This window comes from Capricornis sumatraensis, chromosome 13 (assembly GCF_032405125.1).
Source record: "Capricornis sumatraensis isolate serow.1 chromosome 13, serow.2, whole genome shotgun sequence".
Lineage (NCBI taxonomy): Eukaryota > Metazoa > Chordata > Mammalia > Artiodactyla > Bovidae > Capricornis > Capricornis sumatraensis.
The window spans coordinates 58,196,210-58,268,298 of record NC_091081.1 but is presented as its reverse complement, the minus strand read 5'-3'; the positions used below and the strand labels follow the sequence as shown (position 1 = coordinate 58,268,298).

The 72,089-nt window shown below is 38.8% G+C and overlaps 6 protein-coding genes and 1 pseudogene across 6 annotated transcripts; all 7 read left to right on the top strand.

Moving 5' to 3' along the window:
• Positions 1-6,388: 6,388 nt before the first annotated feature.
• Positions 6,389-7,432, top strand: LOC138089987 (trace amine-associated receptor 4-like). Its single transcript, XM_068985566.1, has one exon. It carries the CDS (start codon positions 6,389-6,391, stop codon positions 7,430-7,432), a length of 1,044 nt encoding a protein of 347 aa, XP_068841667.1.
• A 9,595-nt stretch (positions 7,433-17,027) lies between these two features.
• On the top strand, positions 17,028-18,041 carry TAAR5 (trace amine associated receptor 5). Its single transcript, XM_068984856.1, has one exon. It carries the CDS (start codon positions 17,028-17,030, stop codon positions 18,039-18,041), a length of 1,014 nt encoding a protein of 337 aa, XP_068840957.1.
• Positions 18,042-21,279: 3,238 nt separating this feature from the next.
• On the top strand, positions 21,280-25,346 carry LOC138089566 (trace amine-associated receptor 6-like; annotated as a pseudogene).
• A 7,239-nt stretch (positions 25,347-32,585) lies between these two features.
• On the top strand, positions 32,586-33,617 carry LOC138089747 (trace amine-associated receptor 7a-like). Its single transcript, XM_068985281.1, has one exon. It carries the CDS (start codon positions 32,586-32,588, stop codon positions 33,615-33,617), a length of 1,032 nt encoding a protein of 343 aa, XP_068841382.1.
• Positions 33,618-39,124: 5,507 nt separating this feature from the next.
• LOC138089738 (trace amine-associated receptor 6-like) lies at positions 39,125-40,168 on the top strand. Its single transcript, XM_068985258.1, has one exon. It carries the CDS (start codon positions 39,131-39,133, stop codon positions 40,166-40,168), a length of 1,038 nt encoding a protein of 345 aa, XP_068841359.1. The 5' UTR covers positions 39,125-39,130.
• Positions 40,169-43,863: 3,695 nt separating this feature from the next.
• Positions 43,864-48,162, top strand: LOC138089565 (trace amine-associated receptor 7a-like). Its single transcript, XM_068984955.1, has 3 exons — positions 43,864-43,980; positions 45,524-45,649; positions 47,098-48,162. Exons 1-3 carry the CDS (start codon positions 43,864-43,866, stop codon positions 48,160-48,162), a joined length of 1,308 nt encoding a protein of 435 aa, XP_068841056.1.
• Positions 48,163-58,307: 10,145 nt separating this feature from the next.
• LOC138089735 (trace amine-associated receptor 6) lies at positions 58,308-59,342 on the top strand. The gene has a single exon (XM_068985254.1). It carries the CDS (start codon positions 58,314-58,316, stop codon positions 59,340-59,342), a length of 1,029 nt encoding a protein of 342 aa, XP_068841355.1. The 5' UTR covers positions 58,308-58,313.
• Positions 59,343-72,089: the final 12,747 nt, after the last annotated feature.

Genomic DNA, 72,089 nt, shown 5'->3' with positions numbered 1-72,089 from the left:
GAGGAAACATCAAGGAGCATTCTTGCTAGACTGAGTCATCTGAATTCTTGCTGAACGCAGGGCAGAGTGATAAGATAGTGAGGCTAGTCAGATACCAAGAGTGGGGGAGTTTTTGCTAAACTGACTCAGCAGGATTCTTGTTCAATCTAGAGTCTGCCATGGCAAAGAGGAAGTCCAAGTTTGGCTTGGGCAAGCAAAGGAGTCATAGGAGCTTGATTAAAATTTGATCAAAGGAGAGAGTCTTTGTCCTGTGTGTGTGTGTGTGTGTGTGTGTGTGTGTTTATGCCCATGTGCTTCTCATGGAAGCAGGATTAGGCGTTTTCAAAGTGGGAAGGGAGCAGTGTAGGGATGGCCAGCTTTAGTATGTGGAACATTAGCCTGCAATTATTAGACTGGACATATAAATCTATCTAAATATAAACGGGACAATCTATTAGAATGGACTTAGCTAGCTTCATGAAATAAATAGCCAAGAGACTACAGGAAAACTGTCTACATTCACTGAGATAGATATTGGATACTCAGTAAAGGATAAGAATGTTTACTTAGAACTGATTCTCAGCATAGGCCTCTTCTCTCACCATGTTAGCTAGTGTTCTTGCCTCCCATTTTACAGCTTTGCAATCTACTCTGCACAGTTATCCCAAGTTGACACGTTCCTCTTAAATATCTTACGTGGCTTCCAAGCTAAATCCCTTCTGCTCGTCCAAGCCTTCTCCACGAACTCCGTGTAGAGAGCACAGGTTTGGATTAGGATGTACAAGGTCTCTTGCCTTGGAGTGTCTGATGGATGGCATTTTACCAACAGGAAACACCTGCAAGGGGATGTGAGGATGGAAGGAGGGGCAATCGGGGTGCTTAACCCAGGCCACCTCCCTGCCAAGCTACCCTGGGGCTGGCTGAATCCTTCAGGAAAGGCCATTCAGACTATTTTTCCATACAGCCATCCTCTAGTGTTCCTGGAACCATCCTCATCTTCTGTCAATTCCAGCCAAGGTAATGCTCCTGCGCTGAGTCGTGTCTGCCTCTTTGTGACCTGATGGCCTATAGCCCACGAGGCTCCTCTGTCCATAGGATTTTCCTGCTATTGCTGCCCCTGGGTGCCAGAATTTTCTGGCTGGTTTCCTTAAACACTCCCCACATCTTTGTAAATAGTTTCTTTCTTTCTTTTCTTTCTTTTTTTAATTAAACTCTCCTCTGATTGCACCATCTGTTTCCTGCTGGACTGAGAACGAATGTAGCTTTTCATTGTTTTGAGATAAAATTTTGAAACTCCCCTCAAAGACATCAGGTCTGTTTAAGCCTGACTTGGCCTTTGTGTTTCTACACAAAGTCACTCTTTGTGTAGAAACTAAGTTTCTACACTTAGTTGCTCTTCTGAAGTCTACCCTCCTCTAAAGGAATCACTGGCCCCCTAAGAAGTCATTCCCCCGTTGTTGGCCCTACAAGAGGGTGATTCACCCTCCTCCACTTGGCAAACTTCTTTCTCTTTTGAAGATCAGTTGTTATCTTGAGATTTCTGGTGTCCTTTTGTGTATAAAAAAGAGTATTTAAGATAATTTTGTCTTTAAGAATTAATATTTTATTTAGAAAACAATATTAAAGAAATTAGCTCTTTTAAAATTTATTTAACTTATACTTTCTATTGAACTTTATTTAACTTAGAATATAAGTTATTCTATGCTTAGTAAATTTTCACAACATCTTTTAAGAAGCAGTTAGAGACATAGGTAATTGAATTCCCTCAATATTTTTATTTACATTTATCAAATTAAAATTTCAAGGTCACTTTTTGAAAATTTAATTGTCAAATATACATAAAACATTCCCCAGTACCTAGCTCTTGCAAATTTAATGACTTACAAATATGGTAAATTTAACAATCTTAACAATCATAATTACTTTAGTAAACTTAGCAAACTTTACTTCTTCCTCTCAACTTACAAATCACAGCTAAATCAATGATTTAATGATGTATTTTTAAGTGGAAATCATAAAGCTTTTGTAGTAAGTGCTAAATTCCCTTAAACATTACAAATACTGAAAATGACTTTTACACTGAGCACAAACTATATTAATACTATGTGGTTGATTTGCTTCATCTACCTGGGAAGAAATTTCTAAACAGAAGTTTTGTAAACCCAGATGAATGTGTAAAGAAAACAGTATTTTCCTATCATTCCTATTCATTTTATGATGAAAATCCTTAGAGGCTGTAAAAGTTAATTTTGACCAATTAATTTAAAAATAGATAATTTGATTCTATTTTTTATACGTAAGCTTTGATCCCTCTAAGCATTGGGTATTTAAAATATAACAGTTCTGTGGTTTGATGGATAATAAAATATCATCATAAGCTCCCCGAAGGTTAGTGCACCATTGGAACTATGGTGCACTAGAGGCTACACCTTCTCCCAGTGACTATGAAAATACCAACATGATGATGGAAGCTTCCCCTTTACACTTGGTTGGTCTGAAGCATGGTTCTTACTGCCTTTTGTTTGGGCTCAGGAAATTATAGACAAAACACTGCAGTGTGAATGAGTATCACTGATTTGTACATGGCAGCAAAAGGAAAAGACGTATAAATTAGTCAAATTTTTACAAGAATTGAAAAACTCACTATTTGAAAACATCTAGCATTTGGTACATGACTGAGCGACTTCACTTTGTGGCAGCCCACTCCAGTGTTCTTCTGGAGAATCCCAGGGACGGGGGAGCCTGGTGGGCTACCGTCTACGGGGTCGCACAGAGTCGGACACAACTGAAGCAACTTAGCAGCAGCAGCAGCAGCAGCAGCATTTGGTAATAAGTATAGTGAGCATTTGTTGGGTTTTAACTCCTTCCTTCCTTCCTACTTCCCACCTTTCCTCTCCCCTTTTCAATCTTCTCCACTTTTGCCTTGTGTGAGGCTAGTTCTTTGAAGTCATGGAGATGATAACACAAAACCTTTATTCTCCCAGAGCCAATTCTCTGGTGACTCGATATAGCATTTCTGCTGACAACATGCCGAAGTTGTTAAAGAACACTCCTGTTAATAGCAGAACCCAGGTAATGCAGCCACAGGAGGCATATTTTGTGTATAAATACTGATGACAACACAGATTGCCAGGAGCCTACCAATAAGATCTCAGGCCTAAGTGTCTTTTCTGGGGGAAAATCAGCAGGGAAGAGAATGGTGAAGCATAAGGCTCATTTGCATGGTAAGACACCTTAGCACAGCAAATAAATCACTTTTCAACCATGTTAGCTCCGAACTACCAGCTTAGCCAAACAAATTCTGATAAGCCAAAGAAGAGTATCTTAAGAGAGAGAAAAGATCAGATATATGTATTTAGGTATGTATGTAGGTGTTTATTTATTTCAAGTTCAAAGAAAATATTAATCTATAAATTCTATAAAGCATAAGATCTATAAAAATAAATTTGGATCATTTTTTAAAAATCACTGGAATTCTAAAGAGGTAATTCTAAAGATTCGCAATAGTCATTTCTCACATCTAATTCACAAGTAATCTCTCTTACCTAGGAAATTATTGTTTCAGTGAGATAGAGCAAAGCAAGATAAAATCATTGTTTTCAGAAAAACAGTCTCAGAGGTGGACTGTTTAGGTCTCACAACCAGTAAGAGGAGAAAAACCATTCTTGATAAAGCAAATATAAGTTCTCTCCTTATTTCTTGCATTTCATTTGCAATATATTATTGGATTTGTTGGATATTTTCCTTATTTGAGGAAAATACATATATATTAATAGAATTTTAAATATTTAATACTTGAGGAAAATTATTATATAATTTCTTTTTCATATTTTCCTTGAAATTCTGAGGAACTTTTACATTTTTCAAAATTATCATTTCAGTGTCTTTGAGTCTGTTTATCCATTCTGTAATTTTTTCCCTGAAAGAATGAAATTTGAACTAAAAAGTAATACAGTTTTTACTTCTCTCCAGAACTGCTAGTAAATATTTCTTTTTGCCTCCTGGTAAAATTAACAATTTTCTGTACTTTGCTTAGCCATTCTTTGCAGTGTTGTCATTAATTTGATCCTTTTTTGAAATGTCAGTAATTAAAAAAAAAAATAGGTGTAGCAACAATGTCCCATGATAAAAGTCAGATGCTATAGAGGATTTAACTTTAAATTGTTAAAAATTACTGTTATTAAAAAATTCTTTTCAGGAAGTGAATCTTCAACAAAAAGGAATTTTACTTTGTTAAGTTTTTAAATAAAATTCCATGCACTTAATAATTTCCTTTTTTTCTTTTTTTGGACTATTTTCTTTTTTAACAAAGCAGTAGACTAGTAGTTATGCTTGCATTTGCTTCCTTATTTTGCAACTTTTAACTGATAACTTAAGATAAAGGCTTAATTATCTTTGATAATATCTTAACAAATATTCCATGTATTAACTTTTAAAATACATGTGTATTATTCTATCCTTTTGTCTTAATATGATACTTAAATGTTGAAATACTTCTTCAGTATACACAACCATTCATCAAAAACATGAAATACCACTATTAACTTCTAGCAGCTGTTTCATAACTTGTCTTCCAAAATAAAACAAACAAAATTCACTTTACAAACCTAGGAGGTTAAATTATATCAATCTTTCATTTATGGAATTTTCCAGGCAAGGATACTGGAATGGGTTGCCATTCTCTACCAGAAGTCTATAAGTGACAAATGTATAGGTTATTTTGTGATAATTGTTAGATATCTTTCAAGATAATTTTTAAAATAATTAAAGAAAAAGTTTTAATTCATGAGACGAAAAAGGATAAAAATAATTTTTAAAAGTTCATTTATTAAAGAAATTGATTAGGTGTTTAAGATTTTATTGTGAATATCAGAGTTTAGGAACCAAAATGATAAGTAATCAAATAATTAGTGCTGGATACTCTGCAGCTTGAAAAAACAGTTGAATAAATCTTCGTCTCTCTTATTTCACTCTCTATATTTTGGTTTCTCAAGTTCAACTCTGTTGCATAATATTGGAATGGTTTAGTTAAAATATATCCTAAGAAAAATGCTAGTCTGAGAAATTGATTCACTATACCCAGAGCAAATAAAATGTGCCATAATGTTAAGGTTTCAAATAATGCACATTGGAAAAAGTTGTTAAGCTATGGTTGCAAGTACTGTAAATGTAAATATTATTTTCAAGGTTACATGTATTCTCACTAGTATCTTTTCCAAGTAAATCTGGCAAGGACTTGCTGGTGGGTTCATTTTCCCAATGAACCAGTGAGTCTTAATCTATTCTCAGGCTAAACTCCATTCTCCAACCTGACCTTAGATCTCATGAATGCTTGTCATTGGTCATCAGAGTTACACATTCAGTCCTAGCTCTGGAAAAACAAGTCAAACCCTTGTCATACTCCAGATGAGTCAGTCCCATTATTTTCACATTTTAAGTACAACAGTGTAAATTACATAAAGTAAAATCAATGAGCACCGTATCTGTCAAATTCATTACCAATGTGAGACTTAAAGTCTGTGGACAAAATGACAGCAACTTGAATGGAAGTTTATAAATGAATGTGGCTGCCAAATGGAAGGAGACAACCCAGAGAATTTCACAAGCTATCATTTGAGATATTTCCCACCCCTCTTTTGAGGCAATTTCTGTATAATCATGTAGGCTTTAGAGTATTTTTAATTACATATATTGTTCTAAACCCTGAAATCTATATTGACCCCATTGAAGAGAAAAATATTTTCTTAATTGAAGAGTATGTATTAAATGGCAGGATCCAAAACATTTGCAAATATTCACAAGAGAAATTAAAAAAAAGAAGACGCATAATCTTTAGATCACAATTATTGTTTAAACTCAGCATTAAAGAATAGTTCCCGAGGTCCTGGTAATTCTTGAGGGGAATTATCCAGTAAATTAAATTGATTAATAAAAGTGGGACAGGGAAAATTATTGATCTGCCCATGTTTTCAGAATCCTGAATAAGGACAACATATTGGTACAATCAGAACATGCATTTACCTGGATTACTTAGGTGGTTTTAACTGGGTTATTTAGGTGTTGGGTGACAATATTCATTTAGTTGTATTTAGTCCCTTTCTAATCAAGGGATGGTCCTTAGACTAATAGCACTGGCATTTCCCAAGAGCTGGCGAGTAAAATAGATTATTAGTCCCCATCCCAGAACTAGAATCTGTGTTCTGAAAAGATCTCTAACTGATTCATATGCATATTAAAGTTGGGAAGCAGCACTCACAGTCAGTAGGGAGCTATCCCAGGACTGAAGTGCAGTTAGTTGGGCCTCTCTGAAAATCTGCACTATTTTTATTGTTCCTCCTCTTTCTTTCACAGGAAAGAGAGAAACACAGTATTTCTGCAAAAGACTCATAGTACCCACAAGACAGAGACAATGAATTCACTGGACCGTTGGAACCCTTCAGAAGTCCAATTCTGCTTTGCTCTGGTGAACAATTCATGCCCGAGAAACCTGAGGTCTGGGCTGAGTGCCTGCGCCTTGTATGTTGTCATGATCGGTGCCATAGTAATGACCATGCTGGGCAACCTGGTTGTGATCATTTCCATTGCCCACTTCAAGCAGCTCCACTCCCCCACCAACTTCCTGATCCTCTCCATGGCCACCACTGACTTCTTGCTGAGCTGTGTGGTCATGCCCTTCAGTATGATCCGGTCCATTGAGTCCTGCTGGTACTTTGGAGATCTCTTCTGCAAAGCCCACAGCTGCTGTGACATCATGCTCTGCACCACCTCCATTTTTCACCTCTGCTTCATCGCGGTGGACCGCTACTATGCTGTTTGTGACCCTTTACATTATGTCACCAAAATTACCATCTCCCTTGTAGGAGTCTTTCTATTCATCAGTTGGTCTATTCCCATCTTTTTTGCTTTTGGCCTGGTATTCTCAGAATTAAACATAATTGGTGCAGAAGACTTTGTTGCAGCCATTGACTGTACAGGTTTATGTGTGCTGATATTTAACAAGCTCTGGGGGGTGCTGGCCTCCTTTATAGCCTTCTTTCTCCCTGGGACGGTAATGGTGGGAATTTACATACATATTTTCACAGTAGCCAGGAAGCATGCTAAGCAAATTGGCACAGGTTCTATGATGAAACACGTTGGGTCAGAAAGCAAAATGAAGGCATCAACCAAAACAGAAAGCAAGGCCACCAAGACTTTGAGCATCGTCATGGGCGTATTTGTGTTGTGTTGGCTGCCCTTTTTTGTCTTGACAATCACAGACCCTTTCGTTAATTTTACAACGCCTGAAGATTTGTACAATGTTTTTCTCTGGTTGGGCTATTTTAATTCCGCTTTCAATCCCATTATATATGGTATGTTTTATCCTTGGTTTCGCAAGGCGTTGAGGACAGTCATCTCAGGAATGATCTTCCACCCTGACTCTTCCAACCTAAGCATATTTCCTGCATGTGCTTAGGCAATGCTCTCCATTTTCTACAATTCTTTCCTACTAGGGAAACTGGATGTTCTTTCTCCCTAGAGGTAAGGGAGTGGATTGACTGGACAAGGATACTCTTCCAGTTGCTGTAATAGACACCTGCGTATTAGTCACTCAGTTGTGTCAGACTCTTTGTGACACCATAGATTATAGCCTGCCAGGCTCCTCTGTCCATGGAATGCTCCAGGCAGGGATACCGGAGTGGGTTGCCATTCCCTTCTCCAGGAGATCTTCTTGACCCAGGAATCAAACCCTGCATTGCAAGTGGATTCTTTACCATCTGAGCCACCAGCTAGTGTAGTAGACACCTAGGTAGAAGCAGTAGATCTAGCCTTCTGGTTATACCAGAGCTCCCAAAGTGGTCAGTTTCTGGAGTTCTAGGGGAGACACCTCCAGTAAAAAGACACTCTCTCCCAAGACTTGTTGATTCCCGAATTTCCAAAATTAGAGATTTAGATTTTCACTCCTTTGGCATGTCAGATGGGGATCTTCTTTTTATCCTCTAAACATCAAAAGAGGAGACAGTTGGATTTCACACTTTTAATAGCCATGTAGAGTTTATCTAAGTCTTTCCTGAGCTTATTACATTTTGGGAGAGTGGGGAGAGCTTGAGAATGCTGTGAGGCTGAAGTACAGAGCATGTGAGGACATGGAAAGGGAGAAGGAAGCAGCTGCAGTTGCTTCCAGTTTTACTGATTCTGATTTAATCTCTTAAAAAAGATTTCAAGTGACTTTTGCAATAGTTTGATAAAAATGGACTGTCTCATTAAATGAGCAGAATGGATAAAGAAGGATTTTAGGAATGTATTCTTTCTCTAACATATGTTTTTGATCTATATAGTCACATGGCCCACGTGTATACATACAAGCGCTGTGAACATCTCTTTGGCTATGTGTGTACATTTTATTCATCAAGATTAAACTTCATTCACAAAACTGAAGTTCTTTCCTTCCTGCAGTGTTTTAGTTAATATTTACTGCCAATAATATTTACTGTAAATATTTAATATATTTTGTTATATATTTTTGGTTAATCATTTAGCTCAGTGATTGTCTTTTCTCCATGTTGTTTTGCTTTTCTCCTCCTTCTCCTACCCTAGAAACCTATTTCATCAAATTGTGTCCTTTGTGATCTTTTCACCCTTCACACTATTACTCTGTCTCTCTCACCCAGTGGTCCTTAGCCTGGGGCAGGTTTGCCACTTAAGTGCATTTGGCAAAGTCTAGAGACACTTTGGGTTGTTATTAACCAGTGAGGGAGTTCTACTGACATTTCAAGGGTAGAGGTAAAGGATACTGACAAAAATCATACAATGCATGGAACAGCCTCCCTGACAACAAAGGATTATCTGGCCCCAAACTTCAATAGTGCCATGGTTGAGAAATTCTGCTCTAACGTTATTTAGCCTCACAGCTTCAATTACTACCTCTTCATGTATTTCTCTCAAATATATTTATTTTCAATCTAATTATTTCCTTCAAATTTGAGTTCCTTATTTCTTACTACCAGAGGAGGATATTTTTGGGTGCCCCAATAAGAGCTTAAATTCAATGTAGCTGACATCTTCCTTCTATGTTCCCTGCCCCAGTCGTGTCTCTTCTGCCTTCAACTTTGTATTGGAGTTGCATGCTTAGTCATTCAATTCAGTGCAGTTCAGTTAAGTCACTCAGTCGTGTCTAACTCTTTGCAACTCCATGGACTGCAGCATGCCAGGCCTCTCTGTCCATCACCAACTCCTGGAGTTTACCCAAACTCATTTCCATTGAGTCGGTGATGCCATCCAACCATCTCATCCTCTGTCATCCCCTTCTCCTCTTGCCTTTAATCTTTCCCAGCATCAGGGTCTTTTCAAATGAGTTAGCTCTTTGTGTCAGATGGCCAAAATATTGGAGTTTCAGCTTCAACATCAGTCCTTCCAATGAACACCCAGGACTGATCTCCTTTAGGATGGACTGGTTGGATCTCCTTACAGTCCAAGGGACTCTCAAGAGTCTTCTCCAACACCGCAGTTCAAAAGCATCTATTCTTTGGCACTCAGCTTTCTGTATAGTCCAACTCTCACATCCATACATGACTACTGGAAAAACCATAGCCTTGACAAGATGGATCTTTGTTGGCATAGTAATGTCTCTACTTTTTAATTCATTCAGTTGTGTCCAACTCTTTGTGACCCCAGGGACTGTAGCTTGCCATGCATCTCTGTCCACGGGGTTTTCCAGGCAAGAGCACTGGACAGGGTAGCCTTTTCCTTCTCTTGGGGATCTTCTTGACCCAGGGATCAAACCTGGGTCTCTTGCACCAGAGGTGGATTTTTTACCATCTGAGCCACCAGTGCTGGAGTTAAGTATGCACATATGTGTTGGTTGTTCATGTAGATTATGAGCTTCTTGTGTGCAAGACTCTTTATATTATTCATCTTTGTATCCCACAGTGATTGGTATAGTTCCTTTCCAATAAATATCTCTGGATGCATTCATTAGATAACCAAAACGTAGAAACTTTGAGGAAAATGGGAAGGAGTTCCTCAAATTCATAGAAAGAAACAATGATAAATGATATTGGACAGTGGGGGCTCCTTCTCCTGGCAAGGAAGATGGGGAAAAAGTCCACTTGTAAAGAAGGAATTGAACTGAATTTTAAAAGTGTTCTAATGGGCTTTGGTCATATGTGTACAATGTTGTGCTGGGAAACTTGAGGACAAGGCCAGAAGAGGCACACAGTGGAAAATGACTGATCAGCTCAGAAACACTTGCAACACTCAGACCACAATTTTCATGCTCATGTAATGAACTTCCTGAGGATAGAAATTAAGTCTCTCCTTTCCTAATGCCTCAGTAGTACAAGTGCTATATAGAAAGGTATGGTTGTACAGAAATATTGTTCACTATTTTATGTATTAACAGATTGAGGTTTCCAAATTTATTAATTTTTAATTGAAGAATAATTGCTGTGTTGGTTTCTACCATACATCAACTTGAATCAGCCACAGCAGACTGAGATTTGTTTTTAAAATGTAAATCATTAATAGGCTCATTCTTCCAGCCCAAATGGAATATAGTCACAAACTTAGAATTTGTTCACATGTAGCTAGAGCAACATATTCATCAACCTTAGTTTTTTTTTTTTTTTTGCAGAAAGTAAGGTTGTTTTTCATAACAATAACCAAAAGTCACTGGCAAATTGCAAAGAGAAAACTTGTTACCTTTAACATGTATGTATTTGTTACAAATAAGTGTGTATTTGATTATAGTAATTCTTACAGTGATATCAGAATATTTGGTTAACCAATCCTCCCCCCCCCCCCATTCTCTGACCTGGTAAAATGACATCACACATCTATGCAGTACAGTTAATCTTAAGGTTTCTAATATTCATATAGGTAAATCCTAAGGCTTTCATGAAACTTTTAACTTTTTTTTGAATCTACCCTTGCTTCAGTGTATCTGTTGAGGAAACTACTCATTATTTTAAAACACCTTTAACAATATCTCTACTCCCCTATACCCTCTTGATCTGTCTGTTCTATTGAACATTCATAGCTTCCCAAAGTTAGTACTTGTAATTCAGTAATTTGAATATAACATATTTAAGTACTGAGATGTTTCAGCAAATTACTGTTATCACAGTACAATAAATGAAATCAAAACTGGACATTGCTTAATAGAGAATTAGTTTATTCTCTTCTTAGAACAGTTATGTAGTCCTTTAGGAGGAGATTTTCTCCACCCATAATCCTGAAGGCAGTATTTGGAGGGTAAGGCACTTCTTTTGGAAAATCAAAAGAACAGGAATAGTTCTTCAGACTTCAGGCCAAGTTAGACCTCCTTCCAGGGCCTGATGGGTAATAGACCACTTTATGATAACAGGAGCACTTTATAATCCACTTCCCATGATGAGCCTCTTTTCCTCTTTGGGAATTTAGCACAAATGTTTGGGTTGCTGATTCTGACGGGCTGAATAGGAAGGGCAGCCATTCATTCAGCACATACTTCTTTTCTCCTTAAGATTGCATTAAATGTGTTACTTAACATCAAGAAACTGGGGTCTGAGGCCATGGGGTGGTCCTTTTTGTAGACCACCTAGCTCTTTTTTTTTTTTTAGCCCACTAGGAGCCAAGCTACATAGAGAAGAAATGAAGGAGCAGGTAGAAGCTTCTACCGCAGTCACAATCACGTCTTACCTCAGTGGAGGACTTTTGTAATTTTGAAAGGGTGTCCCATGAATGTTAGTTCAGTTGCTTCACAAAACAGCTTCACATGCTCTTCTCAGGCCAGTCCATATAAAAAGTGAATCATCCCACTCTTATTCCTAATCCAAAATAGATCTTCTATCTAGGTATTATCTAGGATGAACAGAGTAGCCATTTTCTCAAGAGCATGGTGACTGCATGGACACTTTTTTCTCTTTATTAAAAACCACTAAGTTCATTAAACATTTATTAGCCATCTACTATGTGCCAAGTGCTGCTCTGAGTGCTTGTGGTTCCAAGATGAATAAAACAAATCCTGGCCTTATGAAGCTTATGATCCGTCACCACTCAATTATACTGCAGGAAGCTAAAGAAGTGTGGAGGAGGAAATTTTAGCCAGGTTTGGGATTTAGAGAAGACTGCCTGCATTTTGGAAAAGGAAATGGCAACCCACTCCAGCATTCTTGCCTGGAGAATCTCATGGATAGAGGAACCTTCTGGGCTACAGTCCATAGGGTCACACAGAGTTGGACATGACTTAAGTGACTTAGCAGCAGGAGCAGCAGCCTGTGTTTTAGGCCAAAGGATTGTATCATCAGGCTCATTAAAGAACTCACTTCCAATCACTGACTGCTGCTGCTGCAGCTAAGTTGCTTCAGTCATGTCCTATTCTGTGCGACCCCATAGATGGCAGCCCACCAGGCTCCTCTGTCCCTGGGATTCTCCAGGCAAGAATACTGGAGTGGGCTACCATTTCCTTCTCCAATGCATGAATGCATGCTAAGTTGCTTCAGTCGTGTCTGACTCTGTGCCACCCCATGGACAGCAGCCCACCAGGCTCCTCTGTCCACGAGATTTTCCAGGCAAGAATACTGGAGTGGATTGCCATTTCTTCTCCACCAATCACTGACACAGGACTGCAAAGTCAGCGCTTATAGAGAAGTCAATGGTTAGCTGTTGTCTCTGGCTGACTGCTGCCTCGGTGCATCCTTTCAGGAATTTGGTAGGAGACCTGAGGCTACCATTGGTCAGCAGTGCCAGCAGACAGGAGTGAGGCCAGGCTGGAACCTGTTACCTCTGTCTGTCCACCATTGTTGTTGTTTAGTCACCTAGTCATGTCTGACTCTTTGTGATCCCATGAACTGCAGCACGCAAGGCTTCCCTGTCCTTCACCAGCTCCCGGAGTTTGCTCAGACTCATGTCCATTGAGCCAGTGATGCCATCCAAACATCTCATCCTCTGTGTCTTCCAGGAAAAACCAGCAGAATAATGACTGCAGCTTCATTTCTGCTTTCCAAATCTCCCCAAAGTTCCTCTAACTTGGAATCATACACATAAAGAGATTCTGGGAAACATATTTCTCAGGCTGGCAGAGCATAATTCATCACAAGGAATAAAACAAGCGAAAGAAAAAAGCAGCCAGATATTTGTGTGAGAATAGAACCAGTTTGGCCACGTGACATAGGGAGATGAAACTGCAGAGATGTTGGGAGTGAACTGGGAGCATCTTCTGTGCCTGTTAAAGGCTGAATTTCACCCATTAGGTGAGGGGGAGGCACTGAAATAGATTGAAATTTCCAATACTAGATTTAAACTGTTTCCTCCCCACATATTACACTTTGGTTTTAATATACATAGAAATGAAAGGATGCAAATTAGAGACAATTCAGTATAAATATTATATATAATACCACCTTTCCAGGATTATTGCTGAGCTAGGAAGTGGTTACATATAAGCTGTGTTAGCTGCTCCTGTCTCTCTTTACACACTAGTCAAAATAATCCATGTGGACTCTTGAATGGCCTTTGGGATACCAGATGTGGCTTGTTTAGAAGGAGATGGAAGAAAAGATGTAAACTAGGAGCTGGTATTCCTGAACAGTCTGTTTTGTAGTCTTGGTTCAGGAGAAATTATAGGATCTACTTCATGGAAATATTTGTCCCTAAATTTGTAGTGACTAGGAAAAGCTTTTTTTTTTTTTTATAATGTGCATTGTTTTAGAGGTGAGTTTATTCATATGATATTAATAGTTGAACCTCCAGTTCGCAAGACAAATGGATTGTGTATCTTCTTGTGCTTGTCTTTTACGTCTTAGTCTGTCAGCTTAAAATCATGCACAAGGCAAGTTTCTGACAGTCAACACTGGGTGTGTCCCTGACTTTGCAGAGAAGGAGGAGGTACATGCCAAATTCCTTTCTTTCTTTTTGGACTTCCCACCTTGTCCTGCAGGCCCTGCTGCTGGATATAATCTATTGTTTCCTTTAGAATTCTGTCATTTTTGTGACATCAGTTTTATTTGCACTGTGGAATGATTTCTCCAAGGCTGCAAAGAGACATTCCATCCTCTGGAGGTTTGATACCAAGAAACAGAAATAGCAGAATATGATTGAACATGTTATTTTCCTTGATATTATCTCTATGATATACGGACATATGAGTCGGGAGGGAGAGGATCAGTGGTGACCTAGAAAGTGGAAGATGGAGAAGGCAATGGCACCCCACTCCAGCACTCTTGCCTGGAAAATCCCATGGACAGAGGAGCCTGGTAGGCTGCAGTCCATGGGGTCGCTAAGAGTCTGACACGACTGAGCGACTTCACTTTCACTTTTTACTTTCATGCATTGGAGAAAGACATGGCAACACACTCCAGCGTTCTTGCCTGGAGAATCCCAGGGATGGGGGAGCCTGGTGAGCTGCCATCTATAGGGTCGCACAGAGTCAGACACGACTGAAGTGACTTAGCAGCAGAAAGTGGCAGAACAAGAATCTAACTTTGCTATGTCCAGGTAAACTGTATTACCGTCTTTGATTTCTTTAACCAGCACAAAATGGAGAGCTTAAAAACAATCCATGATGAACCCAATGTAGGAGTCACAAACCAAAGGGCTTATGATCAATTATTGTCAATTATTTCCCATGCTGGGAGAAAAATACATAATCTTAAAGCAGAAGGGATATATGAAGCATACTTAAAGTAAAATTAAGCAAAATAAAATGTAAATCCAGTTTCTTTAAATTTCATCTCTAATTAATTAGCAGGATAAATGATCCTATATTGAGAAGGAGCCTTAAACTACTGAGACTTGTGAACCATGCCAACTAGGTCCCTTGATACTCCTTCAGTACTAATTTGTTTCACATGCCAAAATAAAGGAGCAGTTTCTATTTGGAGTATAAAATCATTACCTGCTTGTACATCTGCCATCTTTGCTAAAGGACGTGAATGCTATGCACCTTATGTCACCTGCTAAAAGAACTCCTTTCCATGAAGTGATTCTGACTCTTCTGTAAGTCGCTTAAAAGCTCAGAATACAATTTTACTAGACTTTGTTTAAAATTTCACAGACTAGTGACTAGACTGGATAGATAAAAATGCTTTTTTTATTTGTGACAGTTCCTCCAGGGTGTGTATCTTCAGAAATTGTATAGCACACAAAACTAAAATAGGGCAATTCTATTCATTTAATTATTTGTATGCTGAATTCTTTTCCTGAGGAGAGTTGACATGTAATTCAAAAAGCTTACTCTTTGCAGGGAAGGAATGGAGACACAGATGTCGAGAACAGACTTGCATATGTAGCAGGGGATGGTGAGGATGGAATAAATTGAGAAAGTATCATTGACATGTATCCACTATCATAACCAGTGGGAAGTTGCTGTATACCACAGGGAGCCCAGCCTGGTGCTCTGTGATGACCTAGAGGGGCAGGAAGATGGGAGGTATAAGGGAGGTTCAAGAGGGAAGGAGTTATAATTATGACTGATTTGTGGTACAGTAGAAACCAATGCAAAATTGTAAAGTAGAAACCAATGCACAATTGTACAGTAGAAACCAATGCAAAATTGTAAAGTAATTACCCTCTAATTAAAAAATAGATAATAAATTAAATGGAATATATTTTAGTCATAAAAAATTCAATCTTGCAATCTGAGACAACATTGATGGACCTTGAGGGCATTATGCTAAGTGAAATAAATCAGACAGAGAAAAAATAAATACTGTGTGATCTCACTTATATGTAGAATTAAAAAAAAACAAGCTCATAGATACAGAGAACAGATTGGAAGTTGCCAGACACTGGGATTGAGTGAATGGGTGAAGGATGTCAAAACATTCAAACATCCATTTGTAAAATAATTAAGTCATAGGCATAATGACTGAAATTAATATTACTGTACTGCATATTTGAAAGTTGCTAAGACAGTAAATCTTGAAAGTTTTCATCATAAGAAAAATTCCGTAAATATGTGCAGTGTTGAATACTAACTAAACTTAGTGTGCAGATCATTTCATAATATAAATATATACAAATATCGAAACATTATGTTGTTCTTGAAACTAAGTCAAGGTTACATGTCATTATATGTGTGTCAGTCTTTCAATCGTGCCCGACTCTTTGCGACTCCATGGACTGCAGCCCGCCAGGCTCCTCTGTTCGTGGGATTTTCAGGCAAAGATACTAGAGTGGTTTGTCATTTCCTTTTCCAAGGGATCTTCCTGACCCACGGGGCTCGAACCTGGGTCCCCTGCAGCGCAGGCAGATTCTTTACTGACTGAGCAGGCAGGGAAGTTGCATATGTCATTATACCTCAATATAAGTAAATAAATTTAAAACAGCTTACTCAGTTGATTTTACTGTCAGTTTATTTAATTCTTAGAAGGAGACAGAAGTTACATCTTCCCAAATAATGATTTATTAATAAGAATTAATTCTTCCCTGGTTCAGACTCACTCAAAAATAATTTTATTTTTCCCCAGTTTTATTTAGATATAATTGACCTACAGTGCTGTATAAGTTGAAGTACTGTATAATTTTAAAATTTCTCCTTGTGAGGAAAACTCTTAAGATTTGCTCTCCTAAGAATTTCCATGTATAACATACAGCAGTGTTAATTACATTTACCATGTTGTATTTTATATCCCAGGTACTTATTCATCTTATAACTGAAAGTTTGTATCTTTTTGACTATTTTCATCCAATTCCCCCTCATCACTTTAATCTTACTTTACATTTGACAGCAGGTACATTTTCAAAATGGAAGAGACACCTCTCAATAATTTTATACTCCCTACTGTGATATAATTAGCTTTTAATTTGAGGAAATATGTACTTACATCCTTCTTCTCTTTCCTTAAGGATATTGTCTCCGGTAGAGTTAAAAGGGCTTAGTCAGACAAACCAGGGCTAACAGAAGGAACTCCTCGGGACCTTGAGTCCCATGCTGTATTTGATTTTCAAGGCACAGTTGATTCAAACGTTCCTTTAGTTCTTCCTGAAGATCTCACCTTCTAGTTGTTTACCAGATAAATTTTGTTGTTGTTGCTGTTGTTGTTGGGGACAGGCAACTCTTCCCAGAAAGAGAAGAGGAGGAGAAACCATAAATGAGTGTGGTCCTCAACCAAGATGCTGAAGAACGCCCCGAGACTTTCTGCTACCAGGTGAACGGGTCTTGCCCCAGGACAGTCCATCCCCTGGGCATCCAGCTGGCCATCTACCTGTCCTGTGCAGCAGGCGTGCTGATTACAGTCCTAGGAAATTTGTTTGTGGTGTTCGCTGTGTCCTACTTCAAAGCGCTTCACACTCCCACCAACTTCTTGCTGCTTTCCCTGGCCCTGGCTGACATGTTTCTGGGTCTGCTGGTCCTGCCCCTCAGTACCATCCGCTCCGTGGAGAGCTGCTGGTTCTTTGGAGACTCTCTCTGCCGCCTGCATACCTACCTGGACACCCTCTTCTGCCTCACCTCCATCTTGCATCTCTGTTTCATTTCCATTGACCGCCACTGTGCTATCTGTGAGCCCCTGCTCTACCCCTCTAAGTTCACGGTCAGGGTGGCCCTCAGGTACATCCTGGCAGGCTGGGGGGTGCCAGCAGCTTACACTGCCTTCTTGCTCTACACAGACGTGGCAGAGAGAGGGCTCCACCTGTGGCTGGAAGAGATGCCTTGTGTGGGCAGTTGCCAGCTGCTGTTCAATAAGTTTTGGGGCTGGCTAAACTTCCCTGTGTTCTTTTTCCCCTGCCTCATCATGATCAGCTTATATGTGAAGATCTTTGTGGTTGCAACCAAGCAGGCTAAGCAGATCAACAACTTAAGCAAAAGCCTTTCTGGACCTGCCAAACGTGAAAGAAAAGCTGCCAAGACCCTGGGCATCGCCGTGGGTGTGTACCTCTTGTGCTGGCTTCCCTTCACCATCGACACGATGGTCGACGGCCTCCTTAACTTCATCACGCCACCGCTAGTCTTCGACACGTTTATCTGGCTTGCTTACTTCAACTCGGCCTGCAACCCCATCATCTATGTCTTTTCCTGCCGGTGGTTCAGGAAGGCGCTGAAACTTCTCCTGAGTCGGGAGATCTTCTCACCACGGACTCCCACAATTGATTTGTACCAAGATTGACTGAATGTAGGCTTGTTGTTTTTCAGCCACTAAGTCATGTCTGACTCTTTGTGACCCCATGAACTGCAGCACCCCAGGCTTCCCTGTCCTCTACTATCTCCCAGAGTTGGCTCAAACTCATGTCCATTGAGTTGGTGACGCTATCTAACCTTACCTAGGGATAGGGTTTTGCAAAAAGCACGAGTGGAATGGTGCAGGTGGGCTGTGTGGTGTTGGATGTTTGTGGGCAGGCTTCCAGGGCAGCATGGTTTGAGCAGCGGGGAAAAAGACAAACTTCTTATTCTGAGAAGAGATACAGTGTTCTTCTCCTTCAATGTTTCTACAGAATGTAGGGAAAGGAGAGAGTGCCATCCTCTAAATGTTTATTGGATATTTCAAAACTTTGTGCAAATATTAACCTCCTTATTTATAACTTCCTTGGAGACAACTAAGATGCAGAAGTGAAGGGAAAGAAACACAGAGGGCAGTTTTCTGAGCTCCTGTCCTGGTCCTGTAACTTGGCAGCCCCAGGTCAGGATATTTTGACATCTTACCCCTCCCCTCATCAAAAAAAAAAAAAAAAATCAAGGGTTTGTTCTCTTTGCTCTCTAAGATGCCCTTAAGTTCAAATAATTGAGCTTTGTATAACTGAACTTTGGGAAAGATTGTTTGCATCCTAATTTTGCATCACTTTTCATCATCATGGTCAAGTGTTCAGACTGTCTCTTTTAAAAAATGGTCCCTTTAAAAATGCTGTCTCCTTGGAACCGAGTTGCTAAACAGGTTGATGATAAGCCAGGTTTGTTTCAATGTCTGTTTCAATGCTCATTGAGTAAATGTATTATATTCTTGAAGGAATGTTTTCTTTCTTTCTCTTTAATAATTGAAAAAGGAAAATGTGTGGCATATTTGTAGAGGGATGATGCTCCAAATCTCACCATTTTAATATTTTCTCCTTTTAAAAAATCATACAAGCTAGACCTATTTTTCCAGAGACACTGGTATGTGGATTTTCTTCAGAAAAATAAGTTGTTTATGCCACATGCTTGCTCAGAATTGAGTCATTCTTTACAGGAGCTATTGCTAGGAAGGATGTGTCTTTTATGTACATATTGTTTTTGTTTTCTTCCTAAATCTTTCCCTACAGGTCTCTAGTCAGTCTAATTCCATGTTTCTTAGTGACTTTTTCAGATTAATACTTACTTGGAAAACTATTTGTAAATTAATTTTAAGTGTCTGGTATACAGATATATAGATGATATTATAGCTGCAGATATAGACATAGACATAGCAATCAATAAATAAAGAAGTAAAAGTCATATTTTGGCAATGAAGTTAGCTAAAATGGATTTCTTTTAATTTTTGATGGAAGGATAACTCTTATTGATCCCACTCTTTCATAATTAAAAAATACATTTGTTGTAAAAATATTTTCCAATATATTTTTAATGTTTTTATTTTTAACAACAAAAACATTTTGTATTGTTGTATAGCCGATTATTGTATTAACAATACTAACAATAATGTATTAACAACATTGTATTAACAGGTGAACAGATGATAGTTTCAGGCGAACAGTGAAGGAACTCAGCCATACATATACATGTATCCATTCTCCCCGAATCCCCTTCCCATCCAGGCTGGCAAATAACATTGATCAGAGTTCCATGTGCTATACAATAGGTTTTTGTTGGTTAACCATTTAAACTATAGCAGTGTTCATGTACAAACTGCTATATTCAATGTATTTTTTAACACAAAATAGTTCTTTAAAGTAATTATTCTTTCTTTTGCATTTAACTCAAGCATTATGAGATAAATTACAAATGAATTACAATTCAAATTATCTTAGTACTACAGTTTTGAAACTTTAAGGAGCTTGGAACACCGTGTCTTAGATGTAGCAATAAATATAATTTGCAAAGTATGTCAGTCATTATTTTTAAAAACACTTTCCTCTTCCCTTCCTAGAATACATCCATACCCATTCCCAATCCATTAGGTATGGTGCTGTCTGTCCTGAAAGTAAGAATACTTAGCAGCTTCACAAGGTGGAACTCTGCAAGTCAATCACATCCACACAGCAGGAAATGATTCTGCTTTTGTACGAAACTGACCATTATTTTTCCTCTAAACCTCTGTCAATTTAATTACATTGTTTTCTTACAATTTAATCAAACCAGGTGATAGCTCATCCCCGCAGGTAGCATCTGAGAATATAGAAAACACATGAATATATGTGCTTAGTCGCTTCAGTCACGTCCATTTGCAACCTCATGGACTGTAGCTTGCCAGGCTCTTCTATCCATGGAATTCTCCAGGCAAGAATACTGGAGTTGGTTGCTGGGCCCTCCTCCAGGGAATCTTCCCAACCCAGGGATCGAACCCAGGTCTCCCTCATTGCAGTCGGATTCTTTTCTGCTGAGCCACCTGGAAAGCCCATGAATGTATATGTGTATGAGTATAAACATGAAACTTATATGTCTTATATATGATCAGAGGTTTTGAGCCGGGAAATTTCCATAGCAAGGTCCCCTTTGTATTGCTTCTGAATAGCTCTGTTCTGTAAAGTTAGTTCTGCAGAAGGCATTGGGAACCGAAAGGTCACACAAACAGTTGCCTACAAAGTGTGTGAAAGAAGCTGGTCCTTCCCCTACACAGACCTTTACAGTTTACATGGATTTACTCTGCAACTCTGATGGCTGCAAATTTGGAATTGTAGGGAAAGGTTTTGAGAATCAAAGGGAAGGAATACATCATCCTCAGTCTCGGTCCTTGGCACCTGTCACAGGATGGCACTGAGACTTTGTCTTCTCCACTTCCACCTCTATTTCATGCTTCTTTCTCACTGCAGTCTGCCCTGCTCCCTAATCCCTGGGAAGTAGCAAATGTCCTGGGTCCACTGATGTTGGGCTTGGCCATACATGTTCTGATCATTAAAATATGGGTTAATGTGGCATTCAGTTCAGTTCAGACGCTCAGTCATGTCTGCCTATTTGTGACCCTATGGACTGCAGCACGCCAGTTTTCCCTGTTTGTCACCAACTCCCAGAGCTTACTCAAACTCATGTCCATAGAGTCGGTGATGCCATCCAACCATCTCATCCTCTGTCATCCCCTTCTCTTCCTGCCTTCAATCTTTCCCAACATCAGGGTCTTTTCAAATGAATCAGTTCTTCACATCAGGTGGCCGAAGTATTGGAGTTTCAGCTTCAGCAACAGTCCTTCCAATGAATACTTAGGACTGATTTCCTTTTGGATGGACCGATTAGGTTCAAATCTTGATATATACACTTAAGAACATGAGAAAACAAGGTAAATAAAAGAACAAAAAAAGCAGTACCAATTGAGAACAGTATCAATTAGCTGAGACAGTGATTTTTCTGAGGAAGTCATTTTAAAGCTGAGGCCTGAAGAATGAGAAAGAACCTGTGAAAATCTGAGGAAAGAGTGATGCAAGCAGATGAGAGTCTGTGCTAAGGCCCTGAAGCATCCGTTTGGGGTAATGAGGGCATAGGAGTAGAAGCTCAGAGCATGGATGCTCAGAATATAGAAGCTGGAGCTAAATGGCTTAGATATAAATGCCCAAGGTCATCATTTACTAGAAGTGTAACCTTAGGCAAGTTATTAGCTTCTCAGTTGATCAGTTTTTTCATTTATAAAATAAGGATAATAATACTTCTGACTTCATTTTTTTTGCACATAACCATTTTATGACTTAATACATGTAAACCAAACCACTTATATATACTGTTTGCTGCTTGCTACCATTATAAGGATGGTTGCATTAAAGTAACATGTCTTGCACATCTTAATCTATTCTCTGTGAGTCAGAGAAGATACTTGTGGGTGTGTCTGGAATATCCATCATGTTTTAGGATGCACACATCTGGATGCCTACTGATTAAAAGCTGTAAGCCAAGGGCTGTTACTCAAATTCTAAGAAAACTGGTATGAAGATAGACATACAGTAGGCTTTTTGAAGTTATTATATTCAGTTCAGAAATTACAAGTGACTGTGATGAGAGAATTTGAAAAAGAACTTCAGAATATTCCCAAATTTCTGGACATACACAGGGTAATTAGCAAGAAACTAGGAGAGATGGAAGAAGGAAGATAAAAAAACAGAAAACTGACTGAGTACTCTGACATAACTAAAATCTTGGAGTCCTGGCTAAAGACACTAAAAAGGAAGGGGTTTCAAAAGGAGAACTACCCCCTGATAAGTTTATAATTTCTAAAAAGTGGAATATTTTCCCACAGATAGGGGGAAAACTGATTATGGAACATTAGCTCTGAAATCTAAAAATGCCAAAGCAGGATACTACGTCATGAGCCACATATGGAGGGTCTGAAGCACAGACCATCAGAGAGGGTCACCAGACTCACAGATCTGGGGTGGATTATTGTTATTCAAGCTTAGGGTAATGTGGACTTCTTTTTTCCCATTATGAGAAATGTCAATCTCTTACAAGATGGAATATACAAAGACAATCCCAGTGTGCTCCCATGGAAACCAGGTCATTTGCTTAGCATCCTGGAATGCTGATGCAATTATGAGAGAAAAAGAGCAAGGGAAAAAATGAGTGCTATTGTTGCATTTAATCAAATAATCACAAAATTCTAACTTGATAATGTGGTGAATTATATTAACTGATTAGAAGGGGAAATAGTGGAAACAGTGTCAGTGTTTATTTTGGGGGGCTCCAAAATCACTGCAGATGGTGATCACACCCATAAAATTAAAAGACGCTTACTCCTTGGAAGGAAAGTTATGACCAACCTAGATAGCATATTAAAAAGCAGAGATATTATTTTGCCAACAAAGGTCCATCTAGTTGAGGTTATGGTTTTTCCAGTGGTCATGTAAGGATGTGAGAGTTGAACTGTGAGGAAAGCTGAGTGCCGAAGAATTGATGCTTTTGAACTGTGGTGTTGGAGAAGACTCTTGAGAGTCCCTTGGACCACAAGGAGATCCAACCAGTCCATCCTAAAGGAGATCAGTCCTGGGTGTTCTTTGGAAGGACTGATGCTAAAGCTGAAACTCCAATACTTTGGCCACCTCATGCGAAGAGTTGACTCATTGGAAAAGACTCTGATGCTGGGAGGGATTTGGGGCAGGAGGAGAAGGGGACGACAGAGAATGAGATAGCTGGATGGCATCACCAACTCAATGGACATGAGTTTGAGTGAACTTCGGAAGTTGGTGATGGACAGGAAGGCCTGGCGTGCTGCGATTCATGGGGTCTCAAAGAGTCAAACACTACTGAGCGACTGAACTGAACTGAACTTCGGTGTTTCCTGGGGGTTTTGTCATTAACTCCTCAGACATTCCTGAGGGGTAGGGGTAGTAAAGGTAACTAATAATAACAAATCACATATATCTTCACTAACTTTGACAATAAGAAATAAATACAATATCCAGTCCAGGTAAAAAATTTTTTTCATGAATTACAAGGCAAGAAATTTATTGTGGCGAAAGCAAATTTGCCACAGATTTGCTTAAATTCTTATTGGATATGGAAAGTTGTTTTCAACTATATTCTAAAGAAAAAAAATAAAATAGTAATTATTAATAGTGGTATTTATTGCGGAGAAGGCGATGGCACCCCACTCCAGTACTATTGCCTGGAAAATCCCATGGATGGAGGAGCCTGGTGGGCTGCAGTCCATGGGGTTGCTATGAGTCGGACACGAGTGAGTGACTTCGCTTTAACTTTTCAGTTTCATGCATTGGAGTAGGAAATGGCAACCCATTCCAGTGTTCTTGCCTGGTTAATCCCAGGGATGGGGGAGCCTGGTGGGCTGCCATCTACAGGGTTACACAGAGTTGGACATGACTGAAGTGACTTAGCAGCAGCAGCAGCAGCAGCAGTATTTATTTAGAACTTAACTTGCGTATAATATTATTTTATATGTTCTGAGCTTAAAATTAAAATAGATATATGACAGGGCATTATGATAATATCTGATAACTGTAACATGGGTATTTAGTTAAGAGGCTGTTCTCTCTCTTCAGAAGATAGAAAACAGCTCTATTTTATGTGATTGAAAAGGTCAGAACATCTCCAGGTGTTTACATGCTATTAACAGCAGCATCATGAATAGCAGTTCATCCATCCCTGCAGCTGTGCAGCTCTGCTACGAGCACCTGAACGGATCCTGTTTGAAAACCCCCTACTCACCCGCATCCCGCGTGATTCTGTACATGGTGTTTGGCTTTGGGCTGTCCTGGCCGTGTTTGGAAACCTCCTGGTGATGACTGCCATCCTTCACTTCAAGCAGCTGCACTCTCTAGCCAACTTCTTGATCACCTCTCTGGCCTGCACGGACTTTCTGGTGGGAGTGACCGTGATGCCCTTCAGCATGGTCAGGTCCGTGGAGAGCTGCTGGTACTTTGGAGCCAGATTTTGTGCCCTTCACAGTTCCTGTGATGTGGCCTTTTCTTACTCTTCTCTCTTCCACTTGTGCTTCATCTCCATTGACAGGTACATTGCTGTTACTGACCCCCTGGTCTATCCCACCAAGTTCACGGTGTCTGTGTCAGGGGTATGCATCACCATCTCCTGGATCCTGCCCCTTGTATATAGTGGAGCTGTGTTCTTCACAGGGGTTCATGAGAACAGGATAAAGGAATCAGTAAGTGACCTCAGCTGCACTGGAAGTTGTCAGCTTGTTATAAATCAATTTTGGATTTTGACAGAGTTTCTATTATATTTTGTACCTACTTTTGTTATGATAATTCTGTATAGTAATATATTTCTTGTGGCTAGAAAACAGACTATAAAGATTGAACATATTCCTAGCAAAGTAGAAGGAGTATTAGGCATACACAAAACCAGAGTGACAGAGAGAGAAAAGCTGCTAAAACTCCAAGTATAGCATTTTTGATCTCATAGTTACTGGATATGATTGATTCATTTATTGATTTTTTGGGCGTGGTTTATAACACCTTCCTTGGTGGCTCAGATGGTAAAGCGTCTACCTACAATGTGGGAGATGTGCGTTCAATCCCTGGGTCGGGAAGATCTGGAGAAGGAAATGGCAACCCACTCCAGTATTCTTGCCTGGAAAATCCCATGGACGGAGAAGCTGGTAGGCTACAGTCCCTAGGGTCACAAAGAGTCAGACACGACTGAGTGACTTCACTCACTTCATATGTTTATGAGCTATTTTGCTGGTTTGTTTATTATAGTTCTGCTCTAAATCCTTTGATTTATGCTTTATTTTACTTTTTGGTTTAGGAGAGCAATAAAAGTTATTGTAACAGGCCAAGTGTTAACAGACAACTCATCAACCATAAACTTATTTTCCAAAGAGAGCTAATTTTCAAACCAAGGAATTTAATGATTTATTTGGAATTTCTCAGTAACTGTGGCATGCAATACATTCCATAAAAGTGTTCCATTCAGCTGGGGAGGAGAAACAATACCTCAATTTCAGCAGCATCACCTTCATGCTCTTACTTTTTTGATGAGTGAACATTTTTAATCATTTGACAGAAATATATTCAATAAAAATGCTTGACACAAATTTTCTAGTTTCTTCAAATCTGCATGCTTTCTTGCTTTGTTGTTAATGATTTTCCTTTTCTGGGCCTCTCTTTCAGGCTGACCTTTCCTTCACTTTCAAAAGTTTCTTAGTTCCATGTCCCATGAAATTCTTTTTTTCCCTGTCTTTTTTTCTAAATTCAGTTAACTTTGTTCTCATTTTCAGAGGCTTGTATCTTGGAGAAAGGTCTTTTGGTCCTTGAGTTAAGTCAGGGACCTTAAGAGGTCCCTGAGTCATATACATCAGCCATTTAGGACTCAGGGCTGGACTCATATAATTTGGGGATTTCTGTAAATGTGGGAATAGCCATGAACAGGTGGTGTTATTTCCACAACAGTAATTGTCTCTTTATGATCATTTTTCTCATCCCATCAAGTGTGTTATTTTACCTTCCAGTTATGACAGGGCAATTTTTTTCTATAAACACTATCCAAAGTTTGTCCACTATTTTCTTTTTAACTTTTTTTAATATTGGAATACAGCCAATGTATTAACAACATTGTATTAACAGTGTTGTGACAGTTCCAGGTTCACAGCAAAGAGACTTAGTCATACATATACATGTATTCATTCACCCCTGAAGTTCCCTCCCATCCAGGGTGCCATATAACATTGAGCAGAGTTCCCTGCACTATACAGTATGTCGTTATGGGTTATCCATTTAAAATAGAGCAATGTGTACGTGTCGATCTCAAAAGATGTTTGCTTCTTTCACTTTAATGAAAATACATTTTGTGTGCATGCTGGGGTCCAGCCCCAGTGGATCCAGGGTAATTCGAAGGGGAGACAGCGTGGTGTCTTAGAAAGAATTATTTAATTAGAAATATAAGAGAGATTAGGAAAAATAGTATAGTAGGAAAATTTAGTGGAGAAAAGAGGCTGAACAACTTAGTTTACACAGAGAACTAATAAAACCTCAGGACAAGAGGTTTGCACCATCTACGTTAGGCCACCGGCGCCCTCTTGAATAGTGGAGGGTGCCCCGCCTTAGGCTCTCTCGTGTGGGTCTTAGAAGCCAGGGCAAGTAAGTAGACTTGGTGAGCCTCCGCTTTCCAGATGGGAATTCAGCCCGAAAAGGAGAGGGAGGGAGAGGGAAAAAGAGAGAGAGATTTGACACAGGGGAAACCAGTCTTCCCAGTGACTGGCCCATCTTCTATTGTCCGGAAAGGCCTTTTATACTTTTGATTGTACGTAGAGATCAATGGATAATACAAAATTATGCAGTGTCAGCAGCGCTGACTCATCGAGACCAGGCTTTCTCTCTGCATACCTAGTGGCATACACAAGTCTTAGGTGATTTACATCATCTTCTGGCCAGAGGGCCAATTAACATTTTACAGCCCTTTTCTGATAAGGGTCTGTCAACCAGAAAACCTTAAAAGTGTTGTTCTTCCCAAAGTCTGGTACCACTCTCAGAAAGCACTAAATAAAGTTACATTCTTACATAGCAAGGACACAACAATTTATGACAATGAAAGAAGTACAGTAATTTATAACAAAGAGAAAATTCATTAACTTAAAAGTCTAGTATTGCTAACATCAAAACTACTATATTCCTTTTTCTGTATCCCAATTACATTGGTTAATATCCTTCAGGTGCCTAAAAGATAAAGAATATGGAGGCCTGGCAGCAAACATTAACTCAACAATGGAACCCTTCACCAAGCTAATTCTTAGCTCTAAAAGGCTCTATATCTTTAAGATGTTTTAAGCTTCGTGCCTCTCGTGGCTGGGGGGCTGTAAACAATTCACAAGTTGTAAAAGTTCCGGCAGACCGGTCAGGTAAGTTAGAAAGCCGTCAAAGGGGTTTAAACAGAGACATTCTTTTTATACGCAGGAAACTGTTAACTGGAGCTCTGAGTTAACTCTTTCCAGAGAAAGGTGGTCGGGGATAGCCCCTGTTATGTCAGAAGAGTATAATATAGCAGACAGTAAACAGACACATTTTGGTTTTGGGATAGATGCTCAGGCAGAGGACCCCTTGAGACCTGACTCGCCTTGCCCATCAGGTCTCTCCATGTGACCTTGTCATGGGTGGGATCTCCTGTGCTGGCTCCCGGCAGTGCATATTCCTAGTATATATTTTTCTTACCTAATGAAAATAAACTGTAACAGTGTCAATATATTTTAGGGGTTTTGTTGTTTAGTCTCTAAGTCGTGTCTAACTCTTTTGCGACCCCATAGACTGTAGCCTGACTGACTCCTCTATCAGTGGAATTTTCCAGGCAAGAATACTGGAGCAGATTGCCATTTCCTTCTCTAGGGGACCTTGCTGAACCAGGGATCAAACTCACGCCCCCTCCTTGGCAGGTAGATTCTTTATCACTGAGCCACCTGGGAAGTCCAATATTTTGGGGACTACATCTTGTGATTAAAACATCTCAGGAATTATTATATCTTTCTGTATTAAAGTAGTTTAATATTGTTTTGCAGCATGTCTTTAAAGCTTCCAAGGTGGATCAGTGGTAAAGAATCCACCTGCCAAAGCAGGAGACTCAAAAGACGTGACTTTCATCCTTGGGTTGGGAAGATCCCCCACAGAAGGAAATGGCAACCCCCTCCAGTATTCTTGTCTGGAAAATCCTATGGACAGAGAAGCTTGGCAGGCTGTGGTCCATGAGATTGCAAATAACTGGACATGACTGAGCAGAGCATGTCTTTAAGATTCTTCAACTCTTCCTTCACTAAAGATTATGTGCTGCATGGTGGGCCTTTATTAATACATTAAGCCTGATCCTGCTTTACTCAACTTCCACACTGATATCACACACTTGAGATCCATTCTCATATATATCCCTTGGGTTTCTGTCCATATAGATGGGCAGAATCCTACACGCTTCAGTTTGGAAATACATGTCTTCATGAGTCTCACTTTGTACCATTCCCTTTGGGTCCTGCTAGGACTGGGTCCTGATGATAGGTGAGGAGATGAGGACAGGTGTGAGGGGACGCCCCGAGGAGGGTCAGGTGCGTTCTTACAGTAACTACCTTGGAGGAGGACATTGCAGCTCCTTCAGAGAAAGGAAGACTGAATGCATTAGGCAGTGGGGGAAGGGCTGCTGCTTCTGCCAGAGAAGACTTGACAGAATTAGAGGTTGGAGGTAACCAGTTTCATTAGGACCTGCCTTTATGTCACCATCCTAGTTTCAAGAATCCCTTTCCTTGCTAATCAATGCCAGGCTTTCAGTGAAAGAGGCTCTAGAAATTTGAGAATTCTGTTTGCCTTGTAATTCAGGGCCCTACAGATTTAAGCTTGGAGTTTGGTTTTCAGAAACTCAGTTCTGTGACTCTAGGATATTAAGAGTTCTTTCAGAGCTTTTATCAAAGCTTTCGAGTCTCTTATATGAACGTTATGCTGGCACTTTAAAGCCTATAAGCTCATTCCCTCCCCCCGCACACCCAAGTTCTTCAGAGCAGTTAAAAGAAACTAATCAACACAAGATACTGCTTATTTTTACCAAAATGTTTAATGCAGCAAGAACCTTTGGCCACTCAGAGCCCTTTCTTCTGTAGGCACTCAATTACAGGTGTCTACAGATACTGAAGTGAAGTGAAGTGAAGTGAAGCGAAGTTGCTCAGTCGTGTCCAACTCTTTGCAACCCCATGGACTGTAGCCCACCAGGCTCCTTGGTCCATGGGATTTTCCAGGCATGAATACTGGAATGGGCACTAGTTTGGATAAATGTTTTTCCATATTTGACCTGATTCTATTCTCTTGATACTTGTTTCCAGTTGTTCTCATATTTTGTTTTTCTATTGTTTCTTTCAGTTTTTTTATTTTTTAATTTTGCTAAAATAATACTTTTAGTTTTGTTTTTTTTCCTCTTTTGGCTTCTTAACCATGGAAAGACAAAATATGCATTTGGCTAGGTAGGCTCAATATTATTAAGATGTACAATCCTTCAATGTTAGGAAACTATAGCAATTTAAATTTTAGATGCTTTGCAGCTATTTGCAAAGCATCTAAATTCATAAATCATTGTTGTGGTTGTTGTTGTTCAGTCACTAAGTCTCGTCCAACTCTTTGCAACCCCATGGACGACAGCACACCAGGCTTCCCTGTCCTTCACCATCTTCTGGAGTTTGCTCAAACCCATGACCCATGGAGTCAGTTGATGCCATCCAACCATATCATCCTCTGTCACCCCCTCTCATCCTGCCCTCAATCTTTTCCAGCATTAGGGTCTTTTCCAATGAGTCAGAAAACCAGACATGATGTAATTAAATGCAGAAATGAGAAAATTTACTATCCCAATCAAATATTCCAGTGCCCCTCTTCATAACTGTTTTAAAGACTCAATTTTATAACAATGAACACTGCTGGGTTTTGTTTTGTTTTTTGTTTTGCTTTTTTGACAAGGTAGTTTTAAAAGTTTTATGAAAATAAAGACATAAGATGGCCAAAACAATTTCGGAAAAGACAAAAAAGTAAAAGGTTTACACAACTTGGCTTTAAGACTTAAGGTAAAGTTTCAGTCAAGACAAAAGGGTATTGACCTAATCAACAGAATAGAAGAGAATCCAGAAATAAATCCACACACATATGGTTGATTGATTTTTGACATGAACAAACATCATTCACTGAAGAAATATAGTCATTTCAAGAAATTCTGCTGGAATTACTGAATATCCTTATACTAATACTCATTCTCCTAATAAATCTCAGACCCCTCCTCATAACATATTTAAAATTAATATGATGTGAGTCATAAAACACTAGCAGTAAAATTATAAATATTCTAGAAGAAGCATAGAAGAAAACAGTTGTGACTGCGTTAGACAATTTTCTTAGGCAAGAAAAAAAAAACAATAGCTATTAGAAAAATAGTAAGTTGGACTTCATTAAAAATAAAACCTTTTATTCTTTAAAAGACACTCTCACAAAACTATTCAGGAAACTAAAGTCAAATATTCAGTCATATTCAGAAGATATATGCCAAAAGAACTCATACCCAGTAAACTCAATAATAATAAATTTTAGAACTCAAGTAAAAATGGGCAAAATTTTGAATGGACATGTCACCAAAAGTGGATACATTAATGGCCAATAATAACATGAACAGGTTCTCAATACTACCATTCATTAAATTAAAAACATGACTATACACCGTCTAGAATGGTTAAATTTAAAAACATGTCAATAGCAAATGTTGAAGAAGACTTGAAGCATTTAGAACACTCATAAATTGCTGGTGGGAGTATAAAATGCTACAGTTACTTTAGAAGATAGTTTGTATTTTCTTGTACAGTTAAACGTATATTTTCCATTAGGGCCAGCAATTTACCCAAAAGAAATGAAACACATGTCTATACAGACAATTATATATGAGTGTTCTTAGCAACACCTAATAACAGCCCTAATGTGAACAAGAGTCCAAATGAATATCAAAATATATATGAATATAATAATTGTGGTATGTTCCTACAATAGATCGCTCCTTAGCAAATAATTGGAAATGCATTCCTAACATACCAAATAAATGGATGAATATTGCACAGACACTGAACTGAGGTGTTGAAAACAGTCTATTCTATACCTTGATTGCAGGGGGAGTTACATGGGTGGATACAGTTACCATAATTCCACAACCTGTTCACTTTAAAAGTGTGAAAATTTCAGATATAAACTACACCTCAGATTTAGAAAGCTGATTTTGTAAAATGACCAGAAGTCACTCATCAGAAAAAAATTTTTTCAAGTCTAAGTTGAGTTCTGTTCTAGAGCTCTAAGAGAAGAATTTGCCAAAGGTAAAATTCATAGTATAATATAGGAATATTCACATTCCAAAAATACATTTTTCATATTATTTCTTTAATATATTCCCAACAGTTCCCATTTAGAAACAACAAAATTCCTCCCTCTCCAAAATAAAAACCTTTGCAGGAAGTGCTTTTAAGGTGTACTTACTCTTCCTTCATGTATTTCTATGAGGAAACATTTTGGATTCTCCACGTTCAGTTTTCCAAATAAGAATTATTAAAACTAAACCTGAAACAGTCTAGATTTTAATATAATTCTGTATTTAATCTCTTTACCCAAACTAGAACTGTAAGAGCTTAAGAACTTCTTTGAAAGACTTCTAGTGACAAATGGGAATCAACAACCAGTGGTCCTTACAAAATGAAAATTGAGTCACCCATAATTAGTAAGAATAAACAATATGGCTTTCAAACCTTGAGCGAGTTTTTAAGGAGACTATTCCCATTTCTATTTCATGAAAAGGTCAAATGTCATCAGAAAATTAGTAGGGCATAAAATTATTTTTAGCATAAACACAATCATGGTTTAAAATTTCCTTTCTTTCTACACCTTCCACTATGGGGATACAATCTTAAGTGTTTTGGGTATTGGAATCATTTGGTTCCTCTCCTGAGGGGATAGAGTGTTTGGGGCATTATCCGTGCTCTGATAAATTAGGAAAAGCATCCTATAAAATGTAGCATTTGAACAAGCATCATATAACAGCTTCTTGAAGACCAGCACTTCTCAGACATGAAGTAGCAGGTAATGCAAAGGAATACATTTTTTAAATTTAAATAATTTAATGATTTAAGTTAACTGATAATGCATTTGTAACTGAATTATTTTACAAGATATGAATCACTTTCTAAACATGAAAGTAAGGATTTGGGGACTTCCCTAGTGGTCCAGTGGTTAAAAATCTGCCTTGCAAGGGAGGCAATATGGGTTTGATCCCTGGTGGGAGAACTAAGATCCCACATGCTGCAGGGCAACTAAACCCACACACTGCAAGTACTGAGTCCACAAGCCACAACTAGGGAGTCCATGCCATGCAACATAAGATTCTGGTGCAACTAAGATGCAATACAGCAAATAAATAATTTTTAAAAAATAAAATAAAGATTGGCACTTACAAAGAAATGGAGACAGAATATGCTGGCAATTACTAACATATTGTATTTATCTTTTTTTTTTTTTAAGGACTTTGAAAACTGGCATGACATCCTGGGCCACAGAGGGTGACAGGTTTCCAGGTGTCAAATCAGAGAATCATGAGCAGTGTGTCTTCTTCTGCTGCAGCTGTGCAGCTCTGCTACGAGCACCTGAATGGATCCTGTGTGAAAAGCCCCTACTCACCAGCTCCCCGCCTCATCCTGTACACAGTGTTCATCTTTGGAGCTGTGCTGGCTGTATTTGGAAACCTCTTGGTAATGATTTCCATTCTCCACTTCAAGCAGCTGCATTCTCCAGCCAATTTCTTGATTACCTCCCTGGCCTGTGCAGACTTCTTGGTGGGAGTGACTGTGATGCCCTTTAGCACAGTGAGGTCTGTGGAGAGCTGCTGGTACTTTGGGGAGCTTTACTGTCAACTCCACTCTTGTTTTAATGGGTCATTCTGTTACGCTTCCATCTACCACTTGTGCTTTATCTCTCTGGACAGGTACATTGCCGTCACTGACCCCCTGGTCTATCCAACCAGGTTCACTGTGTCTGTTTCTGGCATGTGTATTCTCTTCTCTTGGCTCTTTCCCATTATTTATACTTTTTCCCTTCTTGGCACAGGAGTGAATGCAGCTGGGCTGGAGGATCTAGTAAGTGCTCTCACCTGTGTGGGAGGCTGTCAAATTGCAGTGAATCAGAGTTGGGTATTGGTGAATTTTCTATTATTTTTCATCCCCACCCTTGTGATGATAGTTCTGTACTCCAAGATTTTCCTCATTGCTAAACAGCAGGCTAGAAAAATTGAGAATCTGAGCAGTAAGACTGGGCGATGCTCAGAGAGCTTCCAAGACAGAGTGGCCAAGAGGGAGAGAAAGGCAGCAAGAACGCTGGGCGTCACAGTGCTGGCGTTTCTCATCTCCTGGCTGCCTTACTTCCTGGATTCCATAATTGACGCCTTCCTAGGTTTCATCACTCCCACATATGTTTATGAAATATTGGTTTGGATTGCTTATTATAACTCAGCTATGAATCCCTTGATTTATGCTTTCTTTTATCCTTGGTTTCGAAAAGCCATCAAACTCATCATCACAGGCAAAGTCTTGAGAGAGAATTCCTCAACAATAAATTTGTTTTCTGAATAGGTTCTGGTCTTAGTTTGGGAAAACTGCAAATAGACTTACATTGGACAGATAATGAGAAGAAAAAAGTTGGTTGTAAAAGTCCAATTTTTGTAATATAAAATAACTAAATTGTAGTTCAACCCTGACCCAAATGCTTAAATTCAAGTTCATAATTCTTTGGTAAATATAACATCAAAACCTATTTGTAATGGGGACAGCACAGCTTTGGAACCAGAAATGCCTGGATGGCAATACCCATCCTACTTTTGAACACTTGGATGATCTTATGTGATCTTGGGTGGCTTGGCTCTTTCTGAAATTCATGGTATTTCTCTGGTTAATAGCCTCTCCCTTGTAGTAGTCATGACCAAATTTACGAGAATACAAGTGAAGGACCTTTATATTTGTTAATATAAATCCTTCTTTCAATTACCTTATATTAGTTCAGTCTCTGCCTAAATCTTCTGTTTCTTCCTTTGTATTATTTTTCTATTAAAATGTAAATACAACCACTTAGTGACGTGGTGCCTCCTTGCTCAGGGAGGGCAAAGCAGTGGGTCTGCACTGTTAGGTGTTGAGATTTGTGATTCCCACATTGTGGTTTCAGAAGCAGGTAATACAAATCAAGTGATCACTCTGTTAATTATAATACTAATTCAGTTATGTACAATGGGAAAGATAATTTGCATCATAGCATTTATTTATTCAGTGAGCTTCTTCCTTATTAGTAAATCTGCTCATAAAATTAGTTTAGAACCAGTTAGCAGATGTTTAAAGCAGGGTTTTAAGACAGTCATTCATTATGTTACTTTATTTTCAGATTAATTTATTCTGTATTCATTTAGTTGTGCAGTGTTCTAAAAGTAGTTTACAGTGGGTTTTGAGGAGACACTTGAAAGCATAGCTTAAAAGTGTGCACAAAAGAAGAAAGAAAACTGAAGTGAAGGGCATAGAATGAAGCCAAGACAGAGGCTGTGAAATGCATTTTCTTATGTCCCACAAACTCAGTTCTAAGGCAAAAAAAAAAAAAAAAAAAGAATTAGTTCTGCAATTAACAGTGGATAAATCAAGCCAATTATTTCAGGGAATTATTCTTGATACTAAGACTGGAGGGTTCAAATAGACATCAAGATTTTAAAATCAGATTATGATATCTTTTGGGCAGGAGAGAATATACATCAAAGTATTCTTGCTATATTTTAAAAATTTCTAGCTTGATGTAAATCAACATTATCTATTAGCACATTATTTCTGACTACCATTACACAAATACTTTGAATTGGTAAACATTTCTAGAAATAGTGTATTATTTCTAATTATACTGTTTCTGGAGAAGGAGATGGCAACCCATTCCAGTATTCTTGCCTAGGAAATGCCATGGACAGAGGACCCTGGCGGGCTCCATGGGGTCACAAAGGGTTGGAAACGACCTAGTGACTGAGCATACTGTTTCCATCTGATTTTACAGATAATGAAAGGCACCTTAGCCTGCATGGTATCCGTTTATACACATTTTTTCAGTTCTAACACAGTGTAATGAATTTATTTTGATTTGTGTGGTTTCAATATAGTAATTTGCCTATATAATCTTGTTTTGCAAGTTACTGATGGAATGCAATTTATGTTTCACAGCAGGAGAAGAAAATTTAAGCATAACATACTCCCTGCCCGTTTTGTTGTTCAGTCACATTGGCAGGCAGATTCTTTACCACTGAGCCATCTGGGAAGTCCACTTTATATACAGAAATTGTGTGTATGTCAATCTCAGTCTTCCAGTTTATCCTTCCACCACTTATACCCTGGTATTATAAGTTGTTTTCTATGTCCGTAACTTTATAAAGTACCACTTTTGCTATTAAAAAGACTAATGTATCAGGATGGTGGTTCTTAGAAACATAGAGTTCAGAAATAATAAAGATGGTGAAAAATTCAAGGAACCCACAGATAATTTCTGAGTGTTAACTTTGCCAACCAAGGACATCACAAAAAGCAACAACAGCAGCAAGGACAATCATATATACTTTGCAATAATTTCATAAAAGAAAAGTGTGCTTTACTTTGGGAGGAATCTAGCTCCTCACTATGGAGATTTAGGGGTCCATCCAGGTTTTACACAGAAAAGGCTTCAGGTCTCCCACCCCATCCTGCTTCTAGACCACAGCTAGACTTCTATCTCTCCCTCTTTTGCTCTTTCTATACTTTTGGTGTAATATTTCTTTCTCATTAAGTTTCTCTATGCTAAAAAAAAGGTCTGAAAACCCCAACTATAGTTTCATTCATTTTCTATTTTCTTTCTCTGAGTATATATTCTATTTGCTGTTATTGTTTTTAGTTGTAAGTCTTGTCTGACACTTTTACAACCCCATGAACTATAGCCCACCAGGCTCCTCTGTCTAAGGCATTTCTCAGGTAAGAACCCTGGAGCGGGTTGCCATTTCTTTCTCCAGGGATCTTCCTATCCCAGGGATAGAACCCGCATCTCCTGTGTTAGCAGGCAGATTCTTTTCCACTGAGCAACCAAGGAAGCCCATGTATTGCATTAAAAGTCTACAATATTGCAGCAGCATTTTGGGTTTATTCTGCTGGTAGGAACTTTACTGTCCCCACCTACCTGTCTAGGTGGTCACTACTCTCTCACACAAAGGTCTTTCACCTTTGTAATACTTCTCGCAATTTTTATTCATACATCCATTTATCTGCTTACTTGTTGAAGGTTTGTTCTCCTTTCAAGATTGAAAGTTTCATGAAGAAAGGGGTCATATCTGTTTGTTCACTTCTTTGTACCCAGTTCCTGGCACTCAATAAATATGCCTTGGATTAAAGAATTAATTGTTGAATAAATTTAAAATAATGGAGGGAGATAAAGTTATTTCTGTACCCCAAATGACAAGTGATACTTGTAATACTTGTGATCATATGATACTTCTTTTTTGCCTAGAATCATGGTTATAAGTAAGGCAGATCCACTGATATATTGGGTTCAGACAGTAAAGAATCCATCTGCAATGAGGGAGAATTGGGTTCAGTCCCAGGGTTGGAAAGATCCCCTGGAGAAGGAAATGGCTACCCACTCCAGTATTCTGGCCTGGAGAATTCCATGGACAGAGGAGCCTGGCATGGACAGAGGTGTCCATGGGTTTGCCAAGAGTCAGACACGACTGCGCTCATTTCACTCATTCCCTCTCTGATACATTTGCCCCTCAGAGGACACTTCTCAGTGTCTGGAGATATTTTTGGCTTTCACAATTAAGGAGATTTTACTGGCATCTAGTAGCAAGGATGCTGCTAGATGTCCTTCGATATACAGGACAGATCCCACATCAAAACTTATCAGAACTCAAATGTCAATAGTGCTGAAGCTGAGAAAGCCTGCTGCTGCTGCTTCTGCTGCTAAGTCACTTCAGTCATGGCTGACTCTGTGTGACCCCACAGACAACAGCCCACCAGGCTCCACTCTCCCTGGGATTTTCCAGGCAAGAGAACTGGAGTGGGTTACCATTGCCTTCTCCAATGCATGAAGGTGAAAAGTGAAAAGAGTCAGTCGTGTCCGACTCTTCTCAACCCCATGGACTGCAGCCTACTAGGCTCTTCCATCCATGGGATTTCCAGGCAAGAGTACTGGAAGTGGGTTGCTATTGCCTTCTACGTGAGAAAGCATAGCTTACACCTTTGTTGATTTAAGTAACTGATTATTTTACAAAATCAAACTCTCAGAATACATTAGGAAGAATCTAAGAGATCATTAAGAATATTTTGTGTATGTGTGATTAGGAGTCAGATAGCCAGATGAATTAATAATAATTCCTATGGCACAATTCAAAAGAACAAGTCCAGATATATCTTCAAAATCAGTGGCCCTACAGTGGCCAGAGTCTGGAATCCTGCTTGAAGAAGGCTGGATAATACTTTCTTTTGCTCTGCTCTGTCCCGACATTCCAAGGGTGGGAAATTACCAAGAAATGCATTGCTATGTTTCAGTTTTCTGTTCATTATTCCTTAGTTGACATTTTTTAGCACCCAAGGGACAGAAAGTTCTATCACTTGGATTCACAAACGAACGTGAATCACTCGGAGGGTTTATGTGTGGACTTCTCACGTGGATGAGGGGACATTACAGATCCACTCCCAATGATGCCTTTTTTTTTTTTCAAGAGATTCATGTTCATTTTATTTTTTTTCTTTTTTTAATCTATTATTATTATTATTACTTTACAATATTGTATTGGTTTTGCCACACATCAACATGAATTTGCCACGGGTGTACACGTGTCCCCAGTCCCGAACGCCCGTCCCACCTCCACCCCCCACACCATCCCTCCGGGCCGTCCCAGTGCACCAGCCCCAAGCATCCTGCACCCTGCATTGAACCTAGACTGGCAATTCGTTTCTTATATGGTATTATACATGTTTCAATGCCATTCTCCCAAATCATCCCACCCTCCCCCTTTCCCACAGAGTCCAAAAGACTGTTCTATACATCTTGTGTCTCTTTTGCTGTCTCACATACAGGGTTATCGTTACCATGTTTCTAAATTCCATATATATGCGTTAGTATACTGTATTGGTGTTTTTCTTTCTGGCTTGCTTCACTCTGTATAATAGGCTCCAGTTTCATTCACCTCATTAGAACTGACTCAAATGTATTCTTTTTAATGATGTCTTGAGAAGGGAACACATCTTTTCTCTAAGAGCACTGACAGTCGAGTAGTTCAGAAATGTGGACATGTCTAAATACCCTGGTGGTTTTTTTAATGTTTTCCTGAAGTGTAATTCATCCAAGTCAAGTTGCACACCCTGTATGCTACCTTTTCTGTTTGTTAGTAGCCAGCGCACAGGCAAAAATCAGTTCTTATTGGGAGAGAAAGGCTAAGTATCGACTCACAGTGCCTGTACCTTGTGATACCTCTGTAACAAGAATCCAATAAGGCGATCACAGCAGGACTAAAAATAGGGGAAAAGTCCAAGTGTTAGAAGAAAAAAAATCTTCAGCTCAAGAAACATAATGACCTAATTAAAACAGTTGTTTGTGCAGTAGCTTTCTTAACACTCACTACTGAAAATAAACTTCCAAGTTCACACCTTGCACTATAGGGATTCCACCTAGGGATTTTCCTATTGATGGCATTTATATATCTGGAAGGGCTATATGCTTTAGGCGGTAAGGCACATAAACCTAACAGGAGTTGATGCTATAATTACTTCCCATATCAGTGCCTGTTGCAGAGAGGAACTCTGAAGGTAAAAATTTTTTAAAGATATTTAATACCAAAAGGGAATTTTATCAAATTCAGGGATCTAAGCTTTAGTTAGTTGAAATTCACTCCCAGTGACTTTGTCCAATGTAAAATTTTTGCATTTTATTCTGTTACTGAACTTATTTAAGATTTATACTAAAAAGGAAAATTGAAAAAACAATAGTACTAACGTCTGATAATTTCCTCAGGCATCCTACTGTATGTATGATTTCCTCCAGAAGCACTGAAAGTCCGTGGAAATCAAGAAGGACAGAATTCTTTGAGTGTAAAGGGCAGATCATGAGCAGCAACTCATCCCCCAGTGCAGCCGTGCAGCTCTGCTACGAGCACTTGAATGGATCTTGTGTGAAAACCCCCTACTCACCCACGTCCCGCGTGATTCTATACATGGTGTATGGCTTTGGGGCTGTCCTGGCCGTGTTTGGAAACCTCCTGGTAATGACTGCCATCCTTCATTTCAAGCAGCTACACTCACCAACCAATTTTCTCATCACCTCTCTGGCCTGTACAGACTTTCTGGTGGGAGTGACTGTGATGCCCTTCAGCATGGTCAGGTCCGTGGAGAGCTGCTGGTACTTTGGGCAAAGTTTCTGTGCTTTGCACACATGTTGTGATGTGGCATTTTGTTACTCTTCTCTCTTCCACCTGTCCTTCATCTCCATCGACAGGTACATTGCTGTTACTGACCCTCTGGTCTATCCCACCAAGTTCACGGTGTCTGTGTCGGGGATATGCATCAGCATCTCCTGGATCCTGCCCCTTACTTACAGCGGTGCCGTGTTCTACACGGGTGCCAATGAGAATGGGCTAGAGGAATTGTCTAGTGCCCTCAACTGTGTAGGAGGCTGTCAGATAGTTATAAATCAAAACTGGGTGTTAGTACATTTTCTATCCTTCTTTATACCTACTTTTGTTATGCTAATTCTCTACAGTAATATTTTCCTTGTGGCCAGACAACAGGCTAAAAAGATTGAAAATACCGGTAGTAAAAGAAAGTCATCATCAGACAGTTACAAATCCAGAGTAGCCAAGAGAGAGAGGAAAGCAGCTAAAACCCTGGGTATCACGGTCATAGCATTCATGATTTCATGGTTACCATACAGTATTGACTCATTAATCGACGCCTTTATGGGCTTCATAACCCCGGCCTATATTTATGAGATTTGCTGTTGGTGTACTTATTATAACTCAGCCATGAACCCCTTGATCTATGCTTTATTTTACCCTTGGTTTAGGAAAGCCATCAAAGTCATTGTGAGTGGGCGGGTTTTCAAGAACGGTTCTGCAAGCATGAATTTGTTCTCTGAACAAATGTAAGCCATTGGGTTGAAGAAGTTGAAGGTATTTTCACATTTTACACATGAACGAATTTTTAAAAATCAAGTAAGATTGTTACTTCAGAGAAAACAAATTGCTTTTCCAGTTTAATTGGATAAATCAATGTGTCAGTCTGTTAGGATGTGCATTTCCCTTTTGCTTCTTCAAAAATATTTATTTGACTAATAAATGTTAAGCCCATTATTGTTGACTGCTGTAGAATGCGCCATTGCCCATTCCCTGCAGTCATTCCCCACCTTTTTTTCTCTTATTCCATTGACTTTTCCCTTTGTAACCTGTAAACATGTCTGTTGCCTTTTATTTCTTTTCTTCCTTACAAACTGATCTACCCATTTGCAATTTATCAAAAATTTCTGTGATGAACTTTCTCCAGTTTGCTGCTTTTCTTGCTTTGATTATTTTCCCAGGGAATTTTTTTGGGATGCAGTTAAAAGTATTATGTTTAAGTCTGCGTGGTATCTGTGTCAGGAACTGGCTTCAGCATCTTCTACATCCTGCCCCTGGCATACAGTGGTGCCAAGCTTACACAGATGTCAGAGATGATGGGATGGAGGGATTAGTAAGTGCTCTCTGCTTAATAAGTGATTTTCAACCTGTTTAAATCAGTTTTGGATATTGATAGAATTTCTATTATTTTTCACACCTGGCTTTGTTAAGATGCTACTGTACAGAAATATTATTCTTATGGTTAGAAAGCAGACTAAAAAGATGGAAAATATTACTAGAAAATAAATTTGTTACCAGAGACTCACAAGATCAGAGTGGCTAAGAGACAGAGAAAAGCAGTTAAAAGCCTGGGCTTCACAACGTAGCACTTTTGGTCTCATGATTACTCGATGTATCTGATCAATTCATTGATTCTTCTTTAAGTTTTATCACACTTCATATGCTTATGAGATACTTCGTTGGTTCAGTTATTGCAAATTGCCCTAAATCATTTGATTTATGCTTCATTTATCATTGGTTTGGGAGAGCAATAAAACTTATTAAACTGGCAATATTAAAAGACAGTTTATGAATTATAAAACTAACTTCTAAAGCCTAAATTTCAGATCGATGATTTGAAAAATTTTAAGTTGATCTGGTGATATATTGGAAATTTCTATAGTGATTATTGCATGAAATATAGACTTGAAAATGATCATTTTGTTGAGGAGACATGGTACCTCAATTTTAGCAGCTTCACTTTTATAGGTTTACATATTTTGTAAAGTGAACATCCTTTGAGCACTTGATAGAACCATGTTATTTAGTAGTGGTTGACACAGTGGTCATAATTCTAGTTTCCTCAAATCTTCACACCACCCTGCTCTGTCAGTTGTTATTTCTTCTTTCAAGCCTGGTGCTGTTTTACCTTTCCTACCACTGAACTTTTTTTTCATTTTCATGTTTCTTTCTTCTCTGTTCCCTGTTAATGTCAGGTTGTTCTGTGGACTCAGTTCGCATTTATCTTGAGCAAATTGACTCTTGGTGTCCAGTTTTCTAGAGCTCCTAAAGGTCTCTGAGACATATCCATCAGCCATTTCAGACTCAGGATGAGATTCATGTTTTATTTTCTTAAGAGATATTTTGTAAATGTAGGAATAACCATTAGCCAAAGGGAAGCCCAGTTTCTATCATAGTTGCATCCCTTTTTGTAACCGTTTTCTCATTTCATGAAGTTTGTTGTTTTACCTTCCAACTCATGATAGAGAGCAATTGTTGGTTATCTTTCCTTCTATAGGTACTATTTGGAGCTTACACACTGTTCATGATAAAAAAAAATACTACTATTATCTATGTTATTGGAAAAATATGTAATTTAGAAATGTTGTATAAAACTTTTTGAAAAATTCTTAAGGATCTTGCTTGATGTATTTCACAAAATCAAAACTGATTTCTTCCAGATGTTAAAAAACCAGAAGAAAACACATATATATTTTTAACTTTATTGGTGGAATCATGACAAAAAATCCATATGGATTCAGGCACTTAATTTTTAAACTTCAAAAAAAAAAAGAACACCATGTTAAGGAAAAACAGACAAAGTTTTGGTAGCATGCATGATGAAGAATTAGTAGATTAAAAAATGTAAAAGCAATTTACACAATAGAAAGATGGAGACAAATGTCCCACTAAACAAACAAACAGGAAATTTTACAGAGGCATGGCTAATAAATACATTAAAATGTCCAATGTACAAATAATTTTAAAAGTTAGTTAAAATGTAATAAAGTTTCATGTCTTGAATTGGAAGGACAGCATTGAAAGCATCATTAATATCAGATTAATTAGATTCTGAGAAGTTGAGCACACTGCTGAGAGTTGGGCATGTTCATATAGGAAAACCACAATTTAATACCTCTTCTCTTAGAGGAAAATTACAACATTTATATAAAATTTCAAATCACATGTCACTTGACTCTGTAGTTCCATTTCTGCCAAGCAAGCCTAAGAAGATAGAGTCAGGCAAGGAAGGAAACATGACAAGGATATTCATTGTATATCTCAATTATAGATTGAAATAAACTAGGATTGATATGGTGTATATTAAATCAATTATGTTCTACTTTTGAAATGGAACATTATAAAACCATTAAAAAGAACAAATGCCCTGTATCAATTAACAAGGTAAGACAACCACAATATATTTTTTTCACTAAAATCCAAAGAAAACAGAAGCAAAAAATCTGACCTAGATTATAAAACAATATATGGACTAGGTCCCCATATTACACTTTTACAAAATGTAATTTTATGTATAACAGACAGTGTCTGTGTTTGGGGAGGGAGATTTACTTTGTAATTTAGCTTTATCATTTTAATGTTTGTGATTAAAATACATAGGTTAAAATTGATATTAATAATACCACCTTTATTTTTATCTAAGCATCATCAGTTTTATCTGTGTGCTTGGTTGTTTTATTTGGGAAGGGAATATCTTTTGAGAATATATCTTTGGTATATTTTTGTCTTATCTAATGAAACTATGACATAGGTACATTAGTATATTTTAGAAACTGCACCTTATATAAAGTATCTACGGAATTATATCTTAATATTTTTAAGTATTTTTATGGTTTTCTTTCAGCAGATCTTTAATATGCTCCAACTCTTCTTGTCTATATTAATGACCTGCTGTCTTTAGGAGCGATGGAAGCTACCAAGAGTCATGGTTCAACATTCCACTTGTGCTTTATTTCTACTTTTCAGGTCATTTTGAAAAGTGATAAACAAGCACAGTAGATGTGTTGAGTAGAGGCACATATTTTGAGAAGCGACTTCACCTCCCAGTGAGGCTGGAAGGAGCATTTCCCCTCTAGAAGGGGAATGTTGCCCAGTCTGCCCCTTGCTGTTTAGTCACTAAGTCTTGTCTTTTCTTTTGTGACCCCGTGGACAGAGGAGCCTGGTGGGCTACAGTACCTGGGATCTCCCAGGCAAGAATACTGGCGTGGATTACCATTTCTTTCTTCAAGGAATCTTCCTGACCCAGGGATCAACCCACATTCCCTGCACTGGGAGGCGAATTCTTTGGTAAAGCGTCTGCCTGCAATGAGGAAGACCTGGGTTCAATCCCTGGGTCAGGAACATACCCTGGAGAAGGAAATGGCAACCCACTCCAGTACTCTCACCTGGAAAATTCCACGGACAGAGCCACCAGGAAAGATTATAAATCTGCCCCTTAGGGTAGGAAAATGCATTCCTCAGAAGACAGACCTCAAAGAACACCCACAGATACTAATGTGAGACCAAGCTCTCTGAAGATGGATGACACTGTGGGGATAAAGGTCACAATCCCTATATTTACTGAGGTATTTTTCTTGTACCTGGTGCAATGTGAAGCTCTAAGTAGATTTAAGAGTATTGCAGAAAAATAAATCCTCCCTAGCATCCCTGAGCAGGTGAGGTGAAGATTTGTATCTGTTCCCACGGGTATTTCATGTCCTCTCCCCTCCTACCCACTGACCTCTGCAGAAATCCAAACAGCTTGGCAAAAAGAGGCGGGTGTGGTCAGCTTGTGTGCAGCTCTCCTTGAGTTCATGCCACTCCCCAAACTGCGCCTGCGCTGCAGCTGCTTTCAGCGTTACGAATGCGTCCAGCCCCCATCTCGGAGCCTCAAGACACACTCCCCTCTCGCCGGGGGAAACCCTTCTCTGTTTTTACTTTAAATATCTCCTTGACCCTCTCAACCTATCTTTATAGTTACCTGCTTGGTAAAATTGCCTGTGGATACAGTTCCCTTGCTTCATTGTGGTGACCTCCACTGCGCTCTGTGTATCCGAGCCGTCCCCACATTGAGTTGTCATTACTTGTCCACATGTTGGCCTCTCACATGGAGTTAGAGCAGTAAGAGAATGGATAAGCTTTGATTTATTTCAAAATCTTTTAAGTCAATAGACAGTCCACCAGGAGGAAAGAAAGATTTGGAGCAAACTGGAACACTCATAGCTTGCTGGTGGGAATATAAAATGGTCCAGTTACTTTATTTATTTATTGCTGTTTTTCTTTTTTTTAATTTTACTTTACAATACTGTATTGATTTTGCCATGTATTAACATGAATCCACCACGGGTGTACATGTGTTCCCAATCCTGAATCCCCCTCCCACCTCCCTCCCCATACCATCTCTCTGGGTCATCCCAGTGCACAATGAAGTATTACTCAGCCATTAAAAAGAATACATTTGAATCAGTTTTAATGAGGTGGATGAAACTGGAGCGGATTATACAGAGTGAAGTAAGCCAGGTCCAGTTACTTTAGATGATAGTGTATACTTTCTTGCAGAGTTGAACCTACACTTCCCAATATGACAACCCCAAGCTGAACAGTCTGAATATTTATTAACTGGTCAGACATGACTGAGCAACTGGACAACAACAAAATATGGATAAAATAATTGTGGTATATTCAGACAACAGAATTACATTTAGCAATAACAAGGAATGAGCTGAAAATGTACTCAGACATGGATGAAACTCACAGACATTGACCTGACTGAAATAAGCCAGACACCAAAGAGGACAAACTTTGTGCTCTTTTCATAAAAGATTTTTAGGCCTTGAAAATTAATCTCTAGCCGTAGAACGGAGATCAGCGTTTTCCCTAGGACAGGGGAAAGGAAATGTGGGGTGAGATTAACTATAAAAGGGCCTGAGGAGAACTTCCAGGGTGTTGCTTTCTACCTTGGTTGTGGTGGTGAATATAAGGGTGGATACGTTTATCATGTCATCAGTCCGTGCATGCTAAAAATGTAAACTTTTCAAATTTATGTTATGCCTTAATATGAAAAAGGTGGTTTTTAAACATAGAAGTCATTCCTCAGAAAACACTTAAAAAATAATTCTATGTGTTCAGTCTTTGGCTGTGCTGCGTCTTCGTTGCCGCGCAGGCTTTTCTCCAGTTGCAGCCAGCAGGGGCTATTCTCTAGCTGCCGTGCACAGTCTCCTCATCACCGTGGCTTCTCTTGTTGCAGAGCGCGTGGTGCGTGAGCTTCGGTAGCTGCGGCACACGGCCTCAGTGGTTGCAGCTCCCGGCCTCTAGAGCCCAGGCTCAGTCGTCGTGGTGCTGGGGCTCAGTTGCTCCATGGCCTATGGGATCTTCCCCGATCAGGGATCGAACCTGTGTCTCCTGCGCTGGTAGGCAAATTCTTTACCACAGAACCATTAGGGAAGCGGCAAAAAAACACTATTTGAAAAACTAAGGTGAGATCTGTTCTAGAATGCTGAGGGGAAAAGGAAATTTGTCAGTGGTATAACCCAGAGTATAATAGGAATATCCACATTCCAAAAGTCCTTTCAATATTTTGTTTTTAAAGTATCTTGCATGCTGCTCCCACTGCAACGCCAACAACAACAGGAGCAGAAACAATGTTTTCTTTGTACCTACACTCCCTTTGCTGTCCCCTGAGGCAAACGCCTTGTATTCTGCTACCCAACTTTCCCAGGTCAGAATTTTCTAAAGTAAACCTGAAGCATTCAAGTATTTAACATATGATTATTTAACTTCTTTGAGCTTTTCAGCGTGTGCTGTGGTAAATCCAACTGCCGATACAGGAGACATAAAACACGCATATTAGATCCCCGAGTTGGGAAGATGCCCTGGTGAAGGAAATGGCAACCCACTCCAGTGTTCTCACCTGGAAAATTCCATGGACAGAGGAGCTTGGTGGGCTATAACCCATGTGGTCACAAAGAGACACGACTGAGTGACTGAGCAACTGAGCCCACATATTTAATTTTTTTAACACAAATCAACACTGGTAGGGATAAAGAGTTTATTTGAAAGAGTTTTAGTGACATTCAACACAGAAATCATATACATAAAATGTTCTAAAAAAAAGTGAAAAGGCAGTATTTAATAATAGCAAATAATATGACTTTCAAATTCCACGCAAAGGTTTTAAAGGATAGGTACTATTCTGTTCCATGCAAAGCTAAAGTGTCATCAGGAAATTAGTAGAGCATAAACTTATTTTAGCATAAACATAATTGTTATTTAATTTTTTCTTTCTAAGCACCTTGAACTTATGGGGATTCAATCTTAAGGGCTTTGGGGATTGAAATTGTTTAGTTACATTCCTGAGGGGAGAGAGTGTTTGGGGCATTATCATTGCTCTGATAAATTAGGAAAATAATACTAATAAAATGTGGCATTCGAACATGTATCCTGTAAAAGCTTCTTGAAGACAACCTCTCCTTTAATATGAAAAACTAGGGAAGATTTTTTTAAATTTAAATCAACAGCATTTTATGCAATGTTGTAAATTAACTGTTTATTCATTTGGAAATTATCATTTTACAAGATGAGGATATGAATCACTTTCCAAACATGCATCTTTAGAAAGACAGAATACACTGGCAAGTGCTGACATTGTATTTATCTTTTCTTTAAGGATATTTTGAAAACTGGAATGACATCCTGGGCCACAGAGGGTGACAGGTTTCCAGGTATCAAATCAGAGAATCATGAGCAGTGCGTCTCCTGCTGCAGCTGTGCAGCTCTGCTACGAGCACCTGAACGGATCCTGTGTGAAAACCCCCTACTCACCAGCTCCCCGCCTCATCCTGTACACAGTGTTCAGCTTTGGAGCTGTGCTGACTGTATTTGGAAATCTCCTGGTGATGATTTCCATTCTCCACTTCAAGCAGCTGCATTCTCCTACCAACTTCTTGATTGCTTCTCTGGCCTGTGCAGACTTCTTGGTGGGAGTGACTGTGATGCCCTTCAGCACAGTGAGGTCCGTGGAGAGCTGCTGGTACTTTGGGGAGCTTTACTGTCAACTCCACTCTTGTTTTGAAGGCTCATTCTGTTACGCTTCCATCTACCACTTGTGCTTTATCTCTCTGGACAGGTACATTGCCGTCACTGACCCCCTGGTCTATCCAACCAGGTTCACTGTGTCTGTTTCTGGCATGTGTATTCTCTTCTCTTGGCTCTTTCCCATTATTTATACTTTTTCCCTTCTTGGCACAGGAGTGAATGCAGCTGGACTGGAGGATCTAGTAAGTGCTCTCACCTGTGTGGGAGGCTGTCAAATTGCAGTGAATCAGAGTTGGGTATTGGTGAATTTTCTATTATTTTTCATCCCCACCCTTGTGATGATAGTTCTGTACTCCAAGATTTTCCTCATTGCTAAACAGCAGGCTAGAAAAATGGAGAATTTGAGCAATAAGACTGGGCGATGCTCAGAGAGCTTCCAAGACAGAGTGGCCAAAAGGGAGAGAAAGGCAGCAAGAACCCTGGGCGTTGCAGTGCTGGCGTTTCTCATCTCCTGGCTGCCTTACTTCCTGGATTCCATAATTGATGCCTTCCTAGGTTTCATCACTCCCACATATATTTATGAAATACTGGTTTGGATTGCTTATTATAACTCAGCTATGAATCCCTTGATTTATGCTTACTTTTATCCTTGGTTTCAAAAAGCCATCAAACTCATTGTCACTGGCAAAGTCTTGAGAGAGAATTCCTCGACAGTAAATTTATTTTCTGGGTAAGCCCACATTTTATTTTATTTTTTTTTAAGCCCACATTTTAGATGGAGGAATTGAATATAGATTCACAGTGAACACATCATTGGGTAGAAAACGTAATCATATACATGCAAGATCTTGTAAAAGAATAAATTATGCTTCCAATATGACCTGAAGACTTAAATTCAGTTTCATCATTCTTTGGTCAATATAACATAAAAACCTGGTTGTTATGGAAACAGCATGACCTTGGAGCCAGAAACGTGGCATTTTAACATTGAACTTGAGTTGCTACTTGTTTCTGATCTTCACTATACATCTCTAGTAATTAATCCCTTCCTTGTAGCATTCTTGAGAAAATGTAAAAGAATGTATAGACAGAAACTGCAATGTTTTGTTATTCTAAATCCTCCCTTTTATTACTTTATAATAGTTTAATCCCTGGTTATAGCTTCTCTTTATTCCTTCGAAATATTTTTAAAATTACTATTACAGTGTAAATGTAGCTGGGGAATACTTAGAGATATTCTGGCTCAGGGAGGGCAAAGTAGTGACTCTGCCTTGTCAGGTGTTCAGATTTGTGGGACCAGAAATATGATCTCAGAGTTGGGTAAAATCAACCCAGAGATAAATATATTGACTATAATATCTGTCAAATTATTTGCTATGGGAAAGGTAATTGATGTCATTTGTTGAGTGGGCTACTTCCTGGCGATTGTCTGCTCATAAAATTTCGGCTGACTTTATACATTTTACCAGTTAACATATGTTTACAGCACGCACGAGTTTTTAACATTGTCATTTTTTTTTGTACTTTATGTTAAATTAGCTTTCTGTTTTGTTCACTTTTGCATTGTTCCAAAGATTATTCATAAGGATTTTCAATGATATACATGAAAGCTCAAATTACAGATTTGTTCTAAAAAACACAGAACTGAAATGAAGGATATAAAAAGATGTCAGAGGCTGATAAATGCATTTTATATAACCCACAAATTTGAAACTGAACAAGTTAAGCAATTCACATTGTATAGAAGCCAGTCAACTTTTCAGACATGGAGACTTGTTTTTGGTACCAAGACTAGAGAATGCTATATTTATGTATTTTTAATAATTTTTTAAATAAATCACTTTATTCTATTCTAATTTTATTTTGTAGCAATCAGATATCAAGTTTGAAAAATCAGAGCATCATATCATTGGGACAGGGATGAATATATATAAAAATATCCTTGTTTATTTCTCTAATTTCTCATTTAATGTAAATCAATCATATATTAGGGATATCATTTCTGATTATTATTAAACAAATGCTTTCAGTTGGTAAACCTTTCCTGAGATTGTATATTATTTCTGATTTAATGTACTTGTGAGAATCACTCTCATCTTTACTTGATAGTTAAAGATGAAACAAATGATTTAAAGGTACCCTAGACTGCTTAGTATTAGTTTACCCTCAACTCTTCAGTTCTAACAGTGAAAATTATCAGTTCATTTTGATTTACCACTTTCAAAACTGCAATCTTTTTTGTTGCTCAGTCACTAAGTCATGTTTGACTTGTTGCAACCCCATGGACTGCAGCATACCAGGCTTCTCTGTCCTTCACTATCTTCCAGAGTTTGCTCAAATTCATGTTCATTGAGTCCATGATGCTATCTAACCATCTCATCCTCTGTCTCTGTCACCCCCTTCTCCTCCTGCCCTTAATCTCTCCTAGCATGAGGGTCTTTTCCAATGAATTGGCTCTTCCCATCAGGTGTGGCTCAGCTGGATAAGAATCTGCCTGCAATGTGGGAGATCTGGGTTCAATCCCTAGATTGGGAAGATCCCCTGGAGAAGGGAAAGGCTACCCACTCCAGTATTCTGGCCTAGAGAATTCCTTGACTCTATAGTCCATGAGGTTGCAAAGAGTCAGACATGACTGAGAGACTTTCACTACACATCAAGTGACCAGAGTATTGGTGCTTCAGCTTTAACATCAGTCCTTCCAATGAATATTCAGGGTTGATCTCCTTTAGGATTGACTGGTTTAATCTCTTTGCTGTCCAGGGAACTCTCAAGAGTCTTCTCCAGCACCACAATTGGAAAGCATCAGTTCTTTGGTGCTCAACCTTCTTTATGGTCCAACTGTCACATCCATACATGACTACCGGAAAACCATAGCTTTGACTCTATGAACATTTGTCAGCAAAATGATGTCTTTGCTTTTTATTATGCTGTCTAGGTTTATCATGGCTTTCCTTCCAAGGAGCAAGCATCTTCTAACTTCATGGCTGCAGTTACTGTCAGCAGTGATTTTGGAGTCCCCCCGCCCCCAGAAATAAAATCTGTCACTGCTTCAGCTTTTTTCCTGTTCTATTTGCCATGAAGTGATGGAACCAGATGCCATGATTTTAGTTTTCTGAATGTTGACTTGTAAGCCAGCTTTTCATTCTTCTCTTGCACCCTTATCCATAAGCTCTGTAGTTCCTCTTTACTTTCTGCCATTAGAGTGATATCATCTGCATATCTGAGGTTATTGACATTTTTCTTGGCAATCTTGATTTCAGTTTGCAATTCATCCATTCTGGCATTTCACATGCCAGGTTTACACATGCCAGATGTACACATCCCAGTACATTCAGATGTACTCTGAATATAAGTTTAAGAAGCAGAGTAACAATATATAGCTTTGTCTTTCTGCTTTCCCAATTTTGAACCAGTCCTTTGTTCCATGTCAGGTTCTAACTGTTGCTTCTTGTCCTGCGCACAGGTTTTTCAGGAGACAGGTAAGGTGGTAAGGTATTCCCATCTCTTGAATAATTTCCTACAGTTTGCTGAACCATACAGTCAAAGGCTTTCATGAAATCAAAGAAGAAGTAGATATTTTTTTGGACTCTCCTTGCTTTGTCTGTGATCCAAAAAATTTTGGCAATTTGATCTCTGGTTCTTCTGCCTTTTCTAAACCCAGTTTTTACATCCAGAAGTTCTCGGTTCACTGTTGAAGCCTAGCTTGAAGGATTTTGAGCATAACTTTACTAGTATGTTAAATGAACACAATTGTATGGTAGTACAATTCTCTGGTGAACATTCTCTGGCATTACCCTTTTTTGGAATTGGTTTGAAAACTGACCTTTTCCAGTCCTGTGGCCACTGCTAAGTTTTCCAAATTTGCTGGCATATTGAGTGCAGCACATTCACAGCATCATATTTAAGGATTTGAAATAGCTCAGCTGGAATTCCATCACCTCCACTAGCTTTGTTCATTGTAATACTTCCTAAGGCCCAATTGACTTCTCACTGCAGGATGTCTGGCTGTAGGTGACTGACCACACCATCATGGTTAATCCCAGTCATTAAGACCTTTCATATATAGTTCTTCTGTGTATTCTTGCCACCTCTTCTTAATATCTTCTGCTTCTGTCAGGTTCTTACCATTTCTGTCCATTATCGTGCCCATCCTTGTGCGAAATGTTCCCTTGATATCTCCTGTTTTCTTGAAGAGATCTCTAGTCTTTCCCAGTCCATGGTTTTCCTCTATTTCTTTGCGTTGTTCATTTTAAAAGGTCTTCTAATCTCTCTTTGCTATTCCTGGAACTCTGTATTCAGTTGGGTATATCTTTTCTTTCTCCTTTGCTTTTCGCGTCTCTTCTTTCCTTAGCTATTTGTGAAACCTCCTCAGACAACCACTTTGCTTTCTTTAGTGCGGTAACTTTCTCTAATCCTGTGCCACAAGATATAGAGAAATCATGCTTCCTCGTTTTAAAAATGAAAAAGCTAAAATCAAAGTTTAAAAGTCTGCTGAATATCATAAAGCTTCTGGATTCAAATAAGCACTCTAACATCTAGTTTAATGCATTTATACTTGTCTTTCTCTCGTTTTAGTAGACTTTCACATATATTAGACACAACATTCAGTTTTACCACTTCCTTTCCTAGGTCAACATTCAATTCTGTCTATAATTATAAATATTTTGGAAGTTTCTTATTAAGAAAACAACAAGCACTTGCCCTCATTTCTCTCTTTTATAATTTACTCTGGGTGTATGTGGACTAGCCTATTGGCCTTTGCTTCAGTGAACACTTATTGAGTGTCTCTGGTGTGTAACACACGAGCTTTGGAACTGGCAGGGTATGACGATAAAAACAATCTAACCCTAAGAGTGCTTTGTCTAAGTTATGGATCTTTCATTGTGTGCTTGGGACCACCTTACCTCCCCTACTCAGTCTTCACAACAACTCTATGTGCAAGGGAATATTATTACTATATTATTATTATTTTACATCATAAATGAGGAACCTGGGGTATAAAGAACTGAGTCTCATGCCCAAGGTGGCATATTCATTAAACAACAGAGCCAGTATTCTGGCTTTCCAGGTGGTGCTAGTGGTAAAAAAATCTGCCTGCCAATGCAGGAGACACAAGAGATGCAGGTTCGATCCCTGGGTCAGGAAGATCCCCTGGAGTAAGGACTGACAACCCAGTCAGGTATTCTGGAAAATTTCATGAACAGAGGAACCTGTCAGCCTACGTTCCATGGGGCCGCAAAGAGTGAGATGTGACTGAGTGTGTGAGTACACACACACACACACACACACACACACACACACACACACACACACACACACAGCCAGGGAGTCAGAAATTAAGTGAAATAACCATTATGTAAATTTTCTCCCCTGTTGTGGCCCTGCCACTGCCATCAAGTTTCTGGGAGCAATATGAAAACAAGCTTTGTACTAATTATTTCAAAGGAAAAATTCTGTCATCATAAAGGAAAGGTTAAATAAAATTCTTTGGAGATATGGGGACACTGGTGGGAATAATTGATTTCCTGTGCCGTATCGTTTCAACCTACACATCTTCATTATATATTTTACTGTATAAGGTTTCCCTCTCTAAGGGTGAAGGGAGGATAATTTAGATAAATTACATCTTAATTTCTATAACAGGATTGGTCCGCACATCAAGCAAATACAAATAATCTTCTTGTTTCCATTAATAACTATTTGGTTCCTTTGAGCCTCTTCTCCACAGCAAGACTTCTACTTTCAAAACATTTCAAAGCACCTGAGTGTTATGAATTTGCAAATTGCATACAATTTTTCATGGATATCATATATTATTATGATAAGGAATGATTATATTTGCAAATCATGTGCTCCCGTAATAGCTCATATAGTAACAATACCTTATAATTTTATTATTTATTTTATTTTATTTGATTGTACCGGGTCTTAGTTGCAGCATGTGGGATCTAGTTCCCCGACCAGGAACTGAAGCAGGCTCCCTGAATTGGGAATGGTGAGTCTTAGCCACTGGACAACTAGGGAAGTCCCAGCAGTACCTGGTAAAGGGTGTCTTCATTTTTTTCATGAATGAAAAGCTAGAACAATAGAGGTTGTAAATGTATATCTACATAGCCCCTGCTTTCTTAAGAACCACTTTGTTCATTTGTCTGTTACACTGCTTTCTGCTTTCTGATGATCTGATTGGTATATTGTGTCCCCCTCTCTCCCCAAATGTGTGCTCCTCAGAGGAAGATAACCAGCTCTTTATATGAATACCTCTAAGATGGACCTCCCACTATACGTGGAATATAGGAGAGAGTCAAACACCAGAGTAGCAATTAGCATAGATTCTTCTAATAAGTTTTAATGAGTAGCAAAAACAACGCAGAAAGACTCAGCACAACTCTTTTCATAGTCAACATTAGATATTGCTTTTTTTATGTAGTTGATTTCTTGGATATCTGTTTCTATTGGAAGAGATTTCACTGTCTCAAAAGCTTGGAATTGACCAGAGGCTGCCCTGGTTTATTTTGGAAGGTTATTTTATGCAAAAATACAACCTTTGTTATTAAAAAGACTAATGTCTCAGGATAGTAGTTCTTAGAAACTTGGGTTTCAGAAATAAGAAAATTTGTAAAAAGAAAATTCAAGGAACCAACAAATACTTGCCAAATATAAACTTTGCCAACTCAGGACATCATAGACAGCAGCAGCAACAGTAGCAGGGACAGTTTATGTTTTGGCTGAATTTCACAGAAAAAAGGAGAAGGCAATGGCAACCCACTCCGGTACTCTTGCCTGGAAAATCCCATGGACGGAGGAGCCTAGTGGGCTGCTATCCATGGGGTCGCTGCTAGTCGGATACGACTGAGTGACTTCACTTTCACTTTTCACTTTCATGCACTGGAGAAGGAAATGGCAACCCACTCCAATATTCTTGCCTGGAGAATCCCAGGGACAGCAGAGCCTAGTGGGCTGCCATCTATGGGGTTGCACAGAGTCGGACACAACTGAAGTGGCTTAGCAGCAGCAGCAGCACAGAAGAAAAGTATGTTTTAATATCAATATATAAGAAATAGATTATTAAGAATAAAGTTCAGTTCTGTAAATTGAACAAACAATATGAGACACGCATCTTATTGTTCTCATTCTCCTCTGACCCCCAGACTGGCACTGATCCCCAGACTGGCATTTCAACATAACTGAATTAAGATTGAAAGACATTACAAAGAATAAATATTGAGATTTAACTTTACAAACGTGTTTTCTTCTGTGTCGGTTCTGTGCACCTCTTAGGAACCTGGTCTTCATCTGAGGTCTCTGCTCTTTCACAGCAGAGCAATGAGGGGGCATCATTTGCATTCCTTCTCATGGTGGTGGAGCATTCACCCTCCAACCTGCCAGAAACCCCCAAAGGTCATCAGATTATACCAGTCTTGCCTCTCTCCAATATGGTCTACATGGGCACAGGGTCCTTCTTCCTTTTTGTATCTTAATGTGAATTCTGAGCACTTCATTCTCTCTACAACAATAATACATATATCTATACATATGCATATATGTATATAAAGCATTTAAAGTTGTGAACACTTTCTCTGTTAAATACTGAATCATGTGCTTTAGCAATAGTAACCCTAATAATCATCGTACTAACTCTTTGTTGAAGATAAAATTATCTTCCCCATTTCACAGCTGAAAATACTGAGGCCTGGGCCAGTTATGAAGTTGGGGAAAGCCTGAATTCAATCCTAGGACAACTGGATCCAGAGTTTGTGCTCTTGACCGTGCACTAATCTGCCTCACAGTTTCTAGAAATTCTCTCCTTCTAGAATATCACCTCCATCCTGCCTCTGTCCTTACTTAGGACTTGTAATTTACTAGATACAATATTTTATCTGAAACCCGTAGGACTTATAGAAATCAGACTCTTTTATTTTTTCATTTAAAAGTCCTATCCGTTAAATATTTGGAATATACCAGTGGAGTGTGTGAAACACTTGTCATCAATGCATTATTTCCACATCAATACTCACATAGTCAAAACAATATTAATGTATCTGCATGAATATTCAGATAGACTGATAAGAAATTAACACTAGAAATACCCTCATGCAAGTGTTTGTCAACAAATTAATTAAACACCAACTTTCAATGTTATAGATTTTAGAATTTTAGAATATGGACCTGTACTAAAACTTGAACTCCCTCCAATTTGGGTATCTAATCACTGACACCAGTCTTTCCAGCTCTCTTGCTCTAGGAAGCCCACTGCATTCTAGCTTTCACCTCTTGCTTGCAGGCATTCATTACTTACCCACCTTCAGTGGTAGCACCATCATTCTACTCAGTCCTTAGAAGTGAAATTATAAACTAGAAGGAAAGATACTGTACTTGTTTTATTATTTTTACTAATGGTTATTATATCTCTAACTCTACTATGCTATACTAACCTGTATTATGCTATATTATTGGTAATGTAATGTAGTAATTAATTGGTCATGTATGGATGTGAGAGTTGGATTGTGAAGAAGGCTGAGCACCGAAGAATTGATGCTTTTGTTTTTGTTTTTTTTTTTATTAAATTTTAAAATCTTTAATTCTTACATGTGTTCCCAAACATGAAACCCCCTCCCACCTCCCTCCCCATAACATCTCTGTGGGTGATCCCCATGCACCAGCCCCAAGCATGCTGTATCCTGCGTCAGACATAGACTGGCGATTCAATTCTTACATGATAGTATACATGATAGAATGCCATTCTCCTGAACTGTGGTGTTGGAGAAGACTCTTGAGAGTCCCTTGGACTGCAAGGAGATCCAACCAGTCCATTCCGAAGATCAACCCTGGGATTTCTTTGGAAGGAATGATGCTAAAGCTGAAACTCCAGTACTTTGGACACCTCATGCAAAGAGTTGACTCATTGGAAAAGACTCTGATACTGGGAGGGATTGGGGCAGGAGGAGAAGGGGATGACAGAGGATGAGATGGCTGGATGGCATCGCTGACACGATGGATGTGACTCTGAGTGAGCTCCAGGAGTTGGTGATGGACAGGGAGGCCTGGTGTGCTGCGATTCATGGGGTTGCAAAGAGTCGAACATGACTGAGCAACTGAACTGAACTGAACTGATCTGAACTGAAGCATAAATTAAGTCTTTTTCTACCTTACCTCTATTCAGACAGCTCTTTATGGTGGGTATTATGACTCCCAAATCAGAGCTGAGCAATCTGATGCCAGGAGAGTTCAGATAAGCTGTCCAAGATTACATATCCAGGATCTACCCTTGGTACTTTCTGATTCAAACCCCTGTACAATCATTCTCTAGGGACATTGTCTTCCCAGCTTAGAAGGTGGGCTCCCCCTATAGCTTATACCAAACTCATATATTGTAGCTCATCACTTTTTCAGAAATGACATAAAGAGTAGAAATCAAACTCAATGACAGTTAGCAGAATAACAAAAGTTCTCTTCAAAATGATAGTGCAATTGATAATAAAGCTCTCCAAAGTACTAGAAGCTCTACTCACTGGTCTCATTCCAAACAGCTGTCCTCTCCAGCTCAGTTCCTCATCACCTCTCTGATCTTGGCTGACTTTTTGGTGGGTGGCGATTCTGACGCTCAGCACAGTGAGGAGAATGAAAGGAGACCCTGGTGGTCCGATGGTTAATACTCCATGCTTCCAAGGCCAGGACATGGAAGCAACATTACTGTCTATCTGTAGATGAATGGATAAGGAAGATATGGTACATACACACAATGCATTACTGCACAAATTCGCTCAGTTCACATGCTAGCAAGGTAAAGCTCAAAAATCCTTCAAGCTAGGCTTCAACAGTACACTGGAAATTTGTGAAGGCCTCTTTTCCAAAGAAGATCTGATTTGGGAGGTTAGAACACGGACATATCTTTTGCAAAGGTTGGGGCTGGGATAGCATGGAACCCACTGCAGAGGGGAATGGGAAGTCTTCTGTTTGTGAGTAATGCACAGAAGCAGGACTCAGGGGGTTTACACCCATTTCTCACATGGATGGAGAGACATTGCAATCTGCTTCCAGTGACAATACCCTAAGAAGACAATGATCTTTTCTCTGCCAATGCTAACTGTAATAGAAGCTCAGAAAGCAAGGTGTGTCTAAATGCAAAGAATGGTGCTTTTAGTGCTTTCATTGCAAGTTGCTCACAGTGTATGTTCCTTTTTCTGTTTTTTGGTATCCAGTGAAGATGCAAAAGTGATTCTTAACCAGAGAAAAAAGCCAAGTATTAACTGTCACTGCTCGTACCCTCTTTTATCTTTGTAATAAAAATGCAAGAAAGTGTCCACAACAGAAGTGAGAATAGGGGAATAGTATTTCAAGTCTAAGAAGAAAAAAAAAGTCTTTAGCTTTTTTTTTGCGGAAATGTAATGGGTAACCTAACTTAATGCAAGGAGTCATTTTGTAGAATAACTGTCTTAATAATCACTCTTGAAAATAATCTTCCAATTTCACACGTTGCTCTACAGGGATTCCATCTAGGGATTTTCCTATAGATGGCATTTATTTATCTGGAAAGACTGTGTGCTTTAGGCAGTAATGCAGATAAACCTAACAGGAGATGATGCTTTCAGTCTACAATTACTTCTCATATCATACCCTGTTGAAAAGAGGAACTCTGGAGGTAAAACATCTAAAAATATTTAGGACTTTACCAAATTAAGGAAACTAAGCATTAGTCAAAACTAACTCCTTGTGATCTTGGCCATTGTAATTTTTTGTATTTTATTTTGCGATTGACAACAATTGAGATTTATAGTAAAAAAAATGGAAAATTGAAAAACAATAGTACTAATATGTGATAATTTCTTCAGGCATTGAAAGTCTGTGGAAATCAAGGACAGAATTCTTTGAATGAAAAGGGCAGATCATGAGCAACTCGTCTCCCACTGCAGCGGTGCAGCTCTGCTACGAGCACCTGAATGGATCCTGTGTGAAAACCTCCTACTCACCCGCATCCCGCGTGATTCTGTACATGGTGTATGGCTTTGGGGCTGTCCTGGCTGTGTTTGGAAACCTCCTGGTGATGACTGCCATCCTTCATTTCAAGCAGCTGCACTCACCAACCAATTTTCTCATCGCCTCTCTGGCCTGTGCAGACTTTCTGGTGGGAGTGACTGTGATGCCCTTCAGTATGGTCAGGTCTGTGGAGAGCTGCTGGTACTTTGGGCGAACTTTCTGCACTTTTCACACATGCTTTGACACTGCATTTTGTTACTCTTCTCTCTTCCACCTGTCCTTCATCTCCATCGACAGGTACATTGCTGTTACTGACCCTCTGGTCTATCCCACCAAGTTCACGGTGTCTGTGTCAGGGATATGCATCAGCATCTCCTGGATCCTGCCCCTTACTTACAGTGGTGCCGTGTTCTACACGGGTGCCAATGAGAATGGGCTAGAGGAATTGTCTAGTGCCCTCAACTGTGTAGGAGGTTGCCAGACAGTTGTAAATCAAAACTGGGTATTGGTAGATTTTCTGTCTTTCTTTATACCTACACTTGTCATGATAATTCTCTACAGTAATATTTTCCTTGTGGCCAGACAACAGGCTAAAAAGATTGAAAATACTGGTAGCAAAACAGAGTCATCATCAGACAGTTACAAATCCAGAGTAGCCAAGAGAGAGAGGAAAGCAGCTAAAACCCTGGGTATCACGGTCATAGCATTCATGATTTCATGGTTACCATACAGTATTGACTCATTAATTGATGCCTTTATGGGCTTCATAACCCCGGCCTATATTTATGAGATTTGCTGTTGGTGTGCTTATTACAACTCAGCCATGAACCCCTTGATCTATGCTTTATTTTACCCTTGGTTTAGGAAAGCCATCAAAGTCATTGTGAGTGGGCAGGTTTTCAAGAATAGTTCTGCAAGCATGAATTTGTCCTCTGAATAAATGTAAGCCATTGGGTTGAGGAAGTTGAAGATATCTTTACCTTTTCCAAATGAAATGAATTTTTAAAAATCAAATAAGACTGTTACTGAAGAGAAAACAAATTTGCTTTTCCAATTTAATTGGATAAGTCAATATGTTTCAGTCTTGCTGGGATGCTCACTTCCTGTTGCTTCTCCAAATATTCATTTGACTCATAAATGTTAAATCCCTATTTGTTATCTACAGTGGAGCTCACTCTGTGCCCCAATAATATAAAATAGTATAGGTCAGTATAGCCTATTACAGTTAGAGATATAATAACCATTATCAAAAACTATAAAACAAGCACAGGGTCTTTCCTTCAGTTTATAACTTCACTTCTAAGGCTGAGTAGAATGATGGTACTGACACTGAAGGTGAGTAAGTAATGAATGCCTGCAAGCAAGAGGTGAAAGGTGGAATGTAGTTGACACATTTCTCCTTCTGTTTTCTTTTTATTCCATTGACTCTTCCCTTTGTAACCTGAAAATGTCTTTTTCTTGATTTCTTTTCCTCTTTTCCTTACAAAGAATTTCACTCATTTCCAACTTGTCAAAAACTTCTATATGATGACTTTCACTGGGCTATTGTGGGGTTTTTTGCAATATAAATGATCAAATTGGCCAATATTAAAGAAGAATTCACCAAACATAAATTTTAATATCTAAGTAACCATACATTTCATATTGATAATTTGAAAATTTTGAAATTAATTTGCTGATATATTGGGAGTTTGCCAATAACTATGATATGAAATGCAGTGCTTTAAAGTGGCTTATTAAATTGGGGAAGAGAAACGGTACCTCAGTTTCAGTAGCATCACCTTTATACTTTACCTTCTTGGTGATGTGAACATCCTTGAGCATCTGATAGAAATATATTTCTTAACTAATGGTTGACACAGGGGTCATATTTTCTAGTTTCCTAAAATCTGAGTACCACCCTATTCTGTCAGTTAATTATTTCTCTCTTCAGGCCTTGATTACCTGTCATGCCTTTTCTAACAAGCTTAATTTACTTTCAAAAGTTTCCTTGTTCCATGTTCCCTGTTAATGCCGTGTACTCCTTGTCTTTCTTTGGACTCAGTTTACTTTCATTGTTAGCAGCCTTTTTCTGGAATTCTGGTATTTCTGGACATCCTGAAGGCCTCTAGCCCCACACATCAGCCATTTCAATCTCAATGCAATGCTCATATTTTACATTTAGTAGGATATTTTGTAACTGTGGGAAAAACTGTGGACAAATGGTGAAATTACTGTAATAGTAGTTATTATTTTATGTAATAGTTTTCTTATTCCATGAGGTTTTTTGTTTTAACTTCCAGTGTTGACAGAGGGCAATTTCCTGTCATTTATTTTATTTCTTTTGAGTTTATACATTGTCTATGATAAAAATAACACTGTCATTCATGTTATTAGGAAAAATGGATAATTTAGAAATGTTGATGTGGTATAAAATTTCTTGAAAAAGTCTTAAGTAGTTTGCCTCATGTAGTTCACAAAACCAAAACTGTTTTCTTCCAGATGTTAGAAGGCTAGAAGATGACATAGTTTTTATAGTTTGGATTGGTAGAATCAGAACAGAAAACATGCACTACATTTTTAAACTTCAAAAAAAAAATAGAGCCATGACAAAGAAAAAAAGACAAACTTAGAAGGTATTGGTGGCACACATGATGAAGAAAGTGTTAGTAACTTGAAAATGTAAAAGCTTGCATTTCTCTGGTGGTCCAGCGGTTAAAACTTCATGTTTCCAACGTAGGGGATCAATTGCTGGTCTGGGAAGTTTAAGAAAATGTAAAAGCCTTTCACAAAACAGACAGGGAGAGACAAACATCCCTCTAAACAAATAAATATGCAGTTTTACAGAGATGTGGCTAATAAATACATTAAAAGCTCAAGTGTGCAAATAATCAAATAATGCTAAAAAATGTAATAGAGTTTCAGATTGCAAAATGACAAACTTTATATGACTCAATAATATCTATTAATAATTAGATTGTGGGAAATGAGCACTCTCATGAGAGCTGAGCATGCTTATATACATTTAAGGGAAATATAATTTAGTATTTTCTTTCTGAGAAGGATTAAGATATTTACGTAAAATTTCCAATTATGTATGTCACTTGACTGAATAATTCTGTTTCTGGCAAGTAATCCTAAGGAAAGAGTCAGGCAAGTAACCAAACATGATAAGGATATTCATTGTATACCTCTCAATTACTAACTAGAGAAAAATGTAGATCGATGTGGGATAAATTAAGTAAATATGGTCCACTATGCAATAGAATGTTACAAAGCCGATAAAAAGCACTTAGAAGTTCTGTATCAGTTCACATAAAAAGGCAACCACAATTTATTTTTTGACTCAAAACAAAACCAGGAAACTGTGACCCAAATTATAAAACAGCATATGCAATATGCCCCCATATATATTTTATATATACCTCTATGTGCTTGTACAAGGTCTAACTTTATGTATAATGGAGAGTGTGTGTGTATGGGAGATCTAATTTATAATTTATCTCTAGAATTTCAATATTTGTGATGAAATAAATATATGAAAATTGATATTACCATACAATTCTCTATTCTTATCCATACATTTGGGTTAGGTTTAATGTGTTTATTTCTTTCATTTTAGGTGACTATCTTTTCAGTATGAATCTCTGATATACTATCTTCTTACCAAATGAAATTAAATAGTAGCTGCATGGGAAGAGTTAAGAGACCATATTTTAAAGTGATGTAAATATTTTAGGAGTTATATCTCATTGTTGTTAAAGTGCTTAAAACTTTTTTTTTTGTAGCAGTACTTTAAGAACCTACAACTCTTCCTCTCTAACATTAATCAGAAGCTGTATTCAGAAGCTGTGAAAGCTACCAAGAGTCATTCTTCTAACTTCTATTTGTGTTTCATTTCTGCTCTATATGTCAATTCTTGAAAAGTGGTAAACAGTAATAGTAGATGTGTTGGGTATAAGATGAGGGAGATCTCATCTTCTAATACAGGAAGGCAGTCTCTAGAGAATCATTGCACAGGGGTATGAATCAGAAAGTGCTGAGGACAAATCCTGGCTTTGTGACCTTGGACAACTTCCATAACCTCTTCCAGCTGCAGAGTTTTCACCCCTAATATGAGAATAATATTACCTCCATATAGAGCTGTATGAGTTGGATAAGGTGGGAAAAGGACTTAACTTATAGTTACTATATAGTAACCAGTAACATAGTACGGTAAAGTACTTAATAGTTGATAGATAATCATTAACAAAATAAAACAAGTGCAGAATCTTTTCTTCCAACTTCAACGTTTAAGGAACGATTAGAATGATGATTGCTGATATTTAAGGCGGGTGAGGAAGCAAGTGATGAATGTAAAGTGAGCGAAAGTGAGAGGTAACGTGACTAATAGCTGGCTTTCTAGAGCTAGTAAGACTGAAAGGCAGGTGTCAGGGATCATATACCCAAATTGGAGAGATTTCAGGTTTGGGCACAAGTCCACATCCTGAAATTCCAAAAGCAAAAATATTGGAAGTTAGTGTCTGATTAATTTGGTGACAAACACTGACATGAAGTTATTTCTAATGTTTATTTCTGACCAGCCCTTCTGAAGGTTCATGCTTTGGTGCGGAGATAATAGCATTGATGACAAATGCTTCACATACTTCACTAGTACGTTCAAAATATTTGACAGATGTGCCTTTTTCAATTAAAAAAAATTCCAATTTCCAGAAGTCCCAAGGGTTTCAAATAAAACTGTAGCTTGCAGATTATAAGTCCTAGGTTACAACTGAGGTAGCATGGTGGTGATATCCTGAAAGGAAAGGATTTTATGGAGGCAGCTTTAGCATGTGGACAGAACACAGAGTCTGCTCAGTCTGCCTAGGACTGTCTCCAGACTCTCCCCAACTTTGTAACCTCCTAGGCTTTAGTATTCTCACCTGTGAAATGGGGATAATAATACTAGCTTCATTGGAGGCTTACTGTGATGATTATTGAGGTAAACATTTCTAAAGCACATGGTATAGTACTTAATATAGCAAGTGTTTATGTTTTAAACATGACAAATACTTAGAGTAGGACTAGAGAGAATGACAGAGTGCTGGGTATCAAAATTAAGGAGCAAAAATAGAAAGAAGGATGTGTTGACAGTATTGGAGAGAGGCAAGACTGGTACAGTGTAATGACCTTGGGGGAGGTTGGGAAGGATGGAGGGTGAATGCTCCACCACCATGAGGAATACAGAGGATGCCACTTCATTTGCTCTGCCACCAAAGAGCAGAGTCCTCAGGTGAAGACAAAGTTCCTAAAAGTTACAGAGAACCTGCATAGAAGGAAATATGCAAACTGTAAAGTTATATCTCAATATTTACTCTTTGTAATACTGTCTTTTAATCTTAATTCAGTTATGTTGAAATGCCAGTCTTGGAATCAGTGCTGAACTATGGCAAACTTTTCATTGGTCAGAAGGAAAAAATGAGAAAAAAAAAAGAACAATGAGGCACGTGTCTCATAATGGAAAATTTATTCAATTTACAAGACTGTTGTTTCCTCTTAGATTATGTTGTTCCTAATTTTTAGTATTAAAACACTTTAATAAAATTATGGGAAAGGGCATGAACATTGTTCCCACAGTTATTATTGCTATTTATCTTTATTTGGCAAGTTAAAATTGGGTAATTATCTATTGGTTCCCCTAATTTTTATCAATTTTTTAATTTCTGAAGCCCAAGTTTCCAGGAACCAGTTTCCTAACATTAGTATGTTTAACAGCAAAGGTGGTGTTTTCAGCACGTAAGCCTTTTATTATGCCCCTCAGACAAGCCAGGGCAACACTGGTCAATTCCAAACATTACACTCAGTGAAGTAACAATAAGTGGTAATAAACCTGACATGCTCCAAGGGAAGGAGAAGTCCAAGAAACCAGCTGCATAGAAAAAGCAATGTGAAACATCTACTATAAAAAGGGAAGAATTGTCCTGCATATTTCGGCTTTTTTTTTTTTTTTTTTTGCTACAACTCTGAAGCCTCTTGATGAAAGTGAAAGAAGAGAGTGAAAAAGTTGGCTTAAAGCTCAACATTCAGAAAACTAAGATCATGTCATCCAGTCCCACTCCTTCATGGCAAATAGATGGGAAAACAGTGGAAACAGTGGCTGACTTTATTTTTCTGGGCTCCAAAATCACTGCAGATGGTGATTGCAGCCATGAAATTAAAAGATGCTTACTCCTCGGAAGGAAAGTTATGACCAACCTAGACAGCATATTAAAAAGCAGACATTACTTTGCCCACAAAGGTCTGTCTAGTCAAGGCTATAGTTTTTCCAGTAGTCATGTATGGATGTGAAAGTTGGACTATAAAGAAAGCTGAGTGCAGAAGAATTGATGCTTTTGAATTGTGGTGTTGGAGAAGACTCTTAAGAGTCCCTTGGGCTGCAAGGAGATCCAACCAGTCCATCCTAAAGGAGATCAGTTCTGGTTGTTCATTGGAAGGACTGATGTTGAGCTGAAACTCCAATACTTTGGCCACCTCATGTGGAGAGCTGACTCATTTTGAAAAGACCCTAATGCTGGAAAAGATTGAGGGCAGGAGGAGAAGGGGACGACAGAGGATGAGATGGTTGGCTGGCATCACCAACACAATGGACATGGGTTTGGGTGGACTCCTGGAGTTAGTGATGGACAGGGAGGCCTGGTGTGCTGCGGTTCATGGGGTCTCAAAGAGTTGGACACAACTGAGTGACTGAACTGAAATGAACTGAACTGAAGCATATTACAGGAATCTGGGTTCTTTTACACGTTCATCTTTGGGGTTAGCCCCCAAAGAGAATTCGAGTCATGTTGAGATGAGAGGTAAATTGGAGGCTCTTCCTAAGGCCTTCATAAGACCATCTTAAGTAAATGCATTTGCATCAAATAAAGATCAAGATTAGGCAGCAGTCACGTTTCTCAAGGGGTTATAGACTAACACCAGGCAGCATTTGGAGTCAAACTTTGGTTGTCTTGCATCATCTACAGTTTTCAGTCTTATATCTACATGGGACCTTTGTTTACAGGCTTCGAACTTCTCTAAGACATTCCTCAAATTAAGGTCAATTCCCCAATGGCTAAGAATGTGAGATATTCCTTAGTTATGATGAAAGTGGGAGAAAGATGCGTTAATGATGCTCTGTGGTCTTTCCAGTGCCCAAACTCGGAAGCTTGCTAATGAGGAGAGAAACATATTTTGTCTCTTTGGATTAGAGTCAAGAGGTAACCAAACACAAAGCAGGCTCAGAGTGTTAAACTATAAATAAACAGCCCTTGGCATTGGCCACTTTGATCAATATATCTAATTTACAGTCTAAGCAATTCTTCAAGTTGGTGCCTAACTGAATCAGTTCTTACCTAGATTCACCATATAATCCATTTGTGTCTAACCAATATTTTCTTAGAAATGTGTACAACTGCTTATGGAATATTTTGGGGGTGAGAAACAGTACAAAATTATATTCTCTCCCATCACAGCCCAGTGTGCTCTAACATATCTTCTTTTCTATCCCTTCATTAGATTTCAGGCAGACCCCAGAGCTGTCCAGTCACTGAGTGTTAAAAATTTCCATTTTGATCTACACTAATTTAAAACCATGATCTCTATCAAATCGAGTATGTGCATTCTCATTGAACCCAGACTAGCCAAGCCTAAGTTTAAAACTCTGGATTTTAGGGAAACAGCATGTCGGATCATTTATTCCTTATCCCGCCCTCCTTTTCTGCTCTAGCCCATAGAGAGAAGAAGAGAATAGAAGAAAAAGAGCACAATCATTCTGTGCCCAATTTGGTTCCTTGTAACCTTCATTTAGTGGTCACAACCTCTGTGTATGAGACTTCTAACAGTGTCCCACTCCTGCATCGCATATCTGGGGACTGCAGGCGTCCCTGCAGGAGGCATTCCCACCCCAGGTCCCTCATCCTTGTGATCAGTGCTGGTTTGGCCTTTCTCAGCATCCTCCTCAAGTCCTGTGGGATGTGTCACAGATGCCTGACACACCCTGAAGTGGGAGGCCTGAGGAAGGGCCAAATCAGCCTGGCTTCCACTAGTCTCCAGACCTCATGAAACTGATGCATCTTTGGCACCTGAATCATTGACAGTATGGTCTTTTCTCCCCACTGGCCCATTTCTCCTCCCGGCCATCTCTCTCCATTTCTACTTTCCTCTGCTTAACATGGCTTCCCAGGTGATGTTAGTGGTAAAGAACCCACCTGCCAATGCAGGAGATGTAAAAGACTCAGGTTCAATCCCTGGGTGGGAAAAAACCCTTGTAGAAGGGCATGGCAACCCACTCCAATATTCTTGCCTGGAGAATCCCACAGACCCATGAGACTAGTGGGCTACAGTCTATAGGGTCACAAAGAGTCGGGCACAACTGAGGCGATTTAGCATGCATGCACTGCTTAACACAAACACAGAGCAGGTCAGTGCCGGGGTCCAACCCCGGTGGATCCAGGGTAATTCAAAGCGGGGACAGCGTTGTGAAAGAGATATATAGATTTAGAGAGAGATAAGGAAAGAGTTTGCAGTTAAGAGAATAGAGGAGAGAAAGAGGATGTATTCCTTGGTTTACAAAGAAAGCCAATAAAGCCCTGAGACAAGGGACTTGAACCATCTATGCAGGGCCACAGGCGCCCGCTTGAATAGTGGAGGGTGCCCCGCCTTGGGCTCCCTCTCATGTGGGTCTTAGAAGCCCGAGCAAATAAGTATACACGGCTAGCCTCTATGCCCCAGATGGGAATCAGCCAGAAAAGAGAGTAAGAAAGAAAAAAAGACACAGGGGAACCAGTCTTTCCAGGAACTGGCCCGAGAAACTGGTCCATCCTTTATTGTCCAGAAAAGCTTTTTATACTTTTGGTTGTACATAGAGATCAATGGATAATACAAAGTTATACAGCGTCTGCATCCCTGACTCTTATCGAGACCAGGCTTTCTTTCTGCATACCTAGCTGTATACACAAGTCTTAGGTGATTTACATCATCTTTTATTTTATTATTATTTTATTAGCATTTTACAGCCCTTTTCTGATAAGGGTCTGTCAACCAGAAAACTTATTTGCCTTAAAAGTGTTGTTCTTTCCAAAGTCTGGTGCCACTCTCAGAAAGCACTAAATAAAGTTACATTCTTATATAGCAAGGACACAACAATTTATAACAAGGAAAGAGGATTACAGTAATTTATAACAAAGAGAAAGTTCATTAACTCAAAACTCTAGTGTTGCTAACATCAAAACTACTATATTCCTTTTTCTATATCCCAATTACATTGATTAATATCCTCCAGGTGCCTAAAAGATAAAGAATATGGAGGCCTGGCAGCAGTCATTGACTCAACAGTGAAACCCATCACCAATATAATTTTTAGCTTTTTAGAAAAGGCTCTATATCTTTAAGATGCTTTAAGCTGCGTGCCTCTTGTGGTTGAGGGGCTGTAAATGATCACAAGTTGTAAAAGTCTCTAACTGTCAGGCAAGTTAGAGAGCCATCAGAGGGGTTTGAGCTGAGACACTCTGTTTATATGCAGGAGACTGTTAACTGGAGCTCTAAGTTAACTCTTTCCAGAGAAAGGTGGTCAGGGATAGCCCCCTGTTATGTCAGAAGAGTGGAAAGCACAGTACAATAAAGCAGGCAGACTCTGGTTTTGGGGGCAGATGCTCAGAAAAATCTAGGGGTACCCCTGAGGCTTGATCTCAGCCTTTGCTTTTTGCCAGGCCCCCTTCCTCATGACCTTTGCCACGGGCGGGATTCCCCATGCTGGCTCCCAGCAGGTCAGCATGCAATTGAGGAAGCAGATTTAAAGAGGCAATCAAGATTGAATCATCTTGCCAGTACCTTCTTCACTGGAGTAGTTTCCTGAACAAAGGACCCCAGAAGAAAAGTCTGCCTGGAGAGATTCTAAGGAGAAGTCAGGAGAGGTCAGCTGGGGGGGTTCACCCCACGTTAGGGAACTGAACAGTGGGTGGATTCCCCCAAAAGAAGTTACATGTATACCTCATTACTGAGCCTGCAGTTGGGCTTCTGCCACAATCAAGACATAGGCCATTAACACCCTGACACTACAAGACATGAGAACACAGTTTCCGTCTCTTTATTAATACTCTTTTTATTCTTCTTCCATCCTGGAGGGTGGTTGGGGCTCCAAGCAGAAACTGGGAGTGAAAGGAAGAGGCCTAGGCCTGGATGGCACTGACTGGGGTAGAAAAGATAAGATTACTTAACTGGATTTGGTTTTAAAGCTTTACTGTGAATTATAAAGACCTTATCATGACTTTGGAAATTTTGGAAATTGAATGGAAAATAGTAATACCTTCCCAGAATGTTCTTAAAATGTGGGGAAGGGAGAATCAATAGAGTAGATTTGCCTGCTCTAGGAGATAAATGGTAAAGCTGTTTTATGTTTGAGATTCACCAAGTTCAGACTGTCCCAAATCTAGTGACATATTCGATGGGCCAGACTTCCTAATCAGACTAGAAGGAAGGATGAAGTTAATGACTAGAGTTCTGTTCTTTCATGCTTTTCCTGAATAATTTGAAAACTTCTTCCCATCATCTCATTATACATTTTCAGAAATCTCATTTATTTCTTATAAAGTAAATAATAATTATTTAAACAATCACTCGGTACTTCTGAGTACATTCTTAATTTTCCCCTATTTAAGTTTTGATCATCTGAAGTAAATTTACTGTTGATGAAGTGCTCTTCAAAAAATGACCATTTGATTTCTGGGTCAGTATTTAGGGCTGACATTTCAAAATATGAAAAAATCGATCTGCTAAGACATGAGCACTGGCTGGTCAGAAAGGATGCTCTTTTGAGAGGTAGTTAATCTGGGGAGACGCTCACTTTTGCTTTCCATTGATCTTTCATTGTTGGATCATATCAAGGCTTGAGAGGTGTAGGAGGCTCAGGTCAACAGATATGTACCAACCAGTATTTAAGCGTTTCATCATTTTCACAATGGAATGGTTGAATTGGTACATACCATCTGAAGATTAGCCCTGTCAAGATAAGTGAGCCAATAATTTACTTACTTCTGAAATCCCAGTAAGATGCCCTAAATTGTATCTCTGAAAGATCAAAATGAGATAGGGTCAAACAGATGGAAAACCCTAGGTACAGAAAATACAACCCACATTAAACACAGTGAAAATTTATAAGAAAGTTAAGATAAATATTCTTTCCATAGGACCTGGGAGAAATTCTTAATCCCAGAAAAAAGCAATTGAAGAATGAGCACAGAAAATAATAAAAATGATCCTAGAGAAAGTTTTCTCTGGGCTAAAGAATCTAAACTCCAAATGTTAATGTCTACCAACTACAAACAGACAAAACAAAACAAAAAATAGAGGCACTAAATATAAACAGATATAAAGAGAAGTTCTTAAAAGTTCCTAGGAACGAAGGCCAGAGAGAACTAGTCTATGAAAATGGAATGAACACCATACTGGGACCAAGCTTCTCCTCAGTACACTAGATCCAAGAAGACAATGGAGTTATGTTTCTGAAGTTGCAAGATAATTTATTTTTGGAAACATAACCCTTGTGAAAATTAAAACTATAATTGAAATCCTATAAAATTTTAAAACACTTTTTGGAATTGTTGCTGTTCATTGCCAAGTCATGCCCAACTCTTCATGACCCCAGGGACTACAGCACGCCAGACTTCTCTGTCCCTCATTGTTTCCCAGAGTTTGCCCAAGTTCGTGTCCAATGAATCGGTGATGCCATCCAACCATCTCATCTTCTGTCACCCTCTTCTCCTTCTGGCTCAAATAAGAAGTAATATATAATGGATAATTATATATAGTATACATTTCTATATACTATAGTATACAATATGGGGGCTCAGATGGTAAACGCGGAGACCCAGTTTCAATCCCTGGGTCAGAAATATCACCTGGAGATGGAAATGGCTACCCACTGTATTCTTGCCTGGAGAATTGCATGGGCAGAGGAGCCTGGTGGGTTACAGTCCTTGGGGTTGCAAAGAGTCAGACACAACTGACTGACTAACATTTTCACTTTTCACAATATAACAAATGTTTTATTATATTAAATTTTAATTAATATAACACATGATTATATAATGTAAATTTATGAATAAAATTTGCATTAGTATAAAATAGAGCAAGAAACAGATGGTCATGGATCATTAGAACCAGGCAAACCACATCTAAGGGAGTAGAGGTGAGGCAATTCTTAGAAAGGAGACCTTGTGCCAAGACTAGGGGGAGGAGGGGATGAAAGTAGCAAGGCCCAATCCAGCCAGACACCTCCTGGAGGGTGGCCAAGCCCCCTTCTGTGAATTCACGAGACTCTGGCTATCTTGCTCAAGTACTTAAGTTGTGACCTGCATCTAGAAAGGGATGGTTCAAACCAAACTTCAGTCAACAGGTGAGATGAATAAACAAATTGTGCTCAATTCACACAGTGAAATGCTACTCCATCACAAAGAAAAAAGACTAAAATACTGACTCATGCTTTGACATGGATTATTCTCCAAATTACTATACTGAGTGAAATAATTCAGACAAAAATGAGTATATATAATGTATAGCTGTATTTATATAAAATGCTAGAAGTACAAACTAGTATAGAGTGACATAAAGCTGATCAGTGGCTGCCTGGGGATGGAAGAGGGTTGAGTGTGCAGGGATGAGCAGGAAGGACATTACAAAGAACATGAAGAAACTTTGAGGAGATAGGTATGTTCAGTCTTGCTTTTGGTGATGATTTTATAGGTGTCTACAAATGTCAAAATTTATCAAATTGTGTAGCTTAAATATGTTCAATTTATATGTCCATTATGAAAAATATTAAATTATGAGCTTCTCTGTTAAAAAATTTAAATATGGGGAGTACCCTGGTGGTTCAGTGGTTAGGACTCGATGCTTTCACTTCCATGGCCTGGGTTCAAAACCTGATGGGCTAACTGAGATTCTGTAAGCCATGCAGTGCAGCCAAGAAAATTTTTTAATTACTTAATTATTTTAAGGGATGGTTCAGAATAGATCATCTCAAAGTCACCTTCAGTTTTATTATTTTGTACATTTATCATAGCAGACTAACAATTGAATGGCCAAGAAACTGATCAGCTTGATTTTCTTGGTGTGCGAATTTTTCTGTCTCTGATTTCGTCTCCAAATGTCTGACAGAGAGAGATGCTCTTTCCAGAGGTACATCCCAATAACCACAAAATAAGTGTGAAGTGTCTGTAATTTGCATATCACAATAACCACTATGATGCATAAAGAATTATTTCTTTTATATACTCATGCACATAAATGAGCAGAAGCTTGTGTTTTTAGAAAGAAAGATATGAAATATTTACCAAAATAGAATGATATGTTGATCTGGGAAAGAAAGGAATAAAATTAAATCATTTGTTAAATATATGTGAAAGTGACTTAAAAAATGGAAAGACAAGTATAAAAGTACTAAACTAGATGTTAGAAGTGCTTATTTGAATCCAGAAGCCTTAAGATATTCAGCAGATTTTGTAAGCACTTTGTAGCTTTTTCTGTTTTTAAAATGGTCAATATGATTTCTCTATAGCTTGTGGCACAGGATTAGAGAAAGTTACTATATTGAAAGCACTAAATCAAAATAAAATGATGATTTTCAGTGTTGGAAGAGTTGTGTATAAACTAATACTAAGCAGGCTAGGGTGCCTTTAAATTATCTGAATCATCTTTA

Coding starts and splice junctions, on each gene's coding strand:
- LOC138089565 (XM_068984955.1), top strand. CDS start 43,864: ATGCATTCCTCAGAAGACAGACCTCAAAGAACACCCACAGATACTAAT. Junction 43,981..45,523: donor CAATCCCTATATTTACTGAG/GTATTTTTCTTG, acceptor CTATGTGTTCAG/TCTTTGGCTGTGCTGCGTCT. Junction 45,650..47,097: donor CTCTTGTTGCAGAGCGCGTG/GTGCGTGAGCTT, acceptor CCTGGGCCACAG/AGGGTGACAGGTTTCCAGGT.
- LOC138089735 (XM_068985254.1), top strand. CDS start 58,314: ATGAGCAACTCGTCTCCCACTGCAGCGGTGCAGCTCTGCTACGAGCAC.
- LOC138089738 (XM_068985258.1), top strand. CDS start 39,131: ATGAGCAGCAACTCATCCCCCAGTGCAGCCGTGCAGCTCTGCTACGAG.
- LOC138089747 (XM_068985281.1), top strand. CDS start 32,586: ATGAGCAGTGTGTCTTCTTCTGCTGCAGCTGTGCAGCTCTGCTACGAG.
- TAAR5 (XM_068984856.1), top strand. CDS start 17,028: ATGAGTGTGGTCCTCAACCAAGATGCTGAAGAACGCCCCGAGACTTTC.
- LOC138089987 (XM_068985566.1), top strand. CDS start 6,389: ATGAATTCACTGGACCGTTGGAACCCTTCAGAAGTCCAATTCTGCTTT.